The following is a 72,089-nucleotide window of genomic DNA, read 5'->3' on the forward strand; positions in this document are numbered from 1 at the left end:
TTATTTTACTATTAGATTAGTGTGTATTGTTGTGAATTGTTAGAAACTACCGCATTGTTGGAGCTAGGAACACAAGCATTTCGATACACCCGCAATAACATCTGCTAAATATGTGTATGTGACCAATAACATTTGATTTGATTTACTGTTAGATTTCAGTGCAGCCTTTGACATTATTGACCATAACCTGTTGTTGAGAACTTTTGTGTTATGGCTTTTCAGCATCTGCCATATCATGGATTCAGAGCTACTGTATATATCTAATAGAACTCAGAGGGTTTTCTTTAATGGAAGCTTCTCTAATGTCAAACATGTAAAGTGTGGTGTACTGGAGGGCAGCTATCTAGGCCCTCTACTCTTTTCTATTTTTACCAGTGACCTGCCAGTGGTATTAAACAAAGCATGTGTGTCCATGCATGCTGATGATTCAACCATATACGCATGAGCAACCACAGCTAATGAAGTCACTGAAACCCTTAACAAAGAGTTGCAGTCTGTTTTGGAGTGGGTAGCCAGTAATAAACTGGTCCTGAACATCTCTAAAACTAAGAGCATTGCATTTGGTGAAAATCATGTTGAACCAGTTGAGGAGACTAAATTACTTTGTGTTACCTTATATTATAAACTGTCATGATGGTGATAGATTCAATGGTTGTAAAGATGGGGAGAGGTCTGTCCGGAATAAAGTGATGCTCACACTCCAAAAAGCCAGTCCTGCATGCTCTAGTTATCACGTTTAAGGTAAGACCCAGGTGCAGACAGTGTCGAAATAACAAAAGTTTATTATTCGAACAGGAGCAGGCAAAAGGACAGGTCAAGGGCAGGCAGAGTTCAATAATCCAGATAGGTGGGGCAACGGTACAGGGCGGCAGGCAGGCTCAGGGTCAGGGCAGGCAGGAATGGTCAAAACCGTAAAACAAGAAAACAGGAACTATAGCAAAGACAGGAGCAAGGGAAAAACCGCTGGTAGGCTTGACGAACAAAACAAACTGGCAACTGACAAACAGAGAACACAGGTATAAATACACAGGGGATAATGGGGAAGATGGGCGACACCTGGAGGAGGGTGGAGACAATCACAAAGACAGGTGAAACAGATCAACACTAGTTTTGTCTTATCCTGATTATTGTCCAGTCATGTGGTCGAGTGCTGCAGGGAAAGAACTAGTTAAGCTGCAGTTGGCCCAGAACAGAGCGACACGTCCTGCTCTTCATTGTAATCAGAGGGCTAATATAAATACTATGCATGCCAGCCGCTATTGGCTAAGAGTTGAGGAGAGACTGACTGGATCACGTCTTCTTTTTATAAGAAACATGAATGTGTTGAAAATTACAAATTGTTTGCATAGTCAACTTACCACACAGCTCTGACACACACACTTACCCCAACAGACATGCCAACAGGGGTCTTTTCACAGTCCCCAAATCCAGAAAAAAATATAAAAAATGTGTACAGTATTATATAGAGGCATTATTGCATGGAACACCCTTGCATCTCATATTTCTAAAATGAACACCAAACCTGGTTTCAGAAAACAGATAAGTCAACACCTCATGGCACAACGCCTCTATTTGACCTAGATTGTTTGTGTATATGTATTGATAGGTAGGCTACATGTGCCTTTTTAAAATTGATGTAGTTCTGTCCTTGAGCGGTTGTGTGGACCCCAGGAAGTGCTTTCGCAACAGCTAATGGGGATCCTAATAAAATACCAAATACCATCCTAGCTGTAAAATAACCCAGCATATCTACAGTATATGATAGATCTGAGGAAACAGGTAGTGCTTTCTTCTTATTTCAAATGCTGACCTGTATTCCCCACTGTATTCACAGTTTACAACAGAAAACACAATAATACAGACAGGGAATCCATCAAACTGTGTGCTGTATATTTCTGTCATTGTCATTCTTGTCATCATACAGTGGTTATGGTTAGTTTTCTTCAGTATTGAGCAGTCCAACCACAAGTTGTCCAAACCTGTGTCTGTCATGCAGACAGACACACCATAATTTGCAAATAAATTCATAAAAAAATTCTACAATGTGATTTTCTGGATTTTTTTTTCTCATTTTGTCTGTCATAGTTGAAGTGTACCTATGATGAAAATTACAGACCTCTCTCATCTTTTTTTAAGTGGGAGAACTTGCACAATTGGTGGCTGACTAAATACTTTTTTGCTACACTGTAGACCAGGCCCTGTTGTTACCTCATATCCCAGTGATAATACCTTGCATGAAGAAAACACTTAAATTTGCTCAACTTGCTACTGGCTCAATCATTGGCTCAACTTACCCCATGGCCATTGGTTCAACTTACCCCAAGGCACACATTTCTATATTAGCCCACACAGGTCTATATTAGCCCACACAGCTGCAAGGATGCACTTTCATGTTAGGTTTAAGAACTCATATTGAAGCGTATAGAGAGATACCCCAACTGATAGTATAGAACAATCTTAGGTCACACTTCAGGTCTACAGATGAACTATCCAAATAAAGTGTTAATCTTAACATTTTCTAGTTTGGTTGAGATTACAAGCCTCGGGAAACCTCTAACACGATACATTTATTTAACTTTGTGAAAATCCGTTTTTTTTTTACCTAACTCGCTTATCCACTTTATCCATGTGGTTTCTTCCTTCACAGTGCTCTGCGAGGTGCTGATTAATTCAAAGCATTTTCGACGTTCCTGCCTTAGTTTTCAAAACCTCCCACAATGACAGTCAATTTCCACTAAAATTCAACTTTATTTGACACATGCGCCGAATGCAACAAGTGTAGACCTCACCGTGAAATGCTAACGTGCAAGCCCTTAACCAACAGTGCAGTTCAAGAAGAGTTAAGAAAATATTTACCAAATAAACTAAAGTAAAAAATTATAAAAAGTAACACAATAAAATATGAACAATATTGAGGACATATACAGGGGGTACCGGCACCGAGTCAATGTGTGGGGGGGTACAGGTTAGTCAAGGTCATTTGTACATGTAGGTAGGGGTGAAGTGACTACGCATAGACATTAAACAGCAATTAGCAGCAGTGTACAAAACAAATGGAGAGGGGGTGTCAATATAAATAGTCCCGGTGGCCATTTGATTAATTTTTCAGCAGTCTTATGGCTTGGGGGTAGAAGCTGTTAAGGAGCCAATACCAGTAATTTCCTGCTCAAAGCCATGAGCGGGCCTGTCGCTGTGACGTCCTTCTAAGGCTGTTCGGAAGACTCTAGCTGTAGTGTCTATTTTTTCATTTTGAGTGTTAACTATAACCTGGGTGACCTCTCTAGCCTCTACACTGTTTGCTGCCACCAAATGTGCCTTGGTTGGGGCATGTTCAAAAACCTCTTTTCTGAAGGCTCTTTGTTTGTTTTTTTTTACGTCTGAGGCCTACTAGCTAGTGGAGGTGCAAGTGGTGATGTTGAATTGGGGTAAATTGGGACGCAGACATTGATTCTGGAAACTGGCTCCTAGAGAAAGAGCCATTAGATTTCTTCGTCAAGGAGGTGGCTTTTAGAAAATCTATCAAAATGTCACATGTTGTGACAATCTCTATTTATCTCTTCACCCACATTACCTCATAATAACCCAGTAACTCACTCTCTCGCTCTCTCCTCTTGTGTAGCCAGTTTATTTTCTGCTCCGACAAGCTGACCAATGAACTTTTCAGCAAGAGTAAACACAAAGTTAAATTCCTCACTCTGCTTTTTAAAATCTCTCAATACATAAAGGGATGGATGTACGTTTCACAATAGTTTTTAAATTCCCTGCTCTATCATAAATGCTTGCAAAAACAATACCAGTAACTTCAGTTATTATACCGTTTGTAATACTGCAGTAATACGATATCTGTGATTTCAGATACAGTAGCATGACTCCCACGTCTTCTGTAGCTCTTACTGCTCTATTCCATTAAGCTGAGTGGACTCTCCCTCCCCTACTGAGAGAGAGACAGAGAGAGAGATAGAGAAAGAGAGAGAGAGAGTGACACAAATAGAGAGCAAGAGAGAGAGAGGGGGGAAGGGGAGAGAAGGAGAGGGAAAGAGAAAGAGAGAGGGGAGAGAGAGAAAGAGAGGGGGAGAGAGAGGGACAGAGAGAGAGGGACAGAGAGAGAGAGAGAGGGACAGAGAGAGAGAGAGAGAGAGAGAGAGAGAGAGAGAGAGAGAGAGAGAGAGAGAGAGAGAGAGAGAGAGAGAGAGAGAGAGAGAGAGAGAGAGAGAGAGAGAGAGAGAGAGAGAGAGAGAGAGAGAGAGTGAGAGTGAGAGAGAGAGAGAGAGAGAGAGAGACCTTCAACATGGTCTCCTCTCTGTCTCTCCTTCTATATCTCTCTTTTTTATCTCTCCATCTCAGAGCTCAACGGCACTCTTTGAGAATGACACAGAGTAGGCCATATTTGATAATGAGACACAAACCTGCAGGCCTCACCATAGCTTGAGATTCTCACAAAATAGTAGGTCCCATGCTGATCAGCCTGCCAACTGCCATTACTGTAATACCCTGTCTGTAAATCAGCTTATCTAATCACAGTCTAATAATGTTTCATACCATGAGGTTTGACATTTCATCAGCTATCTCTAACCCTTCCAAAGGAGGCTGTGGGGAGGACGGCTCATAACAAAGGATGGAATGGAGTAAATGGAATGGTACCGTCCTCCCCAATTAAGGTGGCACCAGCTGCCTTGGACCCCTTCCTGCTGTAAAGTGAACTGTGCTTTTCTCTTGGCCTGATTTGTCCATCTCTCTGGACCTGTGTGTCCAAGCATGTATACTACATCCATCCACATCCTGACACTCATCTGGGTTAAGTCCCATAGCTGTCAATCAAAGGTGTGTTCATAGCAACCATGCAGGTGACATGAAATCTGACAGCTTGCCAACAGTATGTTGCTATGGAGATGCACAAGCAGTGGATTAAACCAACTTGCAGGTAGAGGGACGGGCAGCATGACATGAATGGGTGGAGGCTAGGAGACAGACAACCATAACAACAAGGGTGCATTACGTGATTGATTCATAAAGTCACCAGTGAAAAGGAAGGGTGGATGTGAATTGCGGGATGAATAAAAAGATGAATAGTGCGGTGTATATGGATTTTTTTCTCTTTGCTTTCACATTCTGTCGACACACACACACACACACACACACACACACACACACACACACACACACACACACACACACACACACACACACACACACACACACACACACACACACACACACACAATAAAGCTGCCATGCTTTATTCCACACCATTGCATATGCTATTTGCCACTCTAAATACCCCAGAGCTGTTTATTATAGAGTGCTCTAGTAGAACTCTTCCGCCTGATGGTCAATGCGCTCCCAGTGAGCTACAAAGAGCTAGAGAGGGAGTGACACACTGTCATAAGCTACAGTAATCAGTTGTCTTGCAGACCACAGAGGCAGAACATGCAGGTATATCAGTGTGAAGCGGCTAGCCTGGGACTGGATCTAATCAAGTTAACCAGTCCCCTACCTTACAGACAATCAGCAGCAATGTGAGAGGATAAAGCCCCCCGTAAGTAGTCGTCCGCCCACAGTACACTACGGCCTAGCGCAGAGGAGGGAACGCTAGCTGCCATTACACAACAGTTAGGTGACTAGCTACCCACACACACATACCATATTATGGAACAGTAGATTGATATTGAGCAACATGAACTCAGCAATAAACAAAAAAATCCTATCACTGTCAACTGCGTTTATTTTCAGCAAACTGAACATGTGTAAATATTTGTATGAACATAACAAGATTCAACAACTGAGACATAAACTGAACAAGTTCCACAGACATGTGACGAACAGAAATTGAATAATGTGTCCCTGAACAAAGGGGGGGTCAAAATCAAAAGTACCAGTCAGTATCTGGTGTGGCCACCAGCTGCATTAAGTACTGCAGTGCATCTCCTCCTGGTGGACTGAACCAGATTTGCCAGTTATCTTCATAGGGCTGAAATCCCGTTAACGGGATTGATATGACAACAGCCAGTGAAAGTACAGGCCGCAAAATTCAAAACAACAAAAATCTCATAATTAAAATTCCTCAAGCATACATATCTTATACCGTTTTATTTTATACCTTTATTTAACTAGGTCAGTTAAGAAACAAATCTTATTTTCAATGACAGCCTAGGAACAGTGGGTTAACTGCCTGTTCAGGGGCAGAACGACAAATTTGTACCTTGTCAGCTCAACCTTCCGGTTACTAGCCCAACACTCTAACCACTAGGCTACCCTGCCACACCATATTAAAGATAATATTCTCGTTAATCCAGCCACAGTGTCTGATTTCAAAAAGGCCTTACAGCGAAAGCACCATAAGCGATTATGTTAGGTCACCACCAAGCCACAGAATAACACAGCCATTTTGCCAAAGATAGGAGTCACAAAAAGCACAAATAGAGCTACAATTATTCACTAACCTTTGATGATCTTCATCAGATGACATTCATAGGACTTCATGTTACACAATACATGTATGTTTTGTTTGATAAAGTTAATATTTCTATCATTACATTGGCGCATTACGTTCAGTAGTTCCAAAAACATCCAGTGATTTTGCATAGCCACATCAATTTACATACAGTGGGGCAAAAAATAATTTATTCAGCCACCAATTGTGCAAGTTCTCCCACTTAAAAAGATGAGAGAGGCCTGTAATTTTCATCATAGGTACACTTCAACTATGACAGACAAAATGAGGAAAGAAAATCCAGAAAATCACATTGTAGGATTTTTTATGAATTTATTTGCAAATTATGGTGGAAAATAAGTATTTGGTCAATAACAAAAGTTTATCTCAATACTTTGTTAATATACCCTTTGTTGGCAATGACAGAGGTCAAACGTTTTCTGTTTGAGATTTTCTATGGGGTTGAGATCTGGAGACTGGCTAGGCCACTCCAGGACCTTGAAATGCTTCTTACGAAGCCACTCTTTCATTGCCCGATCCCAAACTCCTTCGTTTGGGATCATTGTCATGCTGAAAGACCCAGCCACCCAGCCACATCTTCAATGCCCTTGCTTTGTTTTCACTCAATCTCACGATACATGGCCCCATTCATTCTTTCCTTTCCACGGATCAGTCGTCCTGGTCCCTTTGCAGAAAAACAGCCCCAAAGCATGATGTTTCCACCCCCATGCTTCACAGTAGGTATGGTGTTCTTTGGATGCAACTGTAACAGTACTCTTCTGGCGTTATGTACAATCAGTCATCGACACGGAACTTCAATATGTAGCACCAGTCATGTAGCTTTATTCTGTTAGGAACGGCACAAAATTGCACGTCATGCAATGCACGTCTCACCATCCAACTCTGCACTCACGCACTGTACAAAATATATGAACCCCCCCACCAGACACAGTAAGTTGCTAGCTAGTACTGGCGGGAATTCTTTACAACAAAATGCACAACAAATATTCTCCAAAAACCGCTGCATCTTGTGTGTGAACATTTCCAAACAATTTGATATAAATTGTACATTTAAATCATCACTTGGAAGCATAAAATCACTTTTGACGTACGGTGCTTTGCAACCAACAACTTACTGCTGGTTTGGTGCTTGTTCACTGGGACGATTCTAACTGGAACATCCCCCCTCGTAAGCAAGCTACGCAAACCAGCCAATAAGATGCCATGTTGAGTAGGTGAAGGCAAGACAAACTCAAACCAAAAACCCATTGGCTTAACAATAAAGTGGCAAGGGGAATCACCAATATAACCCTGTTACACACAAAGCATTCTTTGTCCTCCAAACACGACTAGTTGAGTTTTTACCAAAAAGTTATATTTTGGTTTCATCTGACCATATGACATTCTCCCAATCTTCTTCTGGATCATCCAAATGCTCTCTAGCAAACTTCAGACGGGCCTGGACATGTACTGGCTTAAGCAGGGGGACACGTCTGGCACTGCAGGATTTGAGTCCCTGGCGGCGTAGTGTGTTACTGATGGTAGGCTTTGTTACTTTGGTCCCAGCTCTCTGCAGGTCATTCACTAGGTCCCCCCGTGTGGTTCTGGGATTTTTGATCACCGTTCTTGTGATCATTTTGACCCCACAGGGTGAGATCTTGCGTGGAGCCCCAGATCGAGGGAGATTATCAGTGGTCTTGTATGTCTTCCATTTCCTAATAATTGCTCCCACAGTTGAATTCTTCAAACCAAGCTGCTTACCTATTGCCGATTCAGTCTTCCCAGCCTGGTGGAGGTCTACAATTTTATTTCTGGTGTCCTTTGACAGCTCTTTGGTCTTGGCCATAGTGGAGTTTGGAGTGTGACTATTTGAGGTTGTGGACAGGTGTCTTTTATACTGATAACAAGTTCAAACAGGTGCCATTAATACAGGTAACACGTGGAGGACAGAGGAGCCTCTTAAAGAATAAGTTACAGGTCTGTGAGAGCCAGAAATCTTGCTTGTTTGTAGGTGACCAAATATTTATTTTCCACCATAATTTGCAAATAAATTCATAAAAAATCCTACAATGTGATTTTCTGGATTTTTTTCTTCTCATTTTGTCTGTCATAGTGGAAGTGTACCTATGATGAAAATTACAGGCCTCTCTCATCTTTTTAAGTGGGAGAACATGCACAATTGGTGGCTGACTAAATACTTTTTTGCCCCACTGTAAATACTCATCATAAATGTTGGTGAAAATACAAGTGTTACACATGGAATTATAGCTATACTTCTCCTTAATGCAACCACTGTGTCAGATTTGTAAAAACCTTTACAGAAAAAGCAAACCATGCAATAATCTGAGAACAACGCTCAGAAAACTAATACATTTATCCGCCATGTTGGAGTCAACAGAAATCAGAAATAACATTATGAATATTCACTTACATTTGATGATCTTCATCAGAATGCACTCCCAGGAATCCTAGTTCCGCAATAAATGTTTGATTTGTTCGATAATGTCCATAATTTATGTTCAAATAGATACTTTTGTTCGGGCGTTTAGTACGGAAATCCAAACACGCGTGCAGGTCCAGCAGAACATTGGACAAAAAGTTCAAAAAGTTATATTACAGGTCATAGAAACATTTCAAACTAAGTATAGAATCAATATTTAGGATGTTTTTATCATAAATCTTCAATGACGTTCCAACCGGAGAATTCCTATGTCTGTAGAAAAGCAAGGGAATGCAGGTCGCTCTCATGTGAAATGCGCGTGACCAGCGCGTGGCTCTCTGCCAGACACCTGACTCATTCCCCTCTCATTCAGCCCCACATCACAGTAGAAACCTCATTCAAGTTTCTAAAGACGGTTGACATCTAGTGGAAGCCTTAGGAAGTGCAACTTGACCCATATCCCACTGTGTATTCGATAGGGGCTGAGTTGAAAATCGACCAACCTCAGATTTCCCACTTCCTGTTTGGATTTCTTTCTCAGGTTTTTGCCTGCAATATGAGTTCTGTTATACTCACAGACATAATTCAAACAGTTTTAGAAACTTCAAAGTGTTTTCTATCCAAATGACTAATACTATGCATATATTAGCAACTGGGACTGAGGAGCAGGCCGTTTACTCTGGGCACCTCTGGGCACCTCATTCATCCAAGCTACTCAATACTACCCCCAGCCATAAGAAGTCATTGCTGTGAGATGTTACCCCACTCTGCCACCAAGGCACCTGCAAGTTCCCAGATATTTCTGTGGGGAACGGACCTTGCCCTCACCCTCCAATCCAACAGGTCCCAGACGTGCTCAATGGGATTGAGATCCAGGCTCTTCACTGGCCATGGCAGAACACTAACATTCCTGTCTTGCAGGTAATCACGCACAGAACGAGCAGTACGGCTGGTGGCATTGTCATGCTGGAGGGTAATGTCAGGATGAGCCTGCAGGAAGGGTAAACACATTTCCTGGGTTATTCAACTGCGCCCTCCGTCGCAACGTCCCCTAGCCCGCTAGCTGTCTAGAGCATATCGGCTGTTAGCTGAATAGGTCCATCGGACAATTTCTTGGGCCACTATACCTAATGTTGCCAATTGGACTGGTCCCCTTTACCACACGGAACCCTACTAATCCATCACGACTGGTCTACCGACATAAATGCACGAGGAGGCTCTGCAAGAGGAGGCTATAAACAGACTTCCTCCGTCATGACGTTCCTCTGAGGCCCTTCTGCTAGTATATATAGTATATATGCCATTTAGCAGACGCTTTTATCCAAAGCGACTTACAGTCATGTGTGCATACATTCTACGTATGGGTGGTCCCGGGAATCGAACCCACTACCCTGGCGTTACAAGCGCCATGCTCTACCAACTGTGCTACAGAAGGACCACAAGGACCACAGCTTGCTAGCCCCTAGCTTTCTGAATCGCAGTGTCTCCAACCAGCCTCACTACTCACTGGACCCTTATGATCACTCGGCTACGCATGCCTCTCCTTAATGTCAATATGCCTTGTCCATTGCTGTTCTGGTTAGTGATTATTGTCTTATTTCACTGTAGAGCCACTAGCCCTGCTCAATATACTGTATTCAACCCTTTAGTTCCACATCCCATACATGCGATGACATCACCTGCTTTAAATGTTGTTTCTATAGACAATATCTCTCTCATCATCACTCAATGCCTAGGTTTACCTCCAATGTATCCACATCCTACCATACCTTTGTCTGTACATTATGGCTTGAATCTATTCTATCACGCCCAGAAACCTGCTCCTTTTACTCTCTAGACGACCAGTTCTTATAGCCTTTAGCCATACCCTTATCCCACTCCTCCTCTGTTCCTCTGGCGATGTAGATGTTAATCCAGGCCCTGCAGTGCCTAGCTCCACTCCTATTACCCAGGTGCTCTCATTTGTTGACTTCTGTAACCGTAAAAGCCTTGGTTTCATGCATGTTAACATTAGAAGCCTCCTCCCTAAGTTTGTGGTGCCACAGGGTTCAATTCTCGGGCCGGCTCTCTTCTCTGTATACAATAATAATAATAATAATATATGCCATTTAGCTGACGCTTTTATCCAAAGCGACTTACAGTCATGTGTGCATACATTCTACGTATGGGTGGTCCCGGGAATCGAACCCACTACCCTGGCGTTACAAGCGCCATGCTCTACCAACTGAGCCACAGAAGGACCACATACATACTATACTATACTATACTACTATACTATACTATACTATATGCCATTTAGCAGACGCTTTTATCCAAAGCATCAATGATGTAGCTCTTGCTGTTGGTGATTCTCTGATACACCTCTACGCAGACGACACCATTCTGTATACTTCTGGCCCTTCTTTGGACACTGTGTTAACTAACCTCCAGACGAGCTTCAATGCCATACAACTTTCCTTCCGTGGCCTCCAACTGCTCTTAAATGCAAGTAAAACTAAATGCATGCTCTTCAACCGATCACTGCCCGCACCTGCCCGCCTGTCCAGCATCACTACTCTGGATGATTCTGACTTAGAATATGTGGACAACTACAAATACCTAGGTGTCTGGTTAGACTGTAAACTCTCCTTCTTGACTCATCCGTTTTGTCACCAAAGCCCCATATACTACCGACCACTGCAACCTGTACGCTCTTGTTGGCTGGCCCTCGCTTCGTACTCGTTGCCAAACCCACTGGCTCCAGGTCATCTACAAGTCTTTGCTAGGTAAATCCCTGCCTTATATCAGCTCACTGGTCACCATAGCAGCACCCACCTGTAGTATGCACTCCAGCAGGTATATCTCACCGGTCACCCCCAAAGTCAATTCCTCCTTTGGCTGCCTTTCCTTCCAGTTCTCTGCTGCCAATGACTGGAACGAACTGCAAAAACCACTGAAGCTGGAGACACATATCTCCCTCACTAGCTTTAAGCACCAGCTGTCAGAGCAACTCACAGATTACTGCACCTGTACATAGCACATCTGTAAATAGCCCATCCAACTACCTCATATCCATACTGTATTTATTTATCTTGCTCCTCTTGTACCCCAGTATCTCTACTTGCACATTCGTCTGCTGCACATCTACCATTCCAGTGTTTAATTGCTATATTGTAGTTACTTCGCCACCATGGCCTATTTATTGCCTTACCTCCCACATCTTACCTCATTTGCACACAAAATGTATATAGACTTGTTTTTCTACTGTATTATTGACTGTATGTTTGTTGATTCCATGTGTAACTCTGTGTTGTTGTATGTGTCGAACTGCTTTGCTTTATCTTTTCCAGGTCACAGTTGTAAATGAGAACTTGTTCTCAACTCGCCTACCTGGTTAAATGAAGGGGAAATAAAACAACAACAAACAAAAAAAATGAGGGAGGAGGATGACTTCCCTGCAACGCACAGCGCTGAGATAGCTTGTTGTCATTGCAGGCACAGTCCGATGATGCTGTGACACACCGACTCAGACCATGATGGACCCTCCACCTCCAAAATCGATTCCGCTCCAGAGTACAAGCCTTGGAGTAACGCTCATTCCTTCGACAATAAACATGAATCCGACCATCACCCCTGGTGAGACAAAACCGTGACTCATCAGTGATGATCACTTTTTGCCAGTCCTGCCTGGTCCAGCGACGGTGAGTTTTTGCCCATAGGTGACGTTGTTGCCAGTGATGTCTGGTGAGGACCTGGCTTACAACAGGCCAACAAGCCCTTAGTCCAGCCTCTCTCAGCCTATTGCGGATAGTCTGAGCACTTATGGAGGGATTGTGCGTTCCTGGTGTAACTCGGGCAGTTGTTGTTGCCATCCTGTACCTGTCCTGCAGTTGTGATGTTTGGATGTGCCTATCCTGTGCAGGTGTTGTTACATGTGGTCTGCCACAGCGAGGACGATCAGCTGTCCCTCCTGTCTCCCTGTAGCACTGTCTTAGGTGTCTCACAGTATGGACATTGCAATGTATTGCCCTGGCCACCTCTGCAGTCCTCATGCCATGCAGCCTTCTTACGTTCACGCAGATGAGCAGGGCATCTTTCTTTCAGTGTTTTTCAGAGTCAGTAGAAAGGCCTCTTTAGTGTCTTAAGTTTTCATAACTGTGTCCTTAATTGCCTACTGTCTGTAAGCTGTTAGTGTCTTAACGACAGTTCCACAGGTGCATGTTCATGAATTGTTTATGGTTTTTGAACAAGCATGGGAAACAGTGTTTAAACCCTTTACAATGTAGATCTGTGAAGTTATTTGGATTTTTATTAATTATCTTTGAAAGACAGGGTCCTGAAAAAGGGACGTTTATTTTTTTGCTGAGTTTATATATATTATGTATATATTTTTTTAAGTTGACAGTTATGAGATAAAGAAAGGTGAGGGGCAGAGGATTTGTATCAGTCATGCTATAATACTAAAACCTTCAGTGATTACATGTAAGATCAGACAGATGGTCACGGGTAGGAAGCACTGCAGGAGTCACCTAGGGATCCTCACTTCTGGGGTGTATTCCAAATGGCACCCTATTCCCTTTATAGTGCACTACGTTTGACCAGAGCCCTGATTGTAAGTAGTGGTCTATAAAGGGAATAAGGTGGTATTTGGGATGCATCCCTGCTGTCCAACAGAGCAAAAATATCACTGGCGTCTTAGAAGTATCAGTCTGCCCTCAGAATGAACAGGCTGAAGGCACATTGCCACAGGGAAACCATTTTGGATCTTCTCTTCCATTTGGATTCTGTCCAAATGATCCAGTATTATGGCTATTAAATGGGTTCAGAGAGCTGTTAATTCCACCCACACAAAATTGTTATCATTCTGTGTAGAGCAATCATCCAGCAATTACTGTCATTACTGAATATACACTACCGTTCAAACGTTTGGGGTCACTTAGAAATGTCCTTGTTTTTTAAAGAAAACCTTTTTTTTGGTCCATCATAATAACATCAAATTGATCAGAAATATAATGTAGACTTTGTTAATGTTGTAAATGACTATTGTAGCTGGAAACGGCTGATTTTTTATTGAATATGTATATAGGCGTACAGAGGCCCATTATCAGCAACCATCACTCTTGTGTTCCAATGGCACGTTGTGGTAGCTAATCCAAGTTTATAATTTTAAAAGGCTAATTGATCATTAAAAAAAACTTTTGCAATTATGTTAGCACAGCTGAAAACTGTTATGCGAATTAAATAAGCAATACAACTGTCCTTCTTTAGACTAGATGAGTATCTGGAGCATCAGCATTTGTGGTTTTGATTACAGCCTCAAAATGGCCAGAAACAATTACCTTTCTTCTGAAACACGTCAGTCTATTCTTGTTCTGAGAAATAAAGGCTATTCCATGTGAGAAATTGCCAAGAAACTGAAGATCTCGTACAGCGCTGTGTACAACTCCCGTCACAGAACAAACTGGCTCTAACCAGAATAGAAAGAGGAGTGGGAGGCCCCGGTGCACAACTGAGCAAGAGGACAAGTACATAGTGTGTCTTGTTTGAGAAACAGACACCTTACAAGTCCTCAACTGGCAGCTTCATTAAATACCCGCAAAACACCAGTCTCAACGTCAACAGTGAAGAGGCGACTCCGGGATGCTGGCCTTCTAGGCAGAGTTGCAAAGAAAATGCCATATCTCAGACTGGCCAATAAAAATAAAAGATTAACAAGGGCAAAAGAACACAGACACTGGAAAGAGGAACTCTGAGAGACTTGCAAATTCTGGCTCTGCAGCAGGGTTGGTGTCAATTCTGAATTTAGTTGCAAATTGCTCTTTAATTTAAATTCTTGAATTTAAAGGTAATTTGAATTAGCCAGACCTCACAGGAAGCATAATTTTAATTGAATTTGAATTGACCACACCTCACAGGAAGCAGAATTTGAATTGAATTTGAATTGACCACACCTCACAGGAAACAGAATTTGAATTTAATTTGAGTTGAAGGAAGTCAATGAAATGAAATTCAGATTACTATTTATTCTATAAATGAAATCACAATACAAATGTATTTTTTGACCTCATATATGGGTAACTCCAGTCTTTGTGGCTTGATTGGTGACACACTTTTGCCCCAGCCGACATACCGGACTTCAATAATCAACTAAACATGGGGCTCGGTTGCGTGGTAAGGCGAAAGCAATTGACTGTCGATGATATTAGAGGGAAATTGTGGAAGGTGCGTCTGCAATAGTTGAAAGCTGGACATTGATGTGGTTTTCCAACAGCAAGGCTCAGTGCAACATGGCAGTGTTGCCATTGTTTATAAAAAGCTGTTCTTTATAATGTCTCCAACCCCCATATCACACACTCAAACGAAAAATATGTGTGTGCATTGTACAATCAATTGGTGAGAAAGAGAGAGCCTCAAATATCACATTCATTTGTACATACACTATATACAGTACATGAATTGTGGCAAAGTTGGTTCCTTTTTCAGTCATGTCTTTGGTCACATTCACGTGGGTCAAACAAAAACCACCCTAATGATTGGTTGACAATACATCCTACCACAATGAAGGCAATGGCTGCAGGATGAAGTTGGTGAAGAGCAACTGCAGTCAAAATGTCACGGCCTTTGATTACATGATTTTTGTAAAGCTCATGCAGTTGACTTGTGGCGCAAGTCTGATCATTTTTATCCCCATAATGCAACACATTTTGAAAGTTGGTGACCATCTGACAAAAGTGATCCTCTCGCACACACCCTTGGTCTTCAATTTAGAATGCAATTAGTCTAATCAGGTGGGGTAGCTAAAGGGCTAGGTAAAAGGCCCCCAAGGACCGAAGTTGCCCATCCCTGATCTAACAACTTATGACAATGAAAAATACTGTTTGACATTTTTTGGTTTTAATCAAACTAAAGTGGTATATATTTGAAGTGGTATATGGATCTTTTGCATTAATAAGTAGCAGATCCTTTTAATAAAATATTTGTCAAATGAATAAGACTTTCATGTTTCATGTCTCAGTTGAATTAGGTTTGACTGCTTTGAATGAATTGCTTCAATTCAAAACCCCTCTCTCTTGCAGGCTGGCCACTCCACTCCTCTGTGCTGCATGCAGTAGTGTTTGGTTACCATGGAGACCCATCACCATCAGATTGCCCACGCCTCCCTTTGTTGCACCACCACGACCTCCACCGTAGTCAGGTGTAGGGCTGAATGCAGATCAGATATGAAGGTAATAGTAGGTGGGTGGGTGGGTGCAGTTGCTACATGTTAAATGCTATAACACCTCTTTCGTTTTCAATTCAAGTGAACGACTTCATTGTATTTTAGAGAAAATTGTACTGAGAATATGCATTGTTAGCTGCTTGACAACAAAAAAAACTAATGTAAAAATGAAGCTCACAGTTCATTGTGAAGGAGTGTGACCCTAATCCTAGCTTCATGTCCACACCCCAGTTCAACCCTAACACTACACATAACCTTATTCCTAGCCTCATGTCCACACCCCGGTTCAACCCTAACATTACCCATATCCCTAACCCGAGCTTCATGTCCACACCCCAGTTCAACCCTGACACTACCCATAACCCTAACTTCATGTCCACACCCCGGTTCAACCCTAACACTACCCATAATCCTACCCTCATGTCCAAACCCCGGTTCACCCTAACACTACCCATAACCCTAACCCTAGCTTCATGTCCACAGTCCGGCTCAACCCTAACACTACCCATAACCCTAATCCTACCCTCATGTCCACACCCCGGATCAACCCTAACACTACCCATAACCCTAACCCTAGCTTCATGTCCACACCCCGGCTCAACCCTAACACTACCCATAACCCTAACCCTAGCTTCATGTCCACACCCCGGCTCAACCCTAACACTACCCATAACCCTAATCCTAGCTTCATGTCCACACCGCGGCTCAACCCTAACACTACCCATAACCCTAACCTTAGCTTCATGTCCACACCCCTGCTCAACCCTAACACTACCCATAACCCTAAACCTAGCTTCATGTCCACACCCCGACTCAACCCTAACACTACCCATAACCCTAATCCTAGCTTAATGTCCACACCGCGGCTCAACCCTAACACTACCCATAACCCTAATCCTAGCTTCATGTCCACAGTCCGGCTCAACCCTAACACTACCCATACCCCTAACCCTAGCTTCATGTCCACACCCCGGCTCAATCCTAACACTACCCATAACCCTAATCCTAGCTTCATGTCCACACCCCGGTTCAACCCTAACACTACCCATAACCCTAACCTTAGCTTCATGTCCACACCCCTGCTCAACCCTAACACTACCCATAACCCTAAACCTAGCTTCATGTCCACACCCCGACTCAACCCTAACACTACCCATAACCCTAATCCTAGCTTCATGTCCACACCGCGGCTCAACCCTAACACTACCCATAACCCTAATCCTAGCTTCATGTCCACAGTCCGGCTCAACCCTAACACTACCCATACCACTAACCCTAGCTTCATGTCCACACCCCGGCTCAATCCTAACACTACCCATAACCCTAATCCTAGCTTCATGTCCACACCCCGGTTCAACCCTAACACTACCCATAACCCTAACCCTAGCTTCATGTCCACACCCCGGTTCAATCCTAACACTACCCATAACCCTAATCCTAGCTTCATGTCCACACCCCGGTTCAATCCTAACACTACCCATAACCCTAATCCTAGCTTCATGTCCACAGTCCGGCTCAAGGCTAAGCCCCTCAAATGAGACTATGGTCCACAAGTCCAGTGTATTCACTTCTTGCATCAAACAGTCTACCTTCCTCTGTGCAAATAAAGGATTCACTCAGAACAATGGGGCTCTATCTTGAGTCTGTTTGGGGTCAACAATCATCAGTACTGACAATATCTCTTTTTTATTATTATCTGTATTATTATCTATAGTTGATCTATTTCAACGCTAACACTTACAGTACTAGTCAACATTTTGTACAAACCTACTCATCCAAGGGTTTTACTTAATTCCTCCGGTTTCCACATTGTAGAATTATAGTGAAGACATCAAAACTATGAAATTACACATAGGGAATCATGTAGTAACCAAAAAAGTGTTACACAAATCATAATATGTTTTAGATTTTTCAAAGAAGCCACCCTTTGCCTTGATGACAGCTTTGCAACTAAACTAAACATCCCTTAACATCAACTAAACATCCCTTTTAAAGGACACTGTCTTTGATAGATCATTCGTAAAAATCCAAATAACGTCACAGACCTTCATTGTAAAGGGTTTAAACACTGTTTCCCATGCTTGTTCAATAAACAATTAAATGAACATGCACCTGTGGAGCACTCGTTAAGACACTAACAGCTTACTGACGGGAGGCAGTTAAGGTCACAGTTATGAAAACTTAGGACAGTAAAAGAGGCCTTTCTACTGAATCTGAAAAACACCAAAAGAAAGATGCCCAGGGTCGCTGCTCATCTGCGTGAACGTGCCTTAGGCATGCTGCAAGGAGGCATGAGGGTGGCAGATGTGGCCAGGGCAATACATTGCAATGTCCATACTGTGAGACGCCTAAGACGGCGCTACAGGGAGACAGGATGGACAGCTGATCGTCCTCGCAGTGGCAGATCACGTTTAACAACACCTGCACAGGATCACAGGATCACATCACACCTGCGGGACAGGTACAGGATGGCAACAACAACTGCTCGAGTTACACCAGGAACGCACAATCCCTCCATCAGTGCTCAGGCTGTCCCCAATAGGCCGAGAGAGGCTGGACTAAGGGCTTGTAGGTCTGTTGTAAGGCAGGTCCTTACCAGACATCACCGGAAACAACGTCACCTATGGGCACAAACCCACCATCGCTGGACCAGACAGGACTATCAAAAAGTGCTCTTCACTGACGAGTGGTGGTTTTGTCTCACCAGGGGTGATGGTCAGATTCGCGATTATCGTCGAATGAATGAGCTTTACACCGAAGCCTGTACTCTGGAGTGGGATCGATTTGGAAGTGGAGGGTCCGTCATGGTCTGGGGCGGTGTGTCACAGCATCATCGGACTGAGCTTGTTGTCTCAAAGCTGCAATCATTGCAATCTCAAAGCTGTGCGTTACAGGGAAGACATCCTCCTCCCTAATGTGGTACCCTTCCTGTAGGCTCATCCTGACATGACCCTCCAGCATGACAATGCCACCAGCCATACTGCTCATTCTGTGAGTGATTTCCTGCAAGACAGGAATGTCAGTGTTCTGCCATGGCCAGCGAAGAGCCTGGATCTCAATCCCATTGAGCACGTCTGGGACCTGTTGGATCAGAGGGTGAGGGCTAGGGCCAGTCCCCCCAGAAATGTCCGGGAACTTGCAGGTGCCTTGGTGGAAGAGTGGAGTAACATGTCAGCGCAATAATTGGCTAATCTGGTTCAGTCCATGAGGAGGAGATGCACTGCAGTACTTGGCCACATCAGATACTAACTGTTTCTTTTGATTTTGACCCCCCCTTTGTTCAGGGACACATTATTCCATTTCTGTTAGTCACATGTCTGTGGAACTTGTTCAGTTTATGTCTCAGTTGTTGAATCTTGTTATGTTCATACAAATATTTACACAAAACAGTGCAGCTATTCCCTCCGCAAGGCTATTAAACAAGCTAAGCGTCAGTACAGGGACAAAGTGGAATCTCAATTCAACGGCTCAGACACAAGAGGCATGTGGCAGGGTCTACAGTCAATCACGGACTACAAGATGAAATCCAGCCCAGTCACGGACCAGGATGTCTTGCTCCCAGGCAGACTAAATAACTTTTTTGCCCGCTTTGAGGACAATACAGTGCCACTGACACGGCCTGCAACGGAAACATGCGGTCTCTCCTTCACTGCAGCCGAGGTGAGTAAGACATTTAAACGTGTTAACCCTCGCAAGGCTGCAGGCCCAGACGGCATCCCCAGCCGCGCCCTCAGAGCATGCGCAGACCAGCTGGCCGGTGTGTTTACGGACATATTCAATCAATCCCTATACCAGTCTGCTGTTCCCACATGCTTCAAGAGGGCCACCATTGTTCCTGTTCCCAAGAAAGCTAAGGTAACTGAGCTAAACGACTACCGCCCGTAGCACTCACTTCCGTCATCATGAAGTGCTTTGAGAGACTAGTCAAGGACCATATCACCTCCACCCTACCTGACACCCTAGACCCACTCCAATTTGCTTACCGCCCAAATAGGTCCACAGACGATGCAATCTCAACCACACTGCACACTGCCCTAACCCACCTGGACAAGAGGAATACCTATGTGAGAATGCTGTTCATCGACTACAGCTCGGCATTCAACACCATAGTACCCTCCAAGCTCGTCATCAAGCTCGAGACCCTGGGTCTCGACCCCGCCCTGTGCAACTGGGTACTGGACTTCCTGACGGGCCGCCCCCAGGTGGTGAGGGTAGGCAACAACATCTCCTCCCCGCTGATCCTCAACACGGGGCCCCACAAGGGTGCGTTCTGAGCCCTCTCCTGTACTCCCTGTTCACCCACGACTGCGTGGCCACGCACGCTCCAACTCAATCATCAAGTTTGCGGACGACACAACAGTGGTAGGCTTGATTACCAACAACGACGAGACGGCCTACAGGGAGGAGGTGAGGGCCCTCGGAGTGTGGTGTCAGGAAAATAACCTCACACTCAACGTCAACAAAACTAAGGAGATGATTGTGGACTTCAGGAAACAGCAGAGGGAACACCCCCCTATCCACATCGATGGAACAGTAGTGGAGAGGGTAGCTAGTTTTAAGTTCCTCGGCATACACATCACAGACAAACTGAATTGGTCCACTCACACTGACAGCGTCGTGAAGAAGGCGCAGCAGCGCCTATTCAACCTCAGGAGGCTGAAGAAATTCGGCCTGTCACCAAAAGCACTCACAAACTTCTACAGATGCACAATCGAGAGCATCCTGGCGGGCTGTATCACCGCCTGGTACGGCAACTGCTCCGCCCTCAACCGTAAGGCTCTCCAGAGGGTAGTGAGGACTGCACAACGCATCACCGGGGCAAACTACCTGCCCTCCAGGACACCTACACCACCCGTTGTTACAGGAAGGCCATAAAGATCATCAAGGACATCAACCACCGAACCACTGCCTGTTCACCCCGCTATCATCCAGAAGGCGAGGTCAGTACAGGTGCATCAAAGCTGGGACCGAGAGACTGAAAAACAGCTTCTATCTCAAGGCCATCAGACTGTTAAACAGCCACCACTAACAGTGAGTGGCTGCTGCCAACACACTGTCATTGACACTGACCCAACTCCAGCCATTTTAATAATGGGAATTGATGGGAATTATGTAAATATATCACTAGCCACTTTAAACAATGCTACCTTATATAATGTTACTTACCCTACATTATTCATCTCATATGCATATGTATATACTGTACTCTACATCATCGACTGCATCCTTATGTAACACATGTATCACTAGCCACTTTAACTATGCCACTTTGTTTACTTTGTCTACACACTCATCTCATATGTATATACTGTACTCGATACCATCTACTGTATGCTGCTCTGTACCATCACTCATTCATATATCCTTATGTACATGTTCCTTATCCCCTTACACTGTGTATAAGACAGTAGTTTTGGAATTGTTAGTTAGATTACTTGTTGGTTATCACTGCATTGTCGGAACTAGAAGCACAAGCATTTCGCTACACTCGCATTTAACATCTGCTAACCATGTGTATGTGACAAATAAAATTTGATTTGATTTGATTTTGACATGTTAAGTTTGCTGAAAATACAAGCAGTTGACAGTAAGAGGACGTTTCTTTTTCGCTGAGTTGACATTACAAGGCACTCTCCAAACACCAACATGTAATGCCACAAAAGCCATCCACTCAAATGAAAGCCGAGCTAAGTAGAAGCTAAATACAGTGGAAGTCTAAGACGTAGAGTGAGTACATGGGGTTTTTCCACATCTGTAAATAACCACCCTGCCTCTGGCAGAGCCTCAGAGGTCAGACCGGGACAGAGAAGGAAAGGCCCATTCACTCCATTGTGCTGACCACAATTTATGGTAATAGTGTTGGCTGGTCCTGTTGTCTTTGAATTACCCCATATCGCTCAGCAGCCACACGCTCCAAAATATTGCTTGTTGAAGGGGGATTTGGGTCCCTTCTTGATTCAGCCTTTCATTAGCTGAGGCATTAGGCAAAATGCTTTTAGTGTGCGGACTGAGGGGATGTTTGGACTGAGTATGGCACTTTTCATAATATATGGTTTTTCATAAAACACACAATCAACTGTGTGGTGACTGTGGACATTGTTGTGCAATTGATCAATGAAAGCCCTAAAATGTCTCGCTCAATATATTAATGACTTATATTGATCATAGTTGTGGTCTTCCCCGATGTATAAATGAAAGAGAGCGCAAGAGAGAGAGAGAGAGAGACCAGGGAGAGACCGGGGGAGAGAGATGGAGAGACAGAGAGGAAAATACCTGCAGTCAGTCTGATCCTCTTCAGATTATAATCTGTTTGTCTCTCATGGTGGTGGCGATAGATACTGTACGTAGAGGCCTGGGCAAACAGCCTGGCTGCCATAGTGACTAATGGCCAGTCTGAGGTGAGTTCATTTGTTCCAGAGTGACAGGGATGAGGTCACTGCACTGTGCCACTACACGTCCACTCGTATGTTCTGTATGTTCTCAAGTAGGGTGAAATGTTAATGAAAGAGAGGGCGAGGTGACAAGGCTGTGAAGGGTTTTCTATTATCAGGCCTACTTTTGACCAGAGCCCCCATGGAGTTCAGTTCTACACCATAGTGAAGAGTTCAGGTCTACTCCAACAAGCTGTGCCTGCTGAGGAGAGCCTTTAGCCCAGGGGCCAGATGTGTGGAGGAGCTGTTGAGTGCAGCCATGCAGGGAAATTCCCCCACCCATCCCTCCAGTTGATATTTAATGTAGACTATGAGAATATCAGCACTTTGTTTGATTCACAATGACGTAACACAATCAATTTCCTAAAAATGGAGGGGGCAAAGAGATTCCTTTAAGGGGGAGAATGATATGGTGTCAACCTAACATGGCTACTTTGCTTTTTGTACCCACTTCCATTTGGAATTGTTGTTTAAGCTTGTGTTTGTATATACAGTTGAGTTATAGTACCAAAAAGACAGGTTTCTGTCGGCCATCGGAAGTCACAGGAGGAGGTGTTACTTACTGGTGATGACACTAGCACAGTGCTAATATTTCCACTAAAGGGGGGCTGAATCCTGTCCAGACCTGACTGCAGGAATGTTCTGGAACTTTCTTCTCCTGTGTTGTTCCGGAACTCCAGGACGGGAATGTGCCTGTCTTGTCTATAAGGAACAGGTCTGGCAGGGGAAGAGAGAGAGAGAGTGGTGGAGGGGGTAAATGGAGGGGGGTTGGAGAGAGAAGAGAGGTATTGAGAGAGAGAGAGAGAGAGAGAGAGAGAGAGAGAGAGAGAGGTGGGGGGTTGGAGAGAGAACAGAAGGATTGTGAGTGTGACTGGTGGTATCCCTGAGAGACAACTCCCTCTTCAGACAGTAACTGGCATTACTAACTAGCTACCTCTGAAACACCTCTGAAATGTCTGAAATGGTTGATTTCTAAATATGGTGGACTCTCATTCGCTTTCTATGTAGTAGAGTAGAGGACAGTGCCACAAATAACTACCACTCAAAATATGACCTGAAACCATTGTAGTGATCCTGCAATCCCACTGTATAACAGCTAGGTTTCCATAACTATAAAATCTACCATACGTAATCAGTATGGATGGACACTACGGGGTCTTTTTGTTCATGTTGTTCTCACTGCCGCACACATGTTACAAACACTGGTGTTTTGGATACAATTCCTGCAATAAACAATTCTAACTTGCAACATATTTGGTTGAAAATGGATACTATATTAGATAAAGTCACCACATACAGTATTTTTTTATCATCCTGAATCTGATCCGTTTTGATTATGCATTAGAGAGAGAGACCCTCTCCTGCTGAGGCTGAGCTCCCCAGCCCTGGTTGCTATGGAGACCAGCCCGACCGCAGCAGCAGAGTGGTGGGCTGCAGGCTGGAGCTATACCCAGTGCTGAATGGGGAAACACACACACGGAAAACCGACACACAAAAACCCCTCGCCCTCTTTTATCAGCCAGCCGATCTTCCTCTTTCATTACCACATCTGAGGGTGCTTGTCAATGTATATATTACATGAGCCGACATCAAGGCCCTGTAACAGAAGACTAATGAGATGAATTAGGTGGGTTATTATAATAACCCGATTATAACAATAACAGTACATGTTGTGGGTTTTGGAGCTGCTCCAAGGTGATTTACTGTAAATGAAAGAGATGGAACAATAATACTTCTTTGGGTTGTTGAGTCTCTAAGTCTGAACGTCTATTTTGGTCTCCAATAGAGTTACTCTTTCAGACAGTGCAGACTCCCCGGGGATGGTTCTCTTCCTGTTCCTGCAGGGTACCAATATTATCTGTTTTCTTCTGAAGTGTGCACTCGTTCACTACTTCCCACAAATCTGAAAGCATTGGATTGCTGGAGGCGTGAGCTAGTGGGATTTTCCACTATATTTCTTATACCAGCCATTTCCTTTCAAATCAGTTAAGGGAAGTGAACAAGTGCACACTTTGGGAAAAGGGAGGGATAACTGGGACGTAGCCACAGATGTCCGTGTTGTGTTGCGTTCTCACATTACCTCACCCCGGAAACATGCCACACAGACCCTAACCTCGGGGCCCTGGAATGTGTGACTCACAAATCACCCTACCACAACTGCGTGTGTGGAAAGAATGTATTGTTCACATATGTAAGCGATTCAGAGAATATTGCTGTTATTTTTTATTTATTAAAATGTTCAATTGAGAGACTAGGAGGACACATTTCCACAGCCTGAAGTGAAGAGAGTACAAAATAAAAATCACAGTTTCTGCCCAATGCTGCAGCTGTAGAGCCATTATCATTGTGCAGAGTGGGAGAGGGTGGTGATAGAGAGAGGGAATGAAAAAGACAGAAATATTTATGACTGTGGCGTGCAACGCTAGCAGACTCCGCATGCCCCTTTTCTGTGGGGTTTTCCAACAGACTTATCACAAAGCCTACATCACCTGACAGCCTACGCCCATCTCCTCCTCCTCCTCCTCCATTTGTGAAACACAAAAGGAATCACAAAGCAAGAGCAACAGCAGTGCATTTCAAACTGTCCTGTGTTTGTGGTATGTAGGCAGGCAGGCAGGCAGGCAGGCAGGCAGGCAGGCAGGCAGGCAGGCAGGCAGGCAGGCAGGCAGAAAGACAGGCCGGCCGGCAGGGACACAGACAGGCAGTTACTGACTGTTACTGATTTCCATAGACAACAGGGTTGTGCTTTGCATAAATAAATGCTGTTGTCAACCTGAGGGGCAGAAAACCATAAACTTGGTTCCTTTGGAGGCTAAGGCAGGCAGGCAGGCATCTCACGTTCAGGTAGCTCTTCTGTGGGGAAAAAAAGTAGGCTTGGTTAACACACCACCACCAGCCATCACACCATTGTAGTAACAACAGGCACTATATAGGTAATAGGGTGCCCTTTGGAACGGGCTGGTGCCATTTGGGAATAGGGTGCCCTATGGGTCCCGGTCAAAAGAGACTCCCGTGTCATTACAAGGGAATGTGGTGTTGATGTTTAATGTTGCTGTTAGGGATGGAGGATTAAATTCAGCCAGCCGGCAACAGTGAGCTCTGACTCAAACCTGATAAAAAAAATGATGCTGTGGAAGAGGAGCATAGCCCACTTTGTCTGCATTCCCAAATGGAACCATATTCCCTATCAAGTACAGTACTTTTGTCCAGGACCCATAGGGCTCTAGTCAAAAGTAGTACACTATGTAGGGCAGGGGTATTAAACACTTACCCTACGAGGTCCGGAGCCTACTGGCTTTCTGTTCTCGCTGATAATTAATTGCACACATCTGGTTTCCCAGGTCTAAATCAGATTAGAGGGAAACAAAGAAAACATGCAGTGGAATTGTCTTCGAGGTCCAGAGTTGAGTTTGAGGGATATAGGGGATATGGAGCCATTTGGGACGCAGTGTCTGTATCTGAAAAAACATAACAAAGCCTCCATAAACACTCTCCAGATGGCTCAGTTGCTTTGTCAACAGAAACAGAGCAATCGTGGACATCTGTGTCTTCGTCCCAGTTATATCTCCTTTCACCCAGTGTGCACTTGTTTACTTCCCTTAACTGATTTGAAAGGAAATGGCTGGTATAAAAATATGGTGGAAACTCTCTCGAGCCCTCCACCAATCCAATGCTTTCAGATTTGTGGCAAGTAGTGAATCAGTGGAGGCTGCTGAGGGGAGAATGGCTCATAATAATGGCTGGAATGGATTCAATGGAATGGCATCAACCACATGGTTTTCATCCATTACACTCTATTATGAGCCTTCCTCCCTTCAGCAGGCTCCACTGATGAGTATTCAGGGACAGATGACCGTATGTATAGACCTTGGCATGATTAACTGGAGTAATATAAGACAAATTCTGATGTCTGAATGTATGACTCAAGCTATACTTATACTTACAAATGGATTTACCAAACAATGAATCCATCTACACACCCTCTTCTTCTTTCTTGTGGTTTCCATGGTGCTAGCGCCAATCCTGTCACACCACACAGTACAATCAGCACCAACGCCACCCACACACAGACACCAACTCATGGCATAATCAAGTAAAGCAGGTCAATTATAGAGCAGAGGCCTCAGGTATGGAAAATCACTACAATTACTGTAATGGATGACTCAGGTGATAACTACAAGCAACAACAAACAGTACGCTCTCATTCTCCTGCAATCAATGTTGCCCTCTATAGGGAGACATCAGACATTGGACTTGCAACCCACCTGAATGAGCAGGCTAAAATACTTTTCAGATATTAAATATCTGTAATTGTTTTATTCTCTGTAGTTCAGATATAGTAAAAAAACAAACATGTATTTATTATTATTTTGAATGTATACCCCTTGGCAACACGCTTTTGCACATGTGCTTGTGATGCACAGTAAAATCATGTTGATTCCTGTCGGGTGGATTTATTGGTAACACACAGGAAGTTCCTTTTCCACCACAATAAACCGACACGTGAGAGTTCACTAATGTGAAACAAACTCAAGTGTGTGAAAATGGACGAAGAACAAACGGTAGGTTGTATAAGTTGGACGTGTTAAAGTCTTTTTGCTCATTTAAATTTGTATACCTGCCAGATTGATCTGAAAAACATGTTCTTGTTGTAACGTCAGTGGCTAACCTAGCAAAATGTTCATTTTTTTTTTATTTTAGCCACAAGCAAACACAGTTAGAACGTGCAAAACAAAACGCTTTTCAAACGCAAATCTTTCTGTTTCCCATGTATTAGCAGGTAAGGTAAAGCGTTTAAGAACCCCTTAATGGAAGATTTTACCATAGGCGTGTAGCAGCTATAGTAGTTACAAATATATTAACGGTGAGAACCAGTGGAGGCTGTTGAAGGGAGGATGGCTTATAATAATGGCTAAAACGGAGCAAATTTGATGGCATCAAACTCACGGAAACCATATGTTTGATGTATTTGATACTGCTCCAGGCATTACCATGAGTCCGTTCTCCACAATGAAGGTGCCACCAACCTATGGTAAGAACTGTATCAACGATTTTTTACATTTTTATAACTAACCTAAGACAGACAACGGTCTGTCATTTTCTTCGAGTTTGTAGTCGCAGATCGCAAACACCTGACAGGTGCATACACCGCCACCTACTGTACTGGAATGTGAGGCTGGTCACGGACCCGTCTATAGCGAACTCGGAATTTCTAACAACCCCACTGGGCGGTGGAACCTCTTCATTCAGTATTCCCTGTAACATTTTACAGGGAATACTGAGTTAGATTTGTAGGCCTCCTTGCGCGCACATGCTTTTTCAGTTCTGCCCACAAATGTTATATAGGATTGAGGTCAGGGCTTTGTGATGGCCACTCCCAATACTTGACTTTGTTGTCCTTAAGCCATTCTTCCACAACTTTGGAAGTATGCTTGGGGTCATTGTCCATTTAAAAGAGCCATTTGTGACCAAGCTTTAACTTCCATACTGATGTCTTGAGATGTTGCTTCAATATATTCACATAATTTTCCTTTCCTCATGATGCCATCTATTTTGTGAAGTGCACCAGTACTTCCTGCAGCAAAGCACCCCCAAAACATGATGCTGCCACCCCCGTGCTTCACGGTCGGGATGGTGTTCTTCGACTTGCAAGCATCCCCCTTTTTCCTCCAAACATATTGATGGTCATTATGGCAAAACCGTTCTATTTTTGTTTCATCAGACCATAGGACATTTCTCCAAAAAGTACCATCTTTGTCCCCATGTACAGTTGCAAACCGTAGTCTTGACTTCTTTATGGCGGTTTTGGAGCAATAGCTTCTTCCTTGCTGAGCGGCCTTTCAGGTTATGTCGATATAGGACTCGTTTTACTGTGGATATAGATACTTTTGTACCTGTTTCATCCAGCATCTTCACAAGGTCCTTTGCTGCTTTTCTGGGATTATTTCTCACATTTCGCACCAAAGTACGTTCATCTCTAGGAGACAGAGCGTCTTCTTCCTGAGCGGTATGACTGCTGCATGGTCCCATGGTGTTTATACTTGCGTACTATTGTTTGTACAGATGAATGTGATACTTTCAGGCGTTTGGAAATTGCTTTCAAGGATGAACCAGACTTGTGGAGCTCTACAATATTTTTTCTGAGGTCTTGGCTGATTTCTTTTGATTTTCCCATGGGCCAAGCAAAGAGGCACTGAGTTTGAAGGTAGGCCTTGAAATGCAATGCATTCACAGGTACACCTCCAATTGACCCAAATGATGCCAATTAGCCTATAGGAAGCTTCTAAGCCATGACATTTTCTGGAATTTTCCAAGCTGTTTAAAGGGACAGTCAAGTTAGTGTATGTAAACTTCTGACCCACTGGAATTGTGATGCAGTGGATTATAAGTGAAATAATCTGTCTGTAAACAATTGTTGGAAAAATTACTTGTCATGCACAAAGTAGAGGACCTAAATGACTTGCCAAAACTATAGTTTAAGAATATATTTCACTGGTCACCCCCAAAGCCAATTGGCCTCCTTTGGCCGCCTGTCCTTCCAGTTCTCTGCTGCCAATGACTGGAATGAACTGCAAAAATCACTGAAGCTGGAGACACATCTCCCTCACTAGCTTTAAGCACCAGCTGTCAGAGCAGCTCACAGATCACTGCACATGTACATAGCCCATCCATACCTCATCCCTATACTGTATTCATTTATCTTGCTCCTTTGCACCCCAGTATCTCTACTTGCACATTCATCTTCTGCACAGCTACCATTCCAGTGTTTAATTGCTATATTGTAATTACTTCGCCACCATGGCCTATTTATTGCCTTACCTCCCTTATCTTACCTCATTTGCACACAATGTATATAGACTTTTTCTACTGTATAATTGACTGTTTGTTTATTCCATGTGTAGCTCTGGTGTATGTGACAAACTGCTTTGCTTTATATTAGCCAGGTCACAGTTGTAAATGAGTACTTGTTCTCAACTAGCCTACCTGGTCAAATAAAAATGACCAAATTCTCAATTGGATTAAGGTCTGGACTTTGACTCGGCCATTCCAATACTTTTAAATGTTTCCCCTTTAAACCAGAGGTCGATTAATTAGGGTCGATTTCAAGTTTTCATAACCATCGGGAAATCTGTATTTTGGGCACCAATTTGACGTTTTTATTTTTTAAATATTTATTTAACTAGGCAAGTCAGTTAAGAACACATTCTTATTTTCAATTCCGGCCTAGGAACGGTGGGTTAACTGCTTCGTTCGCGGGCAGAAAGACAGATTTTCACCTTGTCAGCTCGGGGGATCCAATCTTGCAACCTTACAGTTAACTAGTCCAACGCAATAACGACCTGCCTCTCTCGTTGCACTCCACAAGGAGACTGCTTGTTACGCAAATGCAGTAAGCCAAGGTAAGTTGCTAGCTAGCATTAAACTTATCTTATAAAAAAACAATCAATCATAATCACTAGTTAAACTGGTTGACACATGGTTGATGATATTACTAGATATTATCTAGCGTGTCCTGTGTTGCATATATGACTGAGCATACAAGTATCTGACTGAGCGGTGGTAGGCAGAAGCAGGTGCGTAAACATTCATGCAAACCGCGCTTTCGTGCATTTTGCCAGCAGCTCTTCGTTGTGCGTCAAGCATTGCGCTATTTATGACTTCAAGCCTATCAACTCCCTAGATGAGGCTGGTGTGACCGAAGTGAAATGGCTGGCTAGTTAGTGAGCGCTAATAGTGTTTCAAACTTCACTCGCTCTGAGCCTTGGGGTGGTTGTTTCCCTTGCTCTGCACGGGTAACGCTGCTTCGATGTGGTGGCTGTTGTCGTTGTGTTGCTGGCGAGGAGAGGGACAGAAGCTATACTGTTACACTGGCAATACTAAAGTGTCTATAGGAACATCCAATAGTCAAAGGTTAATGAAATACAAATGGTATAGAGGGAAATAGTCCTATATTAACTACAACCTAAAACTTCTTACCTGGGAATATTGAAGACTCATGTTAAAAGGAACCACCAGCTTTCATATGTTCTCATGTTCTGAGCAAGGAACTGATACGTTAGCTTTCTTACATAGCACATATTGCACTTTTACGTTCTTCTCCAACACTTTGTTTTTGCATTATTTAAACCAAATTGAACATGTCATTATCTACTTGAGGCTAAATTGAATTTATTGATGTATTATATTAAGTTAAAATAAGTGTTAATTCAGTGTTGTAATTGTCATTATTACAAATACATTTTTTTTTAATTCGGCCGATTTTAATCTGTCGGCTTTTTTGGTCCTCCAATAATCGGTATTGGCGTTGAAAAATCATAATCGGTTGACCTCTACTACAAACCACTTGAGTGTGGCTTTAGCAGTATGCTTAGGGTTATTGTCCTGCTGGAAGGTTTCCCTCAGTCCTATTCTCAAATCTCTGGAAGACTGAAACAGGTTTCCCTCAATAATTTCCCTGTATTTAGCTCCATCCATCATTCCTTCACTTCTGACCAGTTTCCCAGTCCCTGCTCAGAAAAAACATCCTATAGCATGATGCTGCCACCACACATCACTGTGGGGATGTTGTTCTCGGGGTGATGAGAGGTGTTGGGTATGCACCAGACATGGCGTTTTCCTTAATGGCCAAAAAGCTAAATTTTATTCTCATCTGACCAGAGTCCCTTCCATATGTTTGGGGAGTCTCCCACGTGCCTTTTGGCAAACACCAAACGTGTATGCTTATTTTTCTATTTCTCTTTTTTTCTGGCCACTCTTCTGTAAAGCCCAGCTCTGTGGAGTGTACAGCTTAGTGGTCCCATGGTCAGATATTCCAATCACCGCTGTGGAGCTTTGCAGCTCCTTCAGGGTTTTCTTTGGTCTCTTTGTTGCCTCTGATTAATGACCTCCTTGCCTGGTCTGTGAGTTTTGGTGGGCGGCCATCTCTTGGTAGGTTTGTTGTGGTGACATATTCTTTCCATTTTTTAATAATGGATTTAATGGTGCTCCGGGGGTGTTCAAAGTTTCTGATTTCTTTATAACCAAACCCTGTTCTGTGCTTCTCCACAACTTTGTCCCTGACCAGTTTGGAGAGCTCATTGGTCTTGGTGGTGCCCCTTGCTTAGTGGTGTTGCAGAATCTGGGGCCTTTCAAAACTAAGATCATGTGACAGATCATTTGACACTTAGATTGCACACAGGTGGACTTTGTTTAACCAATTATGTGACTTCTGAAGGTAATTGGTTGCACCAGATCTTATTTAGGGGCTTTATAGCAAACTTTTCAGTTAATTTTTGTCAACATTTTTATTTCTTACACAAAATAGTCCAAATTGGTGAAGTGAATGTCCATTATGTGAAATCCAAATAAACATCCATTTAAATTGCAGGTTGTAATTGCAACAAAATAGGAAAAATGCCAAGAGGGATAAACTTTTGCAAGGCACTCCATTTGCACATTTCTTTTAGGGAACGCTTACTCTGAAGTGTGTGTAGTGCAATTACTAATTTCACCCTTGCACTCCTTCTAAACAACAAATTTTTTACAACTTGCAAAGGGTAAAGTCTACAAAACTTTGATCACTCTGTTAGTAACAGATTCTAGTTTGGGAAACAGAACTGCATTGAGATTAAATGTTTCATCGATGAGAGAATTTGTAGAATGTCGGCCAAAATCCATCTCGCTGCATTTTCTTCCACTGCCAGACACTGGGCTTTCTCTCACCGCCTACTGGTGAAATATTGGTCTCATTGTTCTGTGACTATGCTCTCTCCATACTGCAGCATCCCTGGATTACAGTTCCTATTCACCTGTGTGCCTAATAGATGTGTGACCCAACATATAGTTAGTTCCCTCTAGAGTACAAATTAAGTGGAATATGCAAAGTATATAGACAACACAACCACACAAGTAGTTCAAAATGGGTCCTACAGTCTCGTTAGTATGGCCCTCAGTTACAATTGTTGCCGCAGCTAGCTACATGCTCTCATATGTTGTTATGGATCAATGGACCTGATGTCTCTGTGTGTATGTAATACTATGCATAATGTGCCATATAAAATTGGATTTGATTACAGGGGGGCTACAGCGATATCTGTGGCCAGTGTGGAGAGGTGAACTGGGGGGTGTCGGATGAGGGTCGGTTCTACTGCAGGTCCTGTCATAATGTCATCGAGGTAAGCACTCGCATTTATTAACTACTATTCAAGATTGCTTCATGTTGAAGTAGTCATGGGCTACATCCCATATGGCACGGTATTTCCTTTTTGGTGCACTACTTTGGGACCGTAGCCCTATGTGCCCTGGTCAAGGCAGTGTAGTAGTTAATAGGGTGCCATTTGGGAGGCACACGTGGACAACCATTTTTTTTTTTTCCCCCTCTAATTCTCTACACAGAGAACAAAAGAAGTGGTGGACACCAACACTTTTATGGTTGGTACCAGCAGAGTGTCCTCCATCTCCAAGGGAACCAGAAGGAAAAAACTAGGTTGGTCTCCACTCTCCTGTGTCATTAATTCCTACAAGCAAATTATTTTGATTTGGGTTTTTTTGTTTGTTGGCTCTGTATGTGCCTGACTTATTTGACTGTGTTTCAGAGCAAGGGCGAGAGTGGATGGTGTGTGAGGGCTTTCAGTTCATCCTAAAGCACCAGGCTGAGGCTCTTCTGGCCATGGGAGTCTGCCCACAGTTCAAGGTCTGTCAGAGGGAGCACAGAAGGGCGGTTTCCCAGACACAGATTAAGCCTAGTAGTTAGAGAATCTCTATTGAAATGTTTAATCTGTCTCCGAGAAACCGGAAAGTAAAACCAAATGAGGCTATTTTACATCAATGTAAAGACACTCGATAAGTTCTGTAAGTGTCTTGTCTGTGTTTTGTAGGATGACGTGCTGTGTCAGTTTTGGAGAATGTACCTACAGAAGAGCCGACAGGCCTACACCAAGAATCCTGTGCATGATGGGAAATTTAGACTGGTCAGTATTCTCATCACTGCAAGCAAAATGGCACTTTCTGATGACGTGACAAGCCTTCCCGATGACGTGACGAAAGCCTTCCCTGTCTATCGCCCCCTTGTGGCGGACGGTTGAGTCATTCACTCAATGTGTTTTCAGATTGGATACGTTTAGTTACACGTTTGCAGCGCTCAGATGATAACTGTACACCTACACACACATCTCGCCCTCCTTTTGGTTGCTGTATCGTTTATTTTGTGTGTCTGTCTCTTGTCTCCCCTTCTTATTTCCACTCTTTTTCTTGTTGCCCTCCCTAGCGTTCTCAGGCCTCTGGGGAGTCAGACAGTGCTCCGGAGTCGTCAGTGATGAGTGACTCTATGATGTCTGCCTCTGAGACAGACGGGGATGGAGATTGGGCAAGTGGAGGAGGCTCTGTCTCAGGTACAGTAAACAACACAAGTATGCTGAATAGCCAATGTACCTATGCACACTAGCCACACACAGTGATTATATATAGGTGAGTGTACATGCATCTGTGTGTGTGTGCATGCTAACACGTGTGTGTTTTCCAATATGTGTGCATGCTCCCCAGGTCACACCAGTGACGGAGCCTCCTCGGTGTGTTCCGGTTCTATTGATGCCGTCTCGTACCTGACCACGCGCCAGAGGAGGAGCCAGGGGTTGATGAGCATGCCCAAGACCCTGGCACTGTGCCACCTGGCCCTGCTGTGGGCCAGAGAGGCCATCACACTGGCAGACCTGCTCAGGTTAGGGCCAAGGGGAGGTGGCGGAAACATGGGTGGAAGAGAGGATGAACAAAGTTGTATTGAATTTAATATAAAAACATTTGACCATTTTGATTTCATTAAGACAAACCGGGATTAAATATAGGTTAAAGGTATAAAAAAAAAATTTAAAAAAGGAAGTAAATGTTCACATTAAGTCTCAAGCTTTGCATCCCTGCCTATTGAGTCGCTCTCTGTGCTGGGCAGGTTTGTGAATGAGGGCCACATCCCCTATGTGAACGCCTACGAGGACTTCCCAGAGGAGATGAAGCTCTACGGCCGAGACTCACTCATCTTCAGAGTGGAGGTGAGAGCTCACATTGGTTGTTGATTTATTGGGGAAAAGATGCGCTGAGTACAACCTAGGCGGTAACACGTTAAAGCAATTCCACTTTTGTCCAACGTGGTCCTTGACGGAATACAAACAAAATAAAAGGACTGTAATCTCTCTGCATCACACAGCATAGAACAAATAACTGACGCAAAAATGAAAGATACAGGAAAATAAGAGTAAAGTCAACCTATTGTGGTTCCGTCATTTGTCCTCCTGGACTCTAAATGTATTATACATTAATAAATCTACATCGTTATCAATTAAACTGTAACGCTAAGATGGCCTCTGGGCCAGACCTCTGTCGTTACATTTCTGATGGAGCAGAGGCATAAATGCCTTTCAGTCATTCAGCTACTCAACAAAAATTAGCTTTGACTTGTCCCCTTTTTTAAAAACACCCCTGGACTGAGACCGTTTTAATAGGCGTTCTACAACAACATCCCAGTGTAGAAGACTGAGTACCGTGCCGTACTACTTCCTGTTGGCACACTGACTCTGTGTTGTGGCCGCGTTGAGTGTGAGACACAGCTGTGTGTAAGCCTAAGTAGTCATGAGCAGTACTACTAATGGTATTATAGATGTGGTTAAGCTTCATCTAGGCAACAGATCCACTGCTTGGAATTTGTGTACTCTAACATGTGTTCTGGGGGGGGGGGGCATTAAGCTGATGGTGACAAATATGGTTTTGTTGTCAGACCACTGTACCACGCTACTCTCATTGAAACATGTATGAAGACATCAGAATGTTGTCTCAGGTGCAACAGAAACTGCTGCTTGTCCCCACATGCCAATACACCTGTTGCCCCGCTCTGCATTTGCATATATTGTCTTGAAGTCTTATCCTGATCCTCCAAAGGGATTCCTTGCATAGAGGACCAGATTAAATCTGTGTGTCAATGTGTGTTCCCTAGTCTATCCCCTCTTACAGCCACCTGCACAAGGAGGCCCAGACCCTGGCTGTGTTCCTGGAGCTTCCCCTGTTCCCCCCCATCACCCTGGACTGCCTGATGCACCCCTCCCTGCTCACTCTCCGCTACCTCACCGAAGCCAACCTGCCCGGTGGGTCTGCCAAGCCAACAACACACTCTTAACTCTTTTGTTGTCCGTTGGTTAATTTGTGTCAGTCACTTTAAAGAGGAGACACCAGTTGTTGTTTTTTTTGTCTAGTTGTTTACCTGTGTTCCCCTTTTACATTTATTTATTATTTTAATTTTTACTTTACACAACATGTAACTCCAGTCTCAACACAAGTTATTCCAATCAACCAGTTCTTTTTTTTTTCTTCAGATGAGCTGCATGACTGGGTGTGCAGGATCATGGAGAAGGCTGGTATGGAGTCGTCCGTGACCTTTGAACCCATGAGGTCCAGATCCCCTCTCCCACACTACGATGTCCAGGCTGCTGCCCTGATCATCGTCGCCATGAAGCTGCTCTTCAAACTAGACGACCACACTGAGTGGTAGCTATGCCGTCTGTTAACTAGAGAGAGAGAGAGAGAGAAATGTATTTAAGGGCTTATTCTCACCAAATAGTCATAGGTACACTTTCCATGTACTAACACTTTACAATTCACATTAGCGACGGGAATGTTACGAGACGACAAGGGGTTTGGTTGACGTTCTTGCTTCGCCACTCAAAAGTACCGTAAATGTCACAGTAACCACTAGCCAGGACTCAGAAGGTTAAGCATTGCAAACTATTCTCCTAGCTAGCGACTCGTTAACGTTAACCAAGCAACTCTTCACACATCTACCGTATTACACTCTTAATTACTGCAACAAAACCATATTACACTCTTGAATAATGCAACGATTCACAAGCATGGGCAGACAGTTTTATTTTTTTGTCTGTACACACCACCTGGTATCTTCAAGACAAACACACAGATGTTGACTTATGAAGTTTGACTTTGCGTATCTAAAAATATCTCCACATTTTTAGGTAGTATCGACGTAAAAAAAAAAAAGTTTATTGAATTTACTTGAAATCGCCAAGTCTCAAATATAAGGAAAATGTCTAGTCTACACATTTCAGCTGTTTCAAAAACATTGCTTTGCTATTACCATTGATGCTGTAGGAATGTTGAGCTCAATGAGACAATTCTGTTTACACTGCCGTGCTCTGAGGGCGGCAACTGTCAGGTGCCACCTCTAGAGGAAGCACCAGAGACGTGTAAACTTGTGAAATTCTCACAACAGTATTGTCTCTCGAGAACCTCTGTACCTTTTGCTATCGTCAATGTAAAAACGGTCTCACTCCAAGGGGTTTGACAGTACATAATACAGATTTTAACACTACATTGTAGACCACTCGGGTAGTTTTGAGACACTATGTAATCATAGTAGGCAATTGTAGTTCACTATATAGTCTGTCAGCCATGTCAACATTTTACCACAGTCTTGAAACCACGGTGTTCTTTAGGAAGCTCAATGTAGACTGGAACATCAAGTCTGCATGTCCCTGGTCATGTAAATAGTCGCACAGAAATGTCATAAATAGTTTAGGCCACTATGCCTACGCAAGATTGTTTTACGACTGCTCATATCTAACACAGTTCTCCTGTTTGTGTTTTTAGGGATTTATCCAATGATGCAAGTGACAAGAACAAGGAGAACCCAGGTAAACCTCACTCACTTTGGTGTGATAAGATAATAACCAGCCCTCCCTGATGGCTGATATAGATGTGGAATTTATTTATTTATTTAGCATCATTGAGAAGGTATTGATCTGAATAATCTCTCAGGAGTCTTGTGTGAAGTTGGCCCAAGGCTAAAAGGAGTTGCATAGTACATACAGAGGAATAAATTAAACAGTTATTTACATGTGTTTAAACAGTTATTTACATATGTGTCTGAAGGGGTTTTAGCTAATGGAATGCCTTTAAAGGCAGTAAATGCTGTTTCTTCGATTCTTATGTTCTGTTTAACATTTCACATGATCTTATCTTTTTCAGCACAGATAATCATAGTTTGTATTGTCCTACACATTGTCATTTAATGCTTTTTGTAAAGAGCGGCCACCTCTAAGGAATACCTAGGATAGGATAAGTAATCCTTCTCAACCCCCCTAAAAGATTTAGATGCACTATTGTAAAGTGGCTGTTCCACTGGATGTCATAAGGTGAATGCACCAATTTGTAAGTCGCTCTGGATAAGAGCGTCTGCTAAATGACTTAAATGTAGATGTAAATGTAATTGAGGTGTGGTCTTGTCTTTGGAACGGGGAATGTTGCATGTACTGTTTGTCTGCATTCCTTTGATTTCTGACTGCCTTTTTTCATTCACTTCCATTTGACAGCTTAGAAGTGAGAGTAGATTACATGGCTGGGCTGAAATATTTGGGTGATTTAGAAGCGCTAGAGTTTCCCCTTGCTATTTTCTGTTGTAATTAAAAAGCAGATGGAGAATTCTGACTTTTTTTAACCTTTTATTTAACTAGGCAAGGCAGTTAAGAACATGTTCTTATTTTCAATGATGGCCTAAGAACAGTGGGTTAACTGCCTGTTCAGGGGCAGAACGACATATTTGTACATTGTCAGCTCGGGGATTCAAACTTGCAACCTTTTGGTTACTAGTCCAACGCTCTACGCTGCCGCCCCAAACTTCTCTTAAGAAGTATAGCCAATCTTTATGAGACTTATATGAAGTCCATGAGTTCCTAGCCTGTTTGTTTGCAACTAGTTAGGAAATGGACACTTATTTTGGGAAGTCTTCTCAGTTGGACATTCCAAAAGTCAAGTGTCCTAAATTCTGTCTGGCACTCATCCCTCTCTTTATGTGCGACAGATGGGAACAGCTTTAACCTGAGGTGGTGGTACAGGGCAATGCAGACTGCCCTGACCACAGCTGCACGGAGACAGCAGGACAATATAGCCAGGTGAGACACATCACTTTTAACTGGCTCTCCCTTTAAAGTTGGCTGGGCAGATACTGTGGTCTAGTGGTAACACATCTGGCTCAATCACATATACTGCTCCCCACTGGAAACTGGGGTTCAATTCCTGTATCCACCCTTGTTACTGTGTCTCCCCCTTTCATCTATCTATCTCCTCTATTTCACAAATGTCAGTATATAGAGTAAATGTATTTACCCACATAATGTATTTCTACAGAAAGCATTGGAAGCCCCAGAAACCTCTATATACCTCGAAGAAAGACAAGTCGGTCGTTCTCAAAAGGAGACGTAGGTGTCACTCATATCAGTCTGTTCAGATAAAGAAGAAAAACGGAGCTGGCTCATGTCCACTATTTAGTGTATGGCAAATGGGCTGTAAAAAGAGCTGGCACAGACATGCTGATGTCACTCACTGGCCTATACAGTACCAGTCAAAAGTTTGGACAAGGGTTTTTCTTTATTTTTATAATTTTCTACATTGCGGAATAATAGTGAAGACATCAAAATAACTCATGGAATAACCAAAAAAGTGTTAGACAAATCAAAATAGATTTTAGATTCTTCAAAGTAGCCACCCTTTGCCTTGATGACAGCTTTGCACACTCTTGGCATTCTCTCAACCAGCTTCATGAGGTAGTCACCTGGAATGCATTTAAATTAACAGGTGTGCCTTCTTAAAAGTTAATTTGTGGAATTTCTTTCCTTCTTAATGCATTTGAGCCAATCAGTTGTGTAGCCCTATTTGATAAAAGACCAAGTCCATATGACGGCAAGCACAACTCAAATAAGCAGAGAGAAAAGAGTCCAAATTTGAGCTTTTTGGTTCCAACCGCCATGTCTTTGCGAGACAGAGTTTAACAGGACAATGACCCAACACACCTCCAAGCTGTGTAAGGGCTATTGGACTAAGAAGGAGAGCGATCGAGTGCTGCACCAGATGACCTGGCCTCAACAATCACCTGACCTCAACCCAATTGAGATGGTTTGGGATAAGTTGTACTGCAGAGTGAAGGAAAAGGAGCCAACAAGTTTTCAGCATATGTGGGAACTCCTTCATGCATTCCAGGTGAAGCTGATTGGGAATGCCAAGAGTTTGCAAAGCTGTCATCAAGGCAAAGGGTGGCTACTTTGAAGAATCTCAAATGTAAAATATATTTTATTTGAACTTTTTTTGCTTACTACATGATTTTGTGTTATTTCATAGTTTTGACATCTTCACTATTATTCTACAATGTAGATAAGAGTAAATATAAATAAAAAAAACCTTGAATGAGGTGTGTCCAAACTTGACCGGTACTCTGTCATTCTGCTTTTGCTAATCTCCCTTTTCTCCACCCTAATCTCACTACTCTCCTTCTCTATCCCTCACCAACTAACCACACCCTTTTCCCTCACCATTTCCTGCACCCTCACTTTTCCCCCTCCACCCTCTCCAGGTATTGCAGAGCAGCTCCAGTTGAGTTTCCAGAAACTGTCTGGTTCCCCTGTGGCCCCACCATCCACCCCTCCCTCCAGCTTCTGTTTCCGCTGGGGTGAGGAGGGGGAGGAGGTCTGGGACGGGCCCAGCCATCACCACCTAACCCTGGACAGCAGCGTCCGGCAGAGAGGGGCAAGCCTCCAGCCCGCCAACCCAGAATACTGGCACCCAGCCCTGAGGGCCTGCAAGCCCAGGTAAGGCCCAGTACCCGGTTGCAGCAGCATACCACCCTGGATCCTGCTGTTGGCTTGCCACTGAAGCTAAGCCGGGTAGGTCCTGGTCAGACCCTGGATGGGAGACCAGATGCTGCTGGAAGTGGTGTTGGAGGGCTAGTAGGAGGCACTCATTCCTCTGGTCAAAAAGATTCCAATGCCCCAGGGCAGTGATTGGTGACATTGCCCTTTGCAGGCTCGGGTGTGATGTTAAACGGGTTTCCTGACTCTGTGGTCACTAAAGAGCACATGGCACTTATCGTGAGAGTAGGGGTGTTAACCCTGGTGCCCTGGCCAATTCCTAATCTGGCATTCTTACCATCATGGCCACCTAATCCTCAGCTTCCAATTGGCTCATTCATCCCCCTCTTCTCCCATGTAACTATTCCTGAGGTTGTTGATGTAACTGAGAATGTGTTCTCAGTCAACTTGCCTGCAAAAAAACAACAACCTTTTAAGGTAGTCATTGATGCACAAAGTAAACCGCAGAGTCAGCTTAGACCTCTGCAATAAGCATAAGATTTAACTTCTCTGTTGATCCCACAACTATCAGCTTGCAGGAGTGGGAAGTGTATCCATCTTGCATCTGAGTCTAAGTTAATATTTCCCTTGTTGGGGTTACCCTGAATCACCTCACCTAAACATCCTAACTGATGTCTTTTTTTTTTCTAAACTATGATAGCCCTCACATAAACATACAGTACACAGTTACCAGACAGCTGAGAGCTTGTGGTGGTTGTATATGCTGGGTGAAGGAGAGGGGGAATGCAGGCCTGTGTTCTCTCTCTCCTCTGATGGGGGCCTGTTTTCACTGTCACCACTGATCAAATCTACCAAGCGACTCTTTCCTTTTCACCTTCCTCAGTTTGCTGAGGCTGAATCCTATAGTGATTGGAAACTGCACCCACCATTAATCTACACCTGGGGTCTATGCTTTTAGTTGTGGAGGCCGACTCCCTTCTAACCTGTCCCACAAAGGTTCCACTCTCCATAGGGCGTATCTAAACCATCCCTTTTAAAACCTAGTTTCAGCTAGAGACAGCACTGGCTATGGGTTTTCCCAGCATGCATAAGAATGCTTTAGAGAAGTTTTCAGAATTTTGGCAGACAATGTAGAGATGTGACTTGTGAATATACATATAGAAACCAAACGCCCATGATGAGTGCTCTGCTTTAAATATGGTCTGGATGAGAGGACCAGGATGTCTGTCGTATGTTGTTTACACACTAGTTATTAGCAGTGGTTAATAGTATCATGCACAGGGGTGTGAGACGTACTCCATTTGCAAATCTGCCAACTTTTTGGTTCTACTTGCAGAATTTCCATTGCTCCATAAAAGTTCAATTCAACTCTTTCAGATTGGCCTTTACTGCACACCTCACAGGGATTGCGCTGCCGTCATGTACCTTCTTTAAAACAACACCATTGAGTTTTATCGGTCGTGTTTTATTCCCCCAGGTTTTGTAAGAGCCACTATGCGGAGATAGAGGTCACTCTCCCCAGGATGTACGTGTGGCTGTTGGACCTCTTCTCCTTCCTCCTGGGGGTTAAACCTGGCTGTGTATACGAAGAGGTACTGAAGGTGGAGAGGCGCTTCCTCAGGAGCAGCAAGTCCCAGCCCAGGGCAAGAGCTACACCCAGAAAGACACAGCCCCAAAAACTACACAAACGCAAACAAACCAGTAAAACATGTTCTCGGTGACTAAAGAGCGAGTGACTTCATCGGGAACAACTGTCGATTATTTATATGGTTTTTGTATCAATGCAAATTGATTGTGCTTTTTTTGTACAAATTGTCTCATGGATGTATGGCAATGCTCCTGTGATTACAACGCAATATGAAGTTCATGAAAATGTACTTTTTAAATTATATTAAACTGTTCTGTTATTACAATGTTATAAGTAGCCCTGTGTAACTCTGTTCATTAAGGAATGCCTGACATTTTAGGCCAAGTACAAACTGTTCCGTTTTTAATGTGATGGACATGTAATAGGTGTTACCTGTGGTTTTGGAATACTTTGTTCCAAGTCTCAGGCACTTCTCTCTACGAAACTGGTATGTATCGGTTTTTGTGAACCACCACAATCTATTTCCTAGTACGTTTTTTACCTGAAACCCGCCCATTGTCACAGGAAGCCAATGGCGTGGCCTAACGCAGGTAAAACTTCGGCTCCAGCTCACAGATCGAGAAAAGCCGAATAAACTAGTTCTGGAGGACACTGTTGACATACGTTTACCTACCAGCATCTTGTGTTTTTTAAATAGTGAACGGATCGGATTTACCGTTCCAACTCGAAAGTCCAGTCCGGCAGAGCGAAATGACACAGGAGCTTGGCAAGTAAGTGGGCCTACACGGTCCAGTTGTGTTGGGTGTATGAATCTGAGCAGAATACGTCTGTTTACGGGAATTATAAAATGCTTATCGCAATTCGGTTGATGAACTTCCATAACCTAACTCCAGGTAGCCTAGGTAAACTATTGTGAGTTACTGGGTCACAATTGTAATATTTTTAGTATTTTTCCAGATGTATTTAAGATTGTTTAATGCTGATCCTGTAAATATTTTGAAATGGGTTTCATTTTAATATTTTTAGAATTTGGAAAACTTTCTAAAGAAATCTATTACATTAATGACAGTTGTGTAATACACTTGATTGTGCATTGAACTTAAGACAATGTACTCAAATACTGACACACTCGTCCTATTTCTGTACCCGACATCTATTTAAACAAAGCGATTACATTAATTTACTACTAATCGACATTAGTGATTAGTCTGATTGCCATGACACAGACAACGAATTGAATTACCTGTCTTGCTGGTAGAGCAGGATAATAGATCTGTCAAGAGTGCTACTGCTTGAAGGTATCACTTACAAACCTGCTGCTCACTCTATGGGACTGCTTCTGTCCGTGTAATATGTAACATTGAAGAGGTTGTGGCTATTATTGGGCATAATTAGGGAGATTCTGAACTTTGAATGTTGGACTGTCCCACTGCAGAAAGGGAGATTCTGAACTAAATGTTGACCTGTCCCACTGCAGAAAAATGGGGGTTCGAAACTAAAAGTTGGGACTGTCCCACTGTAGAAAGGGGGATTCTGAACTAAATGTTGGACTGTCCCACTCACTGTGCAGAAAGAGGGGTGTTCTGGTGCTCCAGAATGAGCCATCGTACAGCGGTGGTCAGCGGCAAGCATTCACGGAGGATGACGAGGCATGGAGAGCCTTCCTGGAGAACCCCCTGACAGCCGCCTCCAAGGCCATGATGAGCATCAATGGAGATGAGGACAGTGCCAACGCTCTGGGCCTCCTCTACGACTACTACAAGGTACCTACTAAACTCAGCAAAAAAAAGAAATGTCCCTTTTTCAGGACCCTGTCTTTTAAAGATAATTCATCAAATTCCAAATAACTTCACAGATCTTCATTGTAAAGTGTTTAAACACTTTCCCATGCTTGTTCAATGAACAATAAACAATTAATGAACATGCACCCGTGGAACGGTTGTTAAGACACTAACAGCTTACGGTCGGTAGGCAATTAAGGTCACAGTTATGAAAATTTAGGACACTAAAGAGGTCTTTCTGCTGACTCTGAAAATCATCAAAAGAAAGATGCCCAGGGTCCCTGCTCATCTGCGTGAATGTGCTTTAAGCATGCTGCAAGGAGGCATGAGGACTGTAGATGTGGCCAGGGCAATAAATTGCAATGTCCAGACTGTGAGACGCCTAAGACAGCTCTACAGGGAGACAGGACGGACAGCTGATCATCCTCACAGTGGCAGACCAAGTGTAACAACACCTGCACAGGATCGGTACATCCGAACATCACACCTGCGGGACAGGTACAGAATGGCAACAACTGCCCGAGTTACACCAGGAACGCACAATCCCTCCATCAGTGCTCAGACTGTCCATAGGCTGAGAGAGGCTGGACTGAGGGCATGTAGCTCTGATGTAAGGCAGGTCTTCACCAGACATCACCGGCAACAACGTCACCTATGGGCACAAACCCACCGTCGCTGGACCAGACAGAACTGGCAAAAAGTGCTCTTCACTGACAAGTCATGGTTTTGTCTCACCAGGGGTGATGGTCGGATTCACATTTATCGTCGAATAAATGAGCGTTACTTGTTGAAATATATATTTTTATTTTTATTTTTTATTGAACTCACACAATAATGGTGTATAGGTATAAAAGACAAGTATACAATTCTTATCTAAACATAAAAGAGCAAACAGAAACAAGACTCAGAGTTCTGGGTACAAAACAAATAATACAAAACATGACAGCACATGCTGCCCAAAGGTAGATTAAAATAGTACAATTGAGATTGCGTTAAAGTGTACAAATTCACTGCGCTGACTGGTCCAAGTAAGAGAGGAAAGGCTGCCAGATTTGATCAAATGTTGATAATTTATTGTTCAGAATATATCTAATTCTTTCTAAGTGTACAGTGTTTGCCAATTCATTTACATTTACATTTAAGTCATTTAGCAGACGCTCTTATCCAGAAAATTCACTGAGGCATAATTTGGTAGAGGGCGCTTCCCTCCTTTTCCAAAACAACAATATATATTTTTTTGTTGCCGAAATGAGACTGGAAAAGATGAGTTGTTTTGGGGGGGTTGGTTAATCCGTTTAGGGAATCAGACACTCCCAGGATTATCAGAAGCGGGTCTCGGTCTATTGAAGTCTCCAGAACTTCAGAGAGGATCCTAAAAATTCCACCCCAATAACCATACAAGCTAGAGCATAGGGCAAAGCAGTGGAGTAGTGTACCCTGCGCAGCCTGACATTTATCACACATAAGGGGATGTATCAGGAAATATCCTATGCAGTTTAGTTTGGAATAGTGTAATCTTTGTAATACCTTGAACTGTATGAGACGATGTCTGGAATTAATGGAGCATGTGTGGATATTCTCCAAGGTCTCTTTCCAGTCTGCCACCGAAATGTCAGTCCCTAGTTCTTCCTCCCATTTTGCCTTAATGGCATCTGTAGAAGTTGTGCTAACAGATTGAAAAGGGTCATATAGACAAGATATCAGTTTGTCTGAGGTGGGGGCATATTTTTATGCATCCGTCAAACATGGAAGGTTTAGCATTCCCAAATGTTGGGAGGTGTTTTCTAACATACCCACAATTAGAGACTATCTGAAAAAGTTACTTCTGGGAAGATTATACATTTCCCTCAGCAACTCAAAGGAAGCAAAGGTCCCTTCTATGTATAAATCCCCTATGGTACTTATCCCCAACTCTCCCCATCGCTCAAAGGTGTTATCAAGGTTAGAAGGGGCAAAGGAGGGATTCCTGGCGACAGGGAGCATGAATGATATTGGTCTAAGCTCAAAGTGGACATTAATTTGCTTCCAGATTGGGACTGTGCTATGTATAATAGGATTGTTACAATAAAGTGACATCTCCAGATTGACAGGCGACAAAATCACAGCGCCAATAGAGAAGGGATGACACTCCTCACGCTCCATACTAAGCCAGCAAAAATGTAACAATGCAGAGGTTAGCGGCCCAATAGTCAAATATAAAATTTGGGAGAGACAATCCTCCTTCCATCTTGGATTTACAGAGTTTTGTTTTTAACCTATCCTGTGTGTTTTATAATCCCAGATGAAAGGATTGATAATTGAGTCCAGTTGTTTATGAAAGGATTTAGGTATGGGATTGAGAACTGGGATGTTCTGATATAGGTAGAGCAGTTGTGGGAGGAAGACCATTTTAATGGCATTAATTCTTCCGAGCAGAGAAATTGGGAGAGTTCTCCAAAATTGTATCTTTGCCTTGAGTTTTTGCATCAGAGAGGGGAAATTTTCTTTAAATAGTGAGGAGTATTGTTTGGTAACTACAATTCTTAGGTAGGTCAATTTTTCTGAAGATAACTTAACTGGAAGATGTTCTAGCCAAGAGGTGTTTTGCAACCGTATGGGCATTAATTTGCTCTTGTTCCAATTTATTCTGTATCCCGAGAAGGTACCAAACAAATGAATCACATCAAGAATAGCTGGAATACTAGCTTGGGGTGCTGTTACATAGAGGAGAATGTCATCTGCGTATAGGGAAATCTTATTTAGAGTATCTTTAGTATTATAGCCGTGTATTGCTGCATGAGATCTGATCGCCTGAGCGAGAGGTTCAATAATTAGGGCGAAGAGCATAGGCGACAGCACACAACCCTGCCTTGTCCCTCTGTAAAGGTTCAATCAGTGCAACAATGATTGGTTAGTGAGTATTCTCTCACAGGGGTTCCTATATAAAAGCTAGATCCAATTTATGAACCCATCTCCAATTTAAATTAGCGTTACGCTGAGGCCTGTACTCTGGAGCGGGATCGATTTGGAGGTGGAGGGTCTGTCTTGGTCTGGGGCGGTGTGTCACAGCATCATCGGACTGAGCTTGTTGTTATTGCAGGCGCAATCTCAACTCTGTGCGTTACAGGGAAGACTCCCTCATGTGGTACCCTTCCTGCAGACTCATCATGACCCACCTTTTGTTCAGGGACACATTATTCAATTTCTGTTAGTCACATGTCTGTGGAACTTGTTCAGTTTATGTCTCAGTTGTTGAATCTTATGTTCATACAAATATTTACGCATTTTAAGTTTGCTGAAAAGAAATGCAAATTACAGTTCGAGGATGCTTCTTTTTTTGCTGAGTTTATATTACTACTACTATATACCTACTATACCATAACGATTCTATAAGTACCTCCACCGCCATAAATGTATCATATATATTGTATTACTTTTCTAGGTGCCACGAGATAGGAGAACGGCTGGACAGCCCAAAACAGAAGTGCTCCTGGGTGATACTGATCCAAACAAAATGTAATGAATATCCTTAGTTATGATGTTGTTATCCAGTTATGACTTGGAATACTTACATTTACTGTAAATCGAGACAAAGTGTGTTGAAGTAAAGAAAGTTGCGCTCTGAGATGACATTTACTCTGATCATCTCCTCAGAAATGTCTTGATGCCACTCCAAGACTCTCCCTTGAGGGCCGTCCCTCGCAACACTGCGGCCAAGGGCAGCAGCCAACCCAGCCGGGGGGACAAGATCCGGGCTCTCTACCCAGCCTCAGACTCCATAGTCTGCCTCTCCACCCCTCCCTCCTACTCCATCAGCACAGGGCGGACCCTGGCCCTGCACTCCTTCCCAGTGGGCCTCCCCCCTGGTCCCCACAGTTCTCAGTCCGACGGAATGGCCTTCAGTCACCAGCTTAACCACAGCCAGTACCGCCCCAGAGCCAAGAGCCTCACCCCCGATTCCACCTACACAGAGCCCTACAAGGACAGCTCCAATGAGGTAGGTCCTCTAACTGTTACTCTAGAACCAGATTGAAGCAGGGTATCATTTTATACTGAGCAGCACAATCCTCTTGTGGAGCTGTACTGCTTACACCCAGGTTTCTTTAAAAAAAAAAACATTTTTAACTGAACCTTTATTTAGCTAGGCAAGTCAGTTAAGAACACATTCTTATTTACAATGACGGCCTAGGAACGGTGGGTTAACTGGCTTGTTCAGGGGCAGAATGACAGATTTTTACCTTATCAGCTCGGGGATTCGATCTACCAATCTTTCGGTTACTGGCCCAACGCTCTAACCACCCGGCTACCTGCCACCCCATTGAAATGAATGAGAGTGTCTCACGCTCTGTAAAAGTAGCATGCTTGTGAGAAACAGCCTATTCACTTGTAGTATAATATGGAATGGTCACCTATACAGATTATTATGGGTGCCACCCAAATGGCACCATATTCCCTATAGTGCACTATAAAGCCAAGTGAATAGGGTGCCATTTGGGTCGTATCCTATGTCTATGGTGCTAATGTTCCCCTGGAATGTTTTGTTGTGACCCACAGGTCTTCCCTCTCTCGGAGGAGCTCCAGCAACGTACGACCTCCATCCCTCCCGGTGGATACCCTTACTACAGCTTGACAGCAAGGTAACATACTCAGTCAAACATGGGATAGAGACTGGGAGACACATTGAGAGACACATTCCTTTTACACATTCATGTTAAAGGCAGAATAAATGAACTGAACATCATACATCAAGGATGTATGATGACAAAGAATATTCTCTCTCTCAGTCAACACTTTGAGTACATGCTGGAGGCTCCCCAGTCTATCCGGCCCAAGAGCGGCAGTGGCCAGATGAGTTACCTGAACAAGGGCCAGTTCTACCCCATCACCCTAAGAGAGCTAGGGGGCCCCACGGTCCTACCCCACCTCAATGGAGCATTCCGAGTATGAGCTTCTCTATTGTATCTCTTCTGTTTCTATTCGTATTGCTCTTTCTGTCTCTCCTCCCTCCCTCTCTGTGTCTTTCTCTCCCTTCTCTTTCATCTCTCATCTATTTGTATTCTACAAGTATCTAGTCTCTAGGTTTGGGGAATGTTTTGGGAATGACTTACTGATGGAATATTTCAGAGTGTGGTGATGCTGGTGTTTGGAGAGGAAAAGTTCACAGATGACCAGCTCAAACACTGGAGATACTGGCACAGCAGACAGCACACAGCCAAGCAGCGCTGCATTGATATTGGTAAGGGGTTACACACACGCATTCATACACACACTGCAATCATACGCAGACACAACCGCATGCACGCACACACACACTCTCACTCACACTAGGGCTGCACAATTAATTGAATTCACATCGAAATCTCAGTATTGACATGTGCAATATTCATATCGCAAGAAATCCATATTGCATGCAATATTTTGAAATGCATCTCAGCCGTGTGCAATGTCTGTTTTTATAATTTGCTATGTTTTTTCTGCTCTTGTGGCCGCTTTCTGCACACATCAAGCCACACCCTCTGTCACTCAAGCAGCGCAGTCCCTCTTCCTCGCTGTTAAATTCATTATACGTCTGCATGCTGTTGTGTTAGGTCAAATGCAGTCAATCGATTGTTCCAAACAAGAACGATGCTGCTTTACACACACACACACACACACACACACACACACACACACACACACACACACAACCAAAACAGTCACTAAACATTATTGTTTGTGTGTAAACCATCTTGTTGTATCTCTTCCCTGTTTGTTCATCCCAGCTGACTACAAAGAGAGCTTCAATACGATTGCCAGTATTGAGGAGATTGCCTACAATGCCATCTCTTTCACATGGGACACTAAGGACGAGCCACGGGTAAAAGAGGCCAATATTTTGGGCTCCGGGGTGAAGTTTCCCCTGGGTACAGATCTAGGATCAACTTGTCCTCCCCCAATCTTAACCTGAACCAATAGTGTAAAAAATGCAAGATCAGCGTCTAGACTCTAGAGATTCTAGTCTAGAGGAAACTTCACTCTACACCAGAATTTGAAGCAAAATGTATGTCTTTGTCAGAAAAATAAAGTAGTTACAAACAATCTCCAGCTGGGGGAGACATACACAAGTAAATCAATCATACACAACACTTTGAAACAACCCAGGACTACAGTTTCTAGAGACTACAATTTTCTACCTTGGTTTTCTACCAGCATGAAAGAAATGTCATACTCAATGGAATTAAACCCATACATGTGCATCAGCACTGTTCATTTACATGTAAAACATTCTGTCTACTCCTACTCTAACAGTGTATGTTTTCATGTCATTATTGGTGTGTTTATTTAATGTTGTATGTGAGCCTCATGCCATAGACTTTTCTGTCCAATGTAAATTGGATGAACAATAAAGTGTTTAAGAATTTGAATCCTTATATACCTTGATCTTTGCCCCATCAGGTGTTTGTGTCAGTGAACTGTCTGAGTACAGACTTCTCCCCTCAGAAGGGAGTGCGGGGCCTTCCTCTCAACCTCCAGATTGACACCTACAGCTGTGGTGGCCACGGTGACAAGCTAGTGCACAGAGCCTACTGCCAGATCAAGGTGTTCTGTGACAAAGGTGCTGAGAGGAAGATCCGAGACGAGGAGAGGAAGCAGACTCAAAGGAAGGGAAGGGGACAGGAGACAACTGCAGCCTGTGAGTACAGTACACCTGATACAATCAATCAGTCAGTCTTTAAGTCACACACACACACACACACCCATACATATATACTACCGTTCAAAAGTTTGGGGCCCACTTAGAAATGTTCTTGTTTTTGAAAGAAAAGCACATTTGGTGTTAGCTAATCCAAGTTTAGAATTTTAAAGGGCTAATGGATCATTAGAAAACCCTTTTGCAATTATGTTACCACAGCTGAAAACTGTTGTTCTGATTAAAGAAGCAATAAAACTGCCCTTCTTTAGACTAGTTGAGTATCTGGAGCGTCAGCATTTGGTGGTTCGATTACAGGCTCAAAATGGCCAGAAACAAAGAACATTCTTCTGAAACTCGTCAGTCTATTCAGTGCGAGAAATTGCCAAGAAACTGAAGATTTCGTACAACGCTGTGTACTACTCCCTTCACAGAACAGCGCAAACTGGCACTAACCAGAATAGAAAGAGGAGTGGAAGGCCCCGGTGCACAATTGAGCAAGAGGACAAGTACATTAGAGTGTCTAGTTTGAGAAACAGACACCTTTACAAGTCCTCAACTGGCAGCTTCATGAAATTGTACCGCAAAACACCAGTCTCAACATCAACAGTGAAGACGCGACTCCGGGATGCTGGCCTTCTATGCAGAGTCACAAAGAAAAAGCCATATCTCAGACTGGCCAATAAAAAGAAAAGATTAAGATGGGCAAAAGGACACTGGACAGAGGAATGCCTAGAAGGCCAGCATCCCCGAGTCGCCTCTTTACTGTTGACGTTGAGGCTGGTGTTTTGCGGGTACTATTTAATGAAGCTGCCCGTTGAGGACTTGTTCTGTGAAGGGAGTAGTTTCCATGACCAAGCAGCCACACACAAGCCTAAGATCACCATGCGCAATGCCAAGCGTCGGCTGGAGTGGTGTAAAGCTCGCCGCATTTGGACTCTGGAGCAGTAGAAACACGTTCTCTGGACTGATGAATCACACTTCACCATCTGGCAGTTTGATGGATGAATCTGTTCAATTCAACTTACACTCAAACAAATTTTCTGCATTTCCATATATTTCTGCATTTCCTGCACTCATTTGAGACCATTTCCACACTGCCACGTAGGGTTGCACAATATGGGCAAACAATCTAGGCCTTATTTTTAACCAAATGTTGCAATTGCGATTTGACTTGTGATTTAGAGCAAAACACTTGGGTGAGCTGTTGGATTCATGGAAATGTAATTATTATTCAAATTCTAAAGTTAGAATATTTTAGTAAGGACTTTAATCACAGTTTTACATGACGACAAATGAAAATGCCAGGGAGGAGTTATTGTGACAGGGTAGGAACCAAAGTGTTGACCAGTGTTTCCTAGGGGACCCTATAATCTTTGGCTTCATTTAATGTTGCACAAAAAATATGCAGATGTACCATCACTGCTCGGACGCAGTACATTTATCAGCTAGCTTGCGATTAGCATTAGCGGCTAACAAGCTAGTGGATTTATATATATATATATATATATATATATATGTATTTTTTATTTTTTTACCCCGTTTTCTCCCCAATTTTATGGTATCCAATTGTTTTTAGTAGCTACTATCTTGTCTCAATGCTACAACTCCCGTACGGGCTCGGGAGAGACGAAGGTTGAAAGTCATGCGTCCTCCGATACACAGCCCAACCAAGCCGCACGGCGCGCATCCAACCCGGAAGCCAGCCGCACCAATGTGTCGGAGGAAACACCGTGCACCTGGCAACCTTGGTAAGCGCGCACTGTGCCCGGCCCGCCACAGGAGTCGCTGGTGCGCGATGAGACAAGGATATCCCTACCGGCCAACCCCTCATATTGTTTCATGTGCTGCATTGATCATATATGTCTCTTGAGTGACAGGGGGCGGGGCTAGGTCTGTGTGGAAAGTGGCATGGACATAGAGAGTGGAGATGGATGACTCAAGTAGCAAAAAAACTATATATATGGACATTACACACAGCATATCACATTTAACAAACATTCAAATGCCGTTATAGAAGGTAAAGTAAAAACCAAACCGGTCCATGCATCAATACCGGTATATCGTAAAATACGGTATACCACCCAGCTCTACCTGCTCGGATGCATAGTGCCAAATGTAAAGTTTGGTGGAGGAGGAATAATGGTCTGGGGCTGTTTTTCATGGTTCGGGCTAGACCCCTTAGTGCCAGTGAAGGGAATCTTAACGCTACAGCATATAAGGACATTCTAGACGATTCTGAGCTTCCAACTTTGTTTGGGGAAAGCCCTTTCCTGTTTCAGCATGACAATGCCCAGTGTACAAAGCAAGGTCCATACAGAAATGGTTTGTCAAGATCAGTGTGGAAGAACTTGACTGGCCCGCACAGCGCCCTGACCTCAACCCCATCGAGCACCTTTGGGATGAATTGGAATGCCGACAGCGAGTTAGGTGTAATCGCCCAACATCAGTGCCCAACCTCACTAATGCTCTTGTTGCTGAATGGAAGCAAGTCCCTGCAGCAATGTTCCAACATCTAGTGGAATGTCTTTCTAGAAGAGTAGAGGCTGTTATAGCAGCTGTAGAGGCTGTTATAGGACCAAATCCATATTAATGCCCATGATTTTGGAATGAGATGTTCGACGAGCAGGTTTCCACATACTTTTGGTCATGTAGTGTGTGTATATATATATAATTTAATCTCTCGATTACAGACACCATAAACATCAATGGTACCATAGATTTGTCACGATACATGTGAGATAACGAGCAGCATTAAGAATGAACCACATCGACAATCTCACTGCCGAAATGTTCAGCCAGCTAGCTATGGGCTGGCAGTATGGGATTATGGAAAGTGGATTAAATTGTTTCTTTGTCGTCTTTCTAGATAGTTATCTAGCTGTGGCCATCTGGCTAGTTTCATCAAGGGCTTTCTACAAAATAGCAACATTAGCTCAGCTAGCTAGCATTGGCATCTACACCATAAACTAAGCAACACACATGCATTGCCAAACAAGGCTACTGCCACCTTTTGGTTTGGATTATTTTAACAAGGCTTTGTGGCTGATGACTTAAACGTATTTTCTGTGTGAACACAAAAGAGATTGACTGCCTACACTGTTCAGAGGTGTAATTACTCTTGGGTGTGTGTCCCTGCTCTTAGTTCCGGTGCTTTGGACAAATCACAATTTCGCAGGTGTGCTTTGGATGGATTGGGGACATTTGGCCCATAGACTTGCCCGCAACTTGCAAAGAGAGAGGGTGGAGCTCTTCAGTCCGTTTCCGATCCTCATTCTATCTCTTCTCAAAACATGAACCCAGAACGTAATCGAACATCTGACCAATTACGCACGACTTTAGTTCTGGGTTAACCGAGATTAATATATGGTGCTTATAATGAATACATTTTTCTTTGTGTGATTCAAAAAATCCTGTCCTCAACTAACCCCATAAAAAGCAAGCCAGGGAAACAGCATGTCAAGGTTAAAGAAACTCCGTTTCTAGAGTTGACATACAATAGTAGACCTGCTTCAATGAAATAAAAAAAACACCTTGAAGAAAAGGAAACGCACATGTTCTTTGCAACAGTCCCATTGGTCTCTTCTCACAACCGATGGTGGAGTGCCCAGACGGAGGGCCCCTTATTTTGGTGAGCGAGACTACCGTCCCATCCTGCTCCCATGTTCACCTCTCTACCTCCCCCTGCTGTCCTATCGCAGGTGTGGAAGACCCTCTGAAGCTGAAGCATGTGGACATAACATCGTTCAAAGCCATGAGTGATATGAACTCCCAGCCGGTCCTCTTCATCCCTGAGGTTTACTTCCCCAGCACCCAGCGCCACCATGTAAGTCCTACATTACATGTAAAGTAAAAATATTAAAGCATTAAACCGCTCTCTTAAAGTATCTATTGTCTGGAAATAGTATCTAAATCCAAATTGGTTTTCTAGAAAGGCACTTAGAGAGGCCCATCCTGTGTTTAAGAGTGGGCTTTTATGCATCTTAAAACCTTACAGTGGATCCCTGTTTAAAGTATCCTCCTTTTTAAATGAAGTCATACAGAGTTGGCTACAATTTCCATTTCATCCTCCAGAAAAGGCACATCTGATATTACAGCAAATAATATGGCTCAACTCCAATATACTGATAGAGAAGAAAAACACATTTGGGCAGGGAGGGGATTTACTAAAAGGATATCATATTTATGAAGGACATTGTGAACAAAAATGGTAAAATTATGTCACGCAAGCAACTAATAACAGTGTACCGAGGAGTGTGCTCAATACCAAATTATAACCAACTCATCACGACTCTATCACAAAATTGGAAGAGACAATTACTTAAACAAGAAAGTAAATAATTAGTCTGTCTGCCTCCCATTAAAAATCATAAATGGCTTAAAATTATTAGTATAAATCAAAAAATGTATCAGTTCCGCTTAGAATCAAAAGGTTTGACAGCGATACTGTATACATTTCATGTCCGTTGGGAACAGGTCTTTGATGTCCCAATACCTTGGCATAGGGTCTGACATATAAAACAACAATTGACACATCAATCCGCTTGTTTCAACTATTATATAAAATACTTGCTACAAAAAGAATGCTCAACATATGGGGCATTGAACAGTCAGCCTTGTACAGACTCTACCACAAGGAAACATATGTTCTTCTACTGTCTTTGGTGGCTCGCTTTTGGAGTCAGGTCCAGGAATGGTTGTTATGTCATAATATCAGGGTTCAGGTGGACCTGCAAACTGTAACGTTAGGGGACCTGAAAACCAGAATCAGTCAACGGGAAATATCAAAGTATTTATTTTTAGGGCAATATACTAAGTAGAAATGTTATAAACAGGGAGGTTCAGGACCCTCGTTAGACATCATAGTAAAATGGAGGGATGTATTGCTAAAGGAAATAGCTAAATGGCATTATACTAGGAAAGATTGATTGATCTGTGGACATCGGAGGGTCGGTGTGGGTGAAAAATCCAGCAATTGAAGAAAGAGGAGATATTTATAATTATTTAACTACAGGTACCGTTAGATGTGAGCGAAATAACTGTAAGTAGCAGTAGAAGTATGGTTGTCCGTTAGTTTACTCCAAGTAGGGTAGGGTGGGGGGATGAGTAAAGGGAAAATCATGCAAACAATTATTTTTTTTTTAACCAGGCAAGTCAGTTAAGAACAAATTCTTATTTTCAATGACAGCCTGGGAACAGGGGCAGAACGACAGATTTGTACCTCGTCAGCTCAGGGGTTTGAACTTGCAACCTTCCGGTTACTGGTCCAACGCTCTAACCACTAGGCTACCCTGCCGCCCCAAATTACTAGAACCTATAATCTATCTGAAGTATTAAAGCTGATCTACCCCACCCCCAAGAAAATAATCTTACATTACCCATGTTTAGGGTTTCAAAATTCAAGTAACTTTCCCAAAGTTCCTGGACTTTTTAGAAATACCAGTTGGAGGATTCCTGGAATCGAGGCAGTATGCAGGGAGGGAATACCCTGGGAGGCAATACGCAGGGAGGCAATACGCAGGGAGGGAATACGCAGGGAGGGAATACGCTGGGAGGCAATACGCAGGGAGGCAATACGCAGGGAGGCAATACACAGGGAGGCAATACGCAGGGAGGCAATACGCAGGGAGGCAATACGCAGGGAGGCAATACGCAGGGAGTTAATACGCTGGGAAGCAATACGCTGGGAGGCAATACGCAGGGAGTTAATACGCTGGGAAGCAATACGCTGGGAGGCAATACGCAGGGAGGCAATACGCAGGGAGGCAATACGCAGGGAGGCAATACGCAGGGAGTTAATACGCTGGGAAGCAATACGCTGGGAGGCAATACGTTAGTAAAGTTGTTAGTAAAGTATGTCTAAGTGTTGGAGTGTGCCATTGGCTATCCAGAAATAAGAAAAACAAGAAAATGGTGCTGTTTGGTTTGCTTAATATAAAGAATTGTAAATTATTTATATTTTTACTTTTCATACTTAAGTACATTTTAGCAATTACATTTACTTTTGATACTTGAGTACATTTAAAACCAAATACTTTTAGACTTACTCAAGTAGTATTCTACTGGGTGACTCACTTTTACTTGAGTCATTTTCTATTAAAGGTATTTTTACGTTTATTCAAGTATGACAGTTGGGTGCTTTTTCTCAGTATAGATACGGATATCGGGTATCTAATCTTGCTCTTTATCCTTTATCAGACATGCATATCAGATGACGGTGAGGATGGGTGAGTACAGTTCTTCTTTTAGACAAGACTTGTAATATCAGGTAACATGTATAGATGCTATAAATGTTTTTTTTTTATAATAATAATAATAATTGGAAATGCTGCATACCCATAATAAGTGATTAACTGCATTTTCCGTACTCATCCATACTCATCCATACTCACGAGTCATACATGTATTGTTTGTTTTTCTGCAGCTTGGGGCAGAAGAGACTGCTCCACTATGAAGAGGAATTTGACTCTGCCACTCACAAGAGAGCCAGGAGGGAGGAGCCAGAAAAGGGTACATCAAACAGTAGAGACATATGCATGCATGCAGACAGACAGACAGACAGACAGACAGACAGACAGACAGACAGACAGACAGACAGACAGACAGAGTGAAAAGGAGACCGTTTAGAGATAGTAAAGAGAAGGCATAAACCGGAGAGAGAGAATTATAGAACGCGGGAGCAAATAGAGAGAATGAGTGAGGGAAAGAGAATAAAAAAATAGCGTGAGGGAGAAATGCTTTCTGTGCAGCCCACTGTAGTTGTGTTTGTTGCTCTGGCTGCTGTTGTTCAAACTGCTCCCACCTAGTTCAGCTTACTGAATTCATGTAAACACAGGCCACGTGGCTTCCAAAGCCCCCCCATCTGAATGCACACAACACACACAAACACACTCAACTGGTTTTCCAAGTGGAACGTGATCATTTTCCTGACATGTAGTCAGTCCAAAGGGGATTGCTTTTTTTTCCCACTCACGTGTATGGCGGGGGAAAGGTTCTGAGAATGATTAGGGGCTGTTTACTGTTTGGTGTGGTCTCTGTCAGACTAGTCTATTGCTGACCAGGCTCATAGCCAATTCCTAAGACGCCAGCAAGAAAGGAGCAAAGTGCAATTATGGTCCAGCCTGCTCTCAGTGTAACAAAGGGGTGTCCAAAATGGCCCCCTATCCTGGCTATGGTCAAAAGTAGTGCACTATATAGGGAATAGGGTGCCAATTCACTATCTTTATGGGGGGTGAGAGTGGAAGTTTTATCAGAATACACACCACAACCATGGAAATATCACCCAACAGGATATTAGGGCAATGCTGTAGTAGTTGCTAAGATCTTACCTCAGTGACTTGACTGGGAGAGAAACCCACACAGTATTTTAATGTTTGAAACTGTCTCACACCCATGTCGAAAAACATACTTTGTGTGTATTCCTACCTCCATTTGCTTATGGCAACTCTCCCTCACACTGGGGGTTGGTGTGGTAGTATCTGACTAGGTTGGTATGGAATTTGAATGTACCTCTCCCTCACACTGAGGGGGTTGGTGTGGTAGGCAGTCTTTTAGTTTTGTATCTGACTTTTGGTTTCGTCTCTCTCTGTGTTCCTCTAGTGCTGCTCTACGTCCGTAAGGAGACAGAGGAGGTGTTTGATGCTCTAATGCTGAGGACGCCCACTCTGGCAGGACTACTGGAGGCTGTGAGCAGATGTTGTTGGGTTCCATAGAACCTTTGTTTTTGCAGAAGTATTTTCAGAACTCCTCGGTTTTCGTAGATGAGTCTAAAATGAATCTATTTAGCTCAGAACGTCTTCTTTGACATGACTGTATTTATCCCAGGGATATCATTTCTCAACCGGCAAGGTTCAAAAATAGCTGGAGTCTGACTTTATCTGATAAGTGTTGTATGTTTTGAGTGTGTGCCATATAAGTGACCTTGATTTTTTTCCCCGTGGGTTTAAATACATAGTAAGCAGACATAGCTATTTGTGTGAAGTGTGCCACCCTGGACGTGTCCTAAATGACACGCTATTCCCTTTATAGTGAACTACTTTTGACCAGGGTGTATAGTATATACGGTGCTATTTGGGATGCAAACCATAGTGTCACAGTCAGATAGGTTTGTTTCCTGTTTGTGTCTGTCAGGAAGCAGTCACTCATCAGAGAAGGCACACAGTGGAATGTATTGTATTGTCTGACTGTTCACGCCCAGTTCTCATAGGGGGTTTCCCATGTTTTTCATCACATCTCTAGGTATCTGATAAATATGAGCTGCCGCTTGGAAAAATGGGGAAAGTTTACAAGAGGTGCAAAAAAGGGTAAGACCGGTGTCACCGCTCATGATCTAGGTCACAGGGAATAGTGTGTGTCCCAAATGGCACCCTGTTCCCTATATCGTGCACTACTTTTGACCAGGGCCATAAGGCTCTGGTCAGAAGTAGTGCACTACATAGGGAATATGGTGCCATTTGGGACGGGTGGAAAGTAAATAATCTAGAAACTCCACTTTGAAAATAAGTAAATCACTTCTACTCTCTTGTCTGTAGGATCCTAGTTCATATGGACGACAACATCATCAAGCATTACTCCAACGAGGATGCCTTCCATATCCGCATGGAGGAGGTGGGGGGAAAGGTCCTGCTGACACTGACCGAGATCTGAGCTCTGAGCATGGACAGGGGGGTATACATTAGGGCCAGCAACGTTTCAAAATGTTTCACAATGGAAAACGAAAATAACAATTTCTTATTGGACCAGTACAGGTTATTGGACCTCCCTGTTTTATAAATCTTTCTTTTGTTTGGTGCCTCCAAGGTCAGGTCCTTGGAGGAGGGACACATGTTGAACTCCAAGGGTGTGAGTAGGGACCCAGAACAGTAAGATCAGTAGTCACCTGTTTACACAACTGTAACATACTTCTACAAGTAAAACTAGATATTTTCATGACTTCTGCCTTTCTGCTGCACCAGTGACTACAAGGCCATTTTCTGGTTGCGCAACATTGCTACCTCGTTCGCTGGCAAGATTCTTGTTGCATTGTCACTTAAAATATGACTGATTGATTCACTGTCTCCATGTTAAAAGTTGAAATTATTTTTGAGGAACATTTGGAAACAATATTGTGTAACAGCCAATTATATTTTCCTTGCTTAAATTTAGACATTTTGTACTACTACTTTACAGTATATGTCGCTGTGAATGAATTATTTTCCAGACGAGATGGCAGAGTGTTGTTTAGAATGTCAGTGTTCATATAAGTTCATATTATGTATTATTTTCAAAGATATGCAGTGGTCAGTTTTAAGAAATGGACTTGTAAAAGATGATGTGGTGACCGGTTAGGGCTATTTCTGTCTGAGTATGTACTTTTATATGTTTTATTTGTATGTTTACATCATGAAAAAGTAATATATGAATTCAATAATATATGTATTTATATTTACATTTTGTGCCAAGTGTGGTGTGTGTATCTGAATCTAGATATATAGGTGTCAGCTCCATATGTGATGACACAATGTGAATATTTCTTGGCAACAGGAAATGGGGGTGGGGGTCAGGAAGTGTGCGTTAGTGTTTCAAAACCTTGTCTGTCATGCGAGAACTGGTTTGAAATCAGTCCTGTTAGCAGATGCTTACCTACAGTGGTTATTAAATTTGTTAAAGTCGTTCTTCAGACTAAGTATTTCTTTGCACATTGTGTTTTTGTGAGGGAACTTAACTCAACTGCATCAACGAGGCATGAAGCAGAGATGTGTGCAGATTTGATGCTTAGGCTCTGGTCAAAAGTAGTGCACTATATTGGGAATATGGTACCATTTGGGATGCAAGTTGAGTTTCATATAAATAGAACCACAATAGGAAAGTGTGTTTTATTGCCCTTTAAATTGAGTTAGAAAAATAATATAGAGTCTGAGAACCATCTTTCTCACAGCTCTTTTAGTCCTATCCTGAACATCATGCAGTCAGGCTGTCCCATGCTACTTGTTTCAAAAACACCTAGGCCCGTACACATTAAGTTGTACACTTTTGCCACAATGGTTGTGATACAACAGAGAGATATTCGGAACCAAAAGAATTACAAAAGTGCTGTAGAGACCCATTGGAATGGTTGTGTAATAATCTTTGCACAGACTAAGTTTATTGCAACCATACTTAACAGGCGGATCTCGACCCGGGAACAGTGTCAATATGGACCACGGGTCCTGACTTTATTTTTGTTGTATTATTTATTTTTGGGAAATCAGTCTTGCTTTTTAACTTACTGATGTTGCAATAGTAGAAGGCACACGGTGTCTTGAAAATTGGTAGTGCATGGGCAGTTTTCCTCTTATGTCATTCACTGACTGTCTGACCTTAGAGAGCTTTTACGAACTTGTCAACAGAGATGGGCAGTATTTCAATTACTTCTGAGTATTCTGTCATTTGTATTACACTGGGTTGAACTACAGTCCAATGTATTTTGTAACAAGATACTTCTGAGAGTTGTAATTTGTATTTTCAATACCATTTTTTTTTTTGTTTATAGCGGTTCAATTTTGTGGACCCCTCTCACCCTGCATTGGTATCAGAAGCCTGATGGCACTATGGTGTGATTAGAGCATCTTATAAAATAATGAAATATAATTTTACATGTAACAATGGACAATTGCCATTCAATGGGGCACCTTAAATTACATTTTGGGGAAAAAAAGCCAACTCGGCTCCTTCATTCATTGAATCAGATGGCTCATTCATCACAAAGCCCAATGATATTGCAAACTACTTTAATTACTTTTTCATTGGCAGATAAGAAAACTTAGGGATAACATGCTAGCAACAAACGCTGACACTACACATCCAAGTATATCGGACCAAATTATGAAAGACAAGAATTGTACTTTTGAATTCCATAAAGTCTGTGTGGAAGAGGTGAAACAATTATTGTTGTCTATCAACAATGACAAGCCACCGGGGTCTGACAATCTAGATGGAAAATTACTGAGGATTATAGCAGATGATATTGCCACTCCTATTTGCGACATCTTTAATTTAAGCCTACTAGAGAGAGTGTGCCCTCAGGCCTGGAGGGAAGCTAAAGTCATTCCACTACCCAAGAATAGTAAAGCCCCCTTTACTGGCTCAAATAGCCGACCAATCAGCCTGTTACCAACCCTTAGTAAACTTCTGGAAAAAAATTGTGTTTGACCAGATACAATGCTATGTCACAAAATGAAAACAGAATTTCAGCATGCTTATAGGGAAGGACACCTCAACAAGTGCAACACTTACACAAATGACTGATGATTGGCTGAGAGACATTGATCATACAATGATTGTGGGGGCTGTCTTGTTAGACCTCAGTGCAGCTTTTGACATTATCGATCAGTCTGCTGCTGGAAAAACGTATGTGTTATGGCTTTACACACCCCTTGCTATAATGTGGATAAAGAGTTACTTCTCTAACAGAACACAGAGGGTGGTCTTTAATGGAAGCCTATCAAATATAATCCAGTTAGAATCAAGAATTCCCAGGGTAGCTGTTTAAGCCCCTTGCTTTTTTTCAATTTTTACTAACGACATGCCACTTTGAGTAAATTTAGAATGTCTATGTATGCGGATGACTCAACACTACACGTCAGCTGCTCACTAAACCCTAAACCTGAACTAAATCTTTTAATAAATCATGTGGAAATAGAGCAAGTTGAGATGACTAAACTGCTTGGAGTAACCCTAGATTGTAAACTGTCATGGTCAAAACATAATGATGCAGTAGTAGCTAAGATGGGGAGAAGTCTGTCTATCAACAAGGCAGGTCCTACAGACCCTAGTTTTGTCGCACCTTGACTACTGTTCAGTCGTGTGGTCAGATGCCAAAATAAAGGATTTAGGAAAATTGCAATTGGCTCAGACCAAGGCAGCACGGCTGGCCCTTGGATGTACACAGAGAGCTAATATTAATAATATGCATGTCAATCTCTCCTGGATGAAAGTGGAGGAGAGAATGACTTCATCGTTACTTTTATGTATGAGAGGTATTGACATGTTGAATGCACCGAGCTGTCTGTATAAACTACTGGCACACCCATGCATACCCCACAAGACATGCCACAAGAGGTCTCTTCACAGTCCAGAACAGACTATGGGAGGCACACAGTACTACATAGAGCCATGATTACATGGAACTCTATTCCACATCAAGTAACTCATGCCAGCAGTAAAACTAGATTTAGAAAACCGATTTTAAAAAACACCTTATGGAACAGCGGGGATTGTGAAGCAACACAAACATTGGCACAGACACACACACACACACACACACACACACACACACACACACACACACACACACACACACACACACACACACACACATGGATTTAGTACTGTAGATATATGTTAGGGGCCTGAGGGCACACAGTGTGTTGTGAAATCTGTGAATGTATTGTAGTTTTTAAAATTGTATAAACTGCCTTGATTTTACTGGACCCCAGGAAGAATAGCTTTTGTTTTGGCAGCAGCAAATTGGGAACCATAATGAATACAAATACAAATGCTGAGTATTATTCTAATGAGCTCCACCCAACATAATGCCAATAATAATACCCAGTGTGCTTTGCAGTTCATTTTGATATGTTCATTTTCATTTATACATTTACATTTTTGTCATTTAGTAGACACTCTTATCCAGAGTGACTTACAGTCAGTGCATTCAACTAAGGTAGATAAACAACAACATAACACAGTTATAGCAAGTAAAATGTTTCTGTAACTGTTACTGAGAAGGTTGACATGGCAAAATGTGTAGAATTGTAGGAAAATAGCTTTAATAAAACAGCAACATTTTCTCTCCACCCCATGCCAAAATATGTAGAATTGCAGGAAAGACTTATTAAAACTGTAAAACTTTCTCTCCACCAACAAGAGGGGTGTTAACAGTTTGGGCTTACCTGCGTTGCGAGGTGGTGGTTTGTTACTACGCCAATAAATAAGAATATCTACCCGGACCTTCTCAAGTAGTTGTACACCTGAGTACACCTGGTTTCTTGTATCACACAAATATCAGTTGTATAAGTCACAGCCATTGTGTGAAGTACATTGTACAGCTAGCCATATGATGAGCCTGAGTACCAGGATGTACTGTAGGCAGGGTTGGGTAGGTTACTTTCTAAATGTTAGTTACTAGTTACCTGTCCAAAATGTTAACTTTTGGATTACCCAAACTCAGTTATGTAATCTGGTTACATTCCGTTACTTTTAGATGACTTTCCCCTTAAGAGGCATTAGAAGAAGACAAAAGTGTAAGTTACCAATTGAACGACATCTATTGCAGGATGAATCAATGTTAAAGTTTACATAGCTGGCCATATATGGATGTTAAATTGTACTTTATGGGTTGGTTTTGTAGGCTTCTTCTAACCCATCGCTTTCTACGATATATAATAATACGATTAAATTATATCTTTACATTAAAAACCAAAGTCGATCAGAATTCCAGTCATTCCAATAAATGTGATTGTAATGAGTTTCCTCCTCTTCCTCCGAAGAGGAGAGGCGAAACGGATCAGAGGACCAATACGCGGCGTGGTAATTTTCCATGGTACTTTTTAATGCTATAAGGTACACATGAACAAACTAACAAAACAAGAAATGTGAAAACTCAAAAAACAGTCCTATCTGGTGCACACACAGAGACAGGAAACAATCACCCACAAACACACAGTGAAACCCAGGCCACCTAAGTATGATTCTCAATCAGAGACAACTAATGACACCTGCCTCTGATTGAGAACCATACTAGGCCGAAACATAGAAATTCCCAAAACCTAGACAAACAAACATAGACTGCCCACCCAACTCACGCCCTGACCATACTAACTAAACACAAAACACAGAAAATAAAGGTCAGAACGTGACAGTACCCCCCCCCAAAGGTGCGGACTCCGGCCGCAAAACCTTGACCTATAGGGGAGGGTCTGGGTGGGCGTCTGTCCGCGGTGGCGGTTCTGGCGCGGGACGCGGACCCCACTTCACCCTTGTCTTTGTCCGCCTTATTTTCCGCCTCCGTGGCTTCCGCCTCCGTGGCTTTCTCACCATGGCAACCCCTCTCAATGACCCCACTGGACAGAGGGGCAGCTCGGGACAGAGGGGCAGAAGCTCTGGACAGAGGGACAGGGGCTCTGGACAGAGGGACAGGGGCTCTAGACAGAGGGACAGGGGCTCTAGACAGAGGGACAGGGGCTCTGGCGCCTCTGGGCTGAGGGGCTCTGGCGCCTCTGGGCTGAGGGGCTCTGGCGCCTCTGGGCTGAGGGGCTCTGGCGCCTCTAGGCTGAGGGGCTCTGGCGCCTCTAGGCTGAGGGGCTCTGGCGCCTCTGGGCTGAGGGGCTCCGGCAGCAGCGCCGGACAGGCGGGAGGCTCCGGCAGTGGCGCCGGACAGGCGGGACGCTCCGGCAGCGGCGCCGGACAGGCGGAACGCTCCGGCAGCGGCGCCGGACAGGCGGGAGCACCTGCAGGGAGGAGACTGAGAGACAGCCTGGTGCGTGGGGCTGCCACAGGAACTACCAGGCTGGGGAGACTTTCAGGAGGCTTGGTGTTAGGAGGAGCCTGAAAGACCGGGCTGTGGGGGAGCACTGGAGCTCTGGTGCGCAACCTTGGCACCACTTCCCCAGGCTGGACAACTACTCGAGCCCGGACCCTCCAGAGTGCAGGCACAGGTTGAACCGGGCTGTGGGTAAGCACGGGAGATCTAGTGCTTACTACACGCACCTCTCCCCTAGGCTCCACTCCCACAGTTGCCCGGTACGAGCGGAGCGCAGGCAGAGGACGCACTGCACCCTCCCAGCGCCCCGGAGACACAGCACGCAGAGCCGGCGCAGGATAACCTGGACCAAGACTGCGTACCGGCGACCAGACCCGCTGAGCAGGCACCATACGCCCTGGCTCAATGCCCAAACTCGCATGGCACTCTCGGGGCTGTCCTATAGCGCACCGGGCTATGGACACGCACTGGCGACACCGTGCGCTCAACCGCATAACACGGTGCCTGACCAGTAATGCGCTGCTTATCATAAGCACGAGGAGTGAGCTCAGGTCTGCTACCTGGCTTAGTACCACACCTCGTGTGCCCCCAAAAAAATTTGGGGCTGCCTCTCGTACCTGTCGCACTGCCGTGCTGGCTCCTCATATTGCCGCCGCTCAGCTTTCGCTGCCTCCAGCTCTACTTTGGGGCTGCGATTTTCCCCAGCCCGTGCCCAGGGTCCCTCTCCGTTCAGTATCTGCTCCCATGTCCAGGAGTCCTGTGATGGTGGCCTCTGTTGTTGATGCTGCTGCTGCTGTCGTCGCTGTCCTTTACCACGCCGCTTGGTCCGATTTTGGTGGGTGATTCTGTAATGAGTTTCCTCCTCTTCCTCCGAAGAGGAGAGGCGAAACGGATCAGAGGACCAATACGCGGCGTGGTAATTTTCCATGGTACTTTTTAATGCTATAAGGTACACATGAACAAACTAACAAAACAAGAAATGTGAAAACTCAAAAAACAGTCCTATCTGGTGCACACACAGAGACAGGAAACAATCACCCACAAACACACAGTGAAACCCAGGCCACCTAAGTATGATTCTCAATCAGAGACAACTAATGACACCTGCCTCTGATTGAGAACCATACTAGGCCGAAACATAGAAATTCCCAAAACCTAGACAAACAAACATAGACTGCCCACCCAACTCACGCCCTGACCATACTAACTAAACACAAAACACAGAAAATAAAGGTCAGAACGTGACAGTGATACCCCTTGATCCTCAAGAATAGGACTTGAAACTATGGAAGTAGAGATTAGCCAAATTGTTTAACCTGAGCATGACCCCAAAACTAAGGACTTTTTTTTGTTACTCTGTTGTTTATGATTTTGTTGTGTGGGAGATTGTTATAATACTGTTTATGCATCGAATAGCTTTGATGAGTACTTCCTCATCTGTGTCTATGGGACTGAGTTGGGCCTCTGGAGCTTGAGCTGACAATTGATTAATGGACTTGGTGATTTAAAAAAAACTACAGCTGTGATTCCATATATAAGATGTGTGACCCGAGATAGAGATAGCCTGGAAGAGTAGAACAATCGCTTATTGTCTCTAATCATCCTGGTATCTGGGAAACTAAGCCGGGGTGGGATTAAAACAAGACCAGGAGCAGATGACCACAGGATGACCACAGGATGAACCCAGGATGGCTTGTGGTGTCCCCCGATATGCATGGGAGGGAGGGAACCAGCCATGACTAAGCATTTCTTTATCTACTATATAAGAACTCTGCATTGTCTGTAAAAGTTAAGCTCTCGGCAACACACTTGCCCGAGTGTGTGATCGACCAGCTTCATTATTGCAATAATTAATCAATATTAAATCAAGATAAATATTTGAAGAAATTACCAAGTCTCTCTCTGTATAAATTAATTTCCATGACAGTTGTCATGGAGGACTGATTGGGCTCATTGATTCGAGTTGGCATGCCTTGAGCTCTACTGAAAAGTGCTATTTACATGTGAAAAATGAATGCCATATGCTACATTTGCATTAGGCCTATTTTTGACGTTTTTGTTGGTGACACTTTGATATCTTGATAATGTGCAGCTGTTTAAAAAGGGCAAATCCACAGATAACCAAATGGTTGCCCCGCCTGTTTTGGTAAAAAAAAATAAGCTGAGGGATGGGCCTGGAGAAATGGAACCACTCTCAGATTAATAGACAGAGCTATGGATGCAAGGACTGACCATCCATTATATAACAATTATTGTTTAAACCATGTAATGAGGCTATACAGTATGTTTACATTTCCAATGTTTACAAACATTGGAGTAAAGCAAACTTATATTTTGGGAGTGTGACAGTTAAACTAAACTCATGAGGCATTTATAAGTTATATTCTTCAATAATCAATGGATATATATATATACAGTACCAGCCAAAAGTATGGACACACCCACTCATTTAAGGGTTTTTCTTTATTTTTACTATCTTGTACATTGTAGAATAATAGTGAAGACATCAAAACTATGACATAACACATATGGAATCATGTAGTAACCAAAAAAGTGTTAAACAAATCAAAATATATTTTATAATTCAGATTCTTCAAAGTGGCCACCCTTCACCTTGATGACAGCTTTGCACACTATTGGCATTATCTCAACCAGCTTCACCTGGAATGTTCCACTAAGCGCAATCAGACCAAAGGACAGATCTTCACCGGTCTAATGTCCATTGCTCGTGTTTCTTGATAAGTTCATTAGAGTTAACTGCACCTCAGATTGCAGCCCAAATAAATGCTTCACAGAGTTCAAGTAACAGACACATCTTAACATCAACTGTTCACAAGAGACTGCGTGAATCAGGCCTTCATGGTCGAAGAAACACCTACTAAAAGACACCAATAATAAGAAGAGACTTGCGGAAATATGTCCTTTGGTTGAAATTTGAGATTTTTGTTCCAACCTCTGTGTCTTTGTGAGACGCAGAGTAGGTGAAAGGATGATCTCCGCAAGTGTCGTTCCCACCATGAAGAATGGAGGAGGAGGTGTGTTGGTGTGGGGGTGCTTTGCTGGGGACACTGTCAGTGATTTATTTAGAATTCAAGGCACACTTAACCAGCATGGCTACCACAGCATTCTGCAACGATATGGCATCCCATCTGGTTGGCGCTTAGTGGGACTATCATTTGTTTATCAACAGGACAATGACCCAGCACACCTCCAGGCTGTGTAAGGGCTATTTGACCAAGAAGGAGAATGATTATCAGATGACCTGGCCTCCACGATCACCTGACCTCAACCCAATTTAGATGGTTTGGGATGAGTTGGAGCACAGAGTGATGGAAAAGCAGCCAAAAAGTGCCCTTCAAGATTGTTGGAAAAGCATTCCAGGTGAAGCTGGTTGAAAGAATGCCAAGAGTGTGCAAAGCTGTCATCAAGGCAAAGGGTGGCTACTTTGAAGAATCTCAAATATATTTAGATTTGTTTAACACTTGTTTGGTTACTACATGATTCCATATGTCTTATTTGACCGTTTTGATGTCTTCATTTTCATTCTACAATGTAGAAAATAGTAAAAAATAAATTTAAAAAATAAAAACTGAAATTGAATGAGTAGGTGTATCCAAACTACTGACTGGTATTGTATATAAACTCAGCAAAAAAAGAAAAGTAATTTTTTCTGGACGCTGTCTTTCAAAGATAATTTGTCAAAATCCAAATAACTTCACAGATCTTCATTGTTAAAGGGTTTAAACACTGTTTCCCATAAACAATTAAGGAACATGCACCTGTGGAACACTCGTTAAGACACTAACAGCATACAGACGGTATGCAATTAAGGTCACAGTTATGAAAACTTAAGACACTAAAGAGGCCATTCTACTGTCTCTGAAAAACCCCAAAAGAAAGATGCCCAGGGTCCCTGCTCATCTGTGTGAATGTGCCTTAGGCATGCTGCAAGGATGCATGAGGACTGCAGATGTGACCAAGGCAATAAATTGCAATATCCGTACTGTGAGATACCTAAGACAGCGCTACAGGGAGACAGCATGGACAGCTGATCGTCCTCACAGTGGCAGACCACGTGTAACAACACCTGCACAGGATCGGTACATCCGAACATCACACCTGCGGGACAGGTACAGGATGGCAACAACAACTGCCCGAGTTACACCAGGAACGCACAATCCCTCCATCAGACTCAGACTGTCTGCAATAGGCTGAGAGAGGCTGGACTGAGGGCTTGTAGGTCTGTTGTTAGGCAGCGCAAACTGTCTCTAACCAGAATAGAAAGAGGAGTGGGAGGCCCTGGTGCACAACTGAGACAGAGGACAAGTACATTAGAATGCCTAGTTTGAGAAACAGACACCTCACAAGTCCTCAACTGGCAGCTTCATTAAATAGTACCCGCAAAACACCAGTCTCAACGTCAACAATGAAGAGGCAACTCCGGGATGCTGACTGTAGGACTCCTGACTGTAGGCCTAGGGATGCTGACTGTAGGCCAAGGGATGCTGACTGTAGGCCTAGGGATGCTGACTGTAGGCTTAGGGATGCTGACTGTAGGACTCCTGACTGTAGGCCTAGGGATGCTGACTGTAGGCCTAGGGATGCTGACTGTAGGCCAAGGGATGCTGACTGTAGGACTCATGACTGTAGGCTTAGGGATGCTGACTGTATGACTCCTGACTGTAGGCCTAGGGATGCTGACTGTAGGACTCCTGTCTGTAGGCCTCGGGATGCTGACTGTAGGCCTAGGGATGCTGACTGTAGGACTCCTGACTGTAGGCCTAGGGATGCTGACTGTAGGCCAAGGGATGCTGACTGTAGGCCTAGGGATGCTGACTGTAGGCTTAGGGATGCTGACTGTAGGACTCCTGACTGTAGGCCTAGGGATGCTGACTGTAGGCCTAGGGATGCTGACTGTAGGCCAAGGGATGCTGACTGTAGGACTCATGACTGTAGGCTTAGGGATGCTGACTGTATGACTCCTGACTGTAGGCCTAGGGATGCTGACTGTAGGACTCCTGTCTGTAGGCCTCGGGATGCTGACTGTAGGCCTAGGGATGCTGACTGTAGGACTCCTGACTGTAGGCCTAGGGATGCTGACTGTAAGACTCCTGACTGTAGGTCTAGGGATGCTGACTGTAGGCCTAGGGATGCTGACTGTAGGTCTAGGGATGCTGACTGTAGGCTTAGGGATGCTGACTGTAGGACTCCTGACTGTAGGCCTAGGGATGCTGACTGTAGGCCTAGGGATGCTGACTGTAGACCTAGGGATGCTGACTGTAGGTCTAGGAATGCTGACTGTAGGACTCCTGACTGTAGATTAGGGATGCTGACTGTAGGACTCCTGACTGTAGGCCTCGGGATGCTGACTGTAGGCCTAGGGATGCTGACTATAGGCCTAGAGATGCTGGCTGTAGGCCTATGGATGCTGACTGTAGGCCTAGGGATGCTGACTGTAGTCCTAGGGATGCTGAATGTCTAGTTTGAGAAACAGACGCCTCACAAGTCCTCAACTGGCAGCTTCATTAAATAGTACCCGCAAAACACCAGTCTCAACGTCAACAGTGAAGAGTTAACTCCGGGATGCTGACTGTAGGACTCCTGACTGTAGGTCTAGGGATGCTGACTGTAGGCTTAGGGATGCTGACTGTAAGACTCCTGACTGTAGGCCTAGGGATGCTGACTGTAGGCCTAGGGATGCTGACTGTAGGTCTAGGGATGCTGACTGTAAGACTCCTGACTGTAGGTCTAGGGATGCTGACTGTAAGACTCCTGACTGTAGGTCTAGGGATGCTGACTGTAAGACTCCTGACTGTAGGTCTAGGGATGCTGACTGTAAGACTCCTGACTGTAGGTCTAGGGATGCTGACTGTAGGCCTAGGGATGCTGACTGTAGGTCTAGGGATGCTGACTGTAGGCTTAGGGATGCTGACTGTAGGACTCCTGACTGTATGCCTAGGGATGCTGACTGTAGGCCTAGGGATGCTGACTGTAGGCCTAGGGATGCTGACTGTAGACCTAGGGATGCTGACTGTAGGTCTAGGAATGCTGACTGTAGGTCTAGGAATGCTGACTGTAGGACTCCTGACTGTAGATTAGGGATGCTGACTGTAGGACTCCTGACTGTAGACCTATGGATGCTGACTGTAGGACTCCTGACTGTAGGCCTCGGGATGCTGACTGTTGGCCTAGGGATGCTGACTTTAGGACTCCTGATTGTAGGCCTAGGGATGCTGACTGTATGCCTAGGGATGCTGACTGTAGGCCTATGGATGATGACTGTAGCCCTAGGGATGCTGACTGAAGGCCTAGGGATGCTGACTGTAGGCCTAGGCTATGTGCTGAAGGTGGCAAACTACAGGTGAGCAAGGTAGCCTTGTCGGTGTGCAGTCACAAATGGTCCCTATTTAGTTTAGTTCACCACTTTTGACCAGGGCCCACAGGGAATAATGTGCCAATTGGGACACATCCCTTCTCCTTGTGTAATCAGAGCCAGTCTCTGGCCTCACTTCACCCCACCCCAGGGCCGTGGGCTACATTCATCCCAGTGTGTTTTAGCAAGGCCTTGTAGGTCTCTGCTCGGGCCCAACTCTCCTGACTGTGTGAATTGTTAGCTGCATGGTCTAACTGGCAGTCACAGTGCTGCCTGCCTGCATGCCTCAGCTAACCGAAAGCGCATGTGAGGGTGTGAGAGACATCCCACTGGGCTAAAACTGGTTGAATCAACATTGTTACCTGGCCATAAAAATGTTTTTTAAAAATCAATGTGATGACGCTGATGTGGAAACTGAATGGATTTGAAAAAAGTAATCAACCTAAGTAAATGTACTATTTTTTTTCACCCAAATTTGAACCTAAATCCACTGACGTGGTGATTTTTTTTGCGGATTACCCATTGAATTTGCATTAGTTGACAACTCAACCAAATGCAAATCAAAATTTGATGTTGAAATGCCCAGTGGGATGCTTGGAGTGCTATGTAATTGTTTGGTGTGGTTCAAATCTGAACCAAAGAGATATTTCACCTCATGGGTCAACAGAGAAGCATTCTCTTCTCCCACATACACTTCCACTAAGGGAGTTTAGGGTGAGAGGGAGCGTGGACAGTATGCAATACAGCAAGCATGTTACATCTCAGTGCTTAGTCAAGCCCTCCATTTTTTTGGGAGTGGGGTGACCAACATTCCAGAACCCCACCCACCACAACACACTCCACTCTCTGTTAGTTAGGCTCGCTGAAGTGATGTTCATTTTCCTGTGTGCATGTTTGTGTGTGTGGTGTGTGTGTGTGTGTGTGTGTGAGTTCCCCCTTGGTTGGTGAGCCCACCACTGTTCAGTGTCCCTGGGGGACGTCACATCTGTTGCCCAGAGCTCTCAGCAGCCTCTCTCTTCTCACACCCACCCACTCTGCATTGCCTCTGGGCTCACTGCTGACCAAATTAGTGACAACCTTAAAAGTT

At 43.6% G+C, this 72,089-nt stretch overlaps 2 protein-coding genes and 1 long non-coding RNA gene across 4 annotated transcripts; 2 read left to right on the forward strand and 1 right to left on the reverse strand.

Moving 5' to 3' along the window:
- Nucleotides 1–25,125: 25,125 nt before the first annotated feature.
- Nucleotides 25,126–27,015, reverse strand: LOC118386680 (uncharacterized). The gene is made up of 4 exons (XR_004826268.2): nucleotides 26,882–27,015; nucleotides 26,444–26,522; nucleotides 25,771–25,957; nucleotides 25,126–25,352 (listed from the first exon to the last, which is right to left on the reverse strand). It is a non-coding gene; the product is annotated as an uncharacterized LOC118386680 (long non-coding RNA).
- Nucleotides 26,914–42,029, forward strand: taf1b (TATA box binding protein (Tbp)-associated factor, RNA polymerase I, B). 2 transcript variants are annotated; one of them, XM_035774408.2, is made up of 15 exons: nucleotides 26,914–27,061; nucleotides 32,555–32,653; nucleotides 32,874–32,964; nucleotides 33,074–33,171; nucleotides 33,356–33,448; nucleotides 33,745–33,868; nucleotides 34,020–34,194; nucleotides 34,420–34,519; nucleotides 35,458–35,605; nucleotides 35,834–36,005; nucleotides 37,122–37,165; nucleotides 38,332–38,422; nucleotides 38,658–38,728; nucleotides 39,877–40,111; nucleotides 41,589–42,029. In XM_035774408.2, the coding sequence occupies exons 1-15, from the start codon at nucleotides 27,044–27,046 to the stop codon at nucleotides 41,830–41,832; spliced, it is 1,803 nt and encodes a 600-aa protein (XP_035630301.1). In that variant the 5' UTR covers nucleotides 26,914–27,043; the 3' UTR covers nucleotides 41,833–42,029. The 2 variants fall into 2 exon arrangements, with proteins under 2 accessions (XP_035630301.1, XP_052379320.1); XM_052523360.1 differs by lacking the exons at nucleotides 38,658–38,728; nucleotides 41,589–42,029 and having other exon boundaries at nucleotides 39,877–40,107.
- Nucleotides 42,030–42,244: 215 nt separating this feature from the next.
- On the forward strand, nucleotides 42,245–59,782 carry LOC118386678 (grainyhead-like protein 1 homolog). Its single transcript, XM_035774406.2, has 15 exons — nucleotides 42,245–42,469; nucleotides 43,270–43,462; nucleotides 46,902–46,975; nucleotides 47,114–47,456; nucleotides 48,014–48,096; nucleotides 48,244–48,400; nucleotides 48,584–48,695; nucleotides 49,222–49,316; nucleotides 49,895–50,132; nucleotides 53,831–53,955; nucleotides 56,328–56,356; nucleotides 56,554–56,639; nucleotides 57,729–57,814; nucleotides 58,368–58,432; nucleotides 58,661–59,782. Exons 1-15 carry the CDS (start codon nucleotides 42,450–42,452, stop codon nucleotides 58,773–58,775), a joined length of 1,821 nt encoding a protein of 606 aa, XP_035630299.1. The 5' UTR covers nucleotides 42,245–42,449; the 3' UTR covers nucleotides 58,776–59,782.
- Nucleotides 59,783–72,089: the final 12,307 nt, after the last annotated feature.

This window comes from Oncorhynchus keta, chromosome 8, assembly GCF_023373465.1.
Source record: "Oncorhynchus keta strain PuntledgeMale-10-30-2019 chromosome 8, Oket_V2, whole genome shotgun sequence".
Taxonomy (NCBI): domain Eukaryota; kingdom Metazoa; phylum Chordata; class Actinopteri; order Salmoniformes; family Salmonidae; genus Oncorhynchus; species Oncorhynchus keta.

Excerpts from the sequence above, each read along its gene's own strand:
- LOC118386678 (XM_035774406.2), top strand. The coding sequence starts at position 42,450 with ATGACACAGGAGCTTGGCAA. Across the intron at positions 43,463-46,901 it reads TCCTCTACGACTACTACAAG|GTGCCACGAGATAGGAGAAC; the intron begins GTACCTACTAAA and ends TTACTTTTCTAG. Across the intron at positions 57,815-58,367 it reads TGGCAGGACTACTGGAGGCT|GTATCTGATAAATATGAGCT; the intron begins GTGAGCAGATGT and ends TCACATCTCTAG.
- taf1b (XM_035774408.2), top strand. Across the intron at positions 37,166-38,331 it reads CAAGAACAAGGAGAACCCAG|ATGGGAACAGCTTTAACCTG; the intron begins GTAAACCTCACT and ends TATGTGCGACAG. Across the intron at positions 38,423-38,657 it reads CAGCAGGACAATATAGCCAG|AAAGCATTGGAAGCCCCAGA; the intron begins GTGAGACACATC and ends GTATTTCTACAG.